The sequence below is a fragment of the Pleuronectes platessa genome, chromosome 11 (assembly GCF_947347685.1).
Source record: "Pleuronectes platessa chromosome 11, fPlePla1.1, whole genome shotgun sequence".
NCBI classification, from domain to species: domain Eukaryota; kingdom Metazoa; phylum Chordata; class Actinopteri; order Pleuronectiformes; family Pleuronectidae; genus Pleuronectes; species Pleuronectes platessa.
Window position 1 is genome coordinate 22,265,424 of NC_070636.1, and position 72,089 is coordinate 22,337,512.

The 72,089-nt window shown below is 41.8% G+C and overlaps 2 protein-coding genes and 1 pseudogene across 3 annotated transcripts; 1 reads left to right on the forward strand and 2 right to left on the reverse strand.

The window, feature by feature from the left end:
• The first annotated feature begins 19,098 nt into the window (after positions 1-19,098).
• On the forward strand, positions 19,099-35,599 carry LOC128451470 (serine-rich adhesin for platelets). The gene is made up of 28 exons (XM_053435316.1): positions 19,099-19,213; positions 20,884-21,039; positions 21,328-21,542; positions 21,629-21,714; positions 21,819-21,946; positions 22,145-22,270; positions 23,015-23,205; positions 23,292-23,383; positions 24,124-24,254; positions 24,463-24,587; positions 24,675-24,801; positions 25,849-26,061; positions 26,217-26,387; positions 26,927-27,073; positions 27,574-27,623; positions 27,709-27,841; positions 28,028-28,110; positions 28,197-28,323; positions 28,937-29,127; positions 29,784-29,874; positions 30,025-30,145; positions 30,556-30,737; positions 31,483-31,638; positions 31,761-31,894; positions 31,998-32,131; positions 32,219-32,313; positions 33,397-33,994; positions 35,112-35,599. Exons 2-28 carry the CDS (start codon positions 20,977-20,979, stop codon positions 35,210-35,212), a joined length of 4,011 nt encoding a protein of 1,336 aa, XP_053291291.1. The 5' UTR covers positions 19,099-19,213; positions 20,884-20,976; the 3' UTR covers positions 35,213-35,599.
• Positions 35,600-35,932: 333 nt separating this feature from the next.
• Positions 35,933-54,317, reverse strand: LOC128450816 (calpain-1 catalytic subunit). 2 transcript variants are annotated; one of them, XM_053434505.1, is made up of 23 exons: positions 54,185-54,317; positions 53,991-54,116; positions 47,907-48,161; positions 47,278-47,347; positions 46,399-46,517; positions 46,173-46,306; positions 45,904-46,078; positions 44,971-45,045; positions 44,787-44,872; positions 44,148-44,222; positions 43,671-43,831; positions 43,084-43,250; positions 42,797-42,808; positions 42,499-42,707; positions 41,307-41,352; positions 41,082-41,150; positions 39,893-39,950; positions 39,722-39,783; positions 39,484-39,552; positions 39,257-39,335; positions 38,192-38,308; positions 37,443-37,495; positions 35,933-37,204 (listed from the first exon to the last, which is right to left on the reverse strand). In XM_053434505.1, exons 3-23 carry the CDS (start codon positions 48,141-48,143, stop codon positions 37,178-37,180), a joined length of 2,100 nt encoding a protein of 699 aa, XP_053290480.1. In that variant the 5' UTR covers positions 48,144-48,161; positions 53,991-54,116; positions 54,185-54,317; the 3' UTR covers positions 35,933-37,177. The 2 variants fall into 2 exon arrangements, with proteins under 2 accessions (XP_053290480.1, XP_053290479.1); XM_053434504.1 differs by having other exon boundaries at positions 53,991-54,208.
• Positions 54,318-67,922: 13,605 nt separating this feature from the next.
• LOC128450361 (calpain-1 catalytic subunit-like) overlaps positions 67,923-72,089 on the reverse strand; it is an 11,291-nt pseudogene continuing 7,124 nt past the window's right edge.

Sequence of the window (72,089 nt, forward strand, 5' to 3'; positions counted from 1 at the left end):
TTCAAACGCCATCCATAAGGATTTTTTAATTCTGATAGATGGGTCAACTGTCTGGTGTTTATATCCCCTCTTTTTTTTTATTTAACAGGACCCTGACTTCCAACCTTTTGTGAGAGATCGTGTCATGAACAGGACCTTCCAAATCATCAGTCCCCATTTCTTAAACTTCAAGACAGGAGACTGGTTTGTGTGGTTCAACGTGAGACTGGTTCCTTTCCTTGCCAGTTTCAGTGCAGTGATGCTCGAGAATGCCACCTCAACAATTAACTGCACAAACTACCATGTTGTGTGAGTAGCCTTTGACAAACAAACCAGATTGCACTACAACAAAGTACACAAATACTGTCGAGGGACAATGGAAGAATTTCCCTTTTCACTTTTTGCAGTGTGAGCGGGATGAACAAGGCTTTACCTAAAATGCGCAAGGACAGACGAAATGAAATCTCAGATGTTCTGCTGGGCTACCTGACAAAATCTGCTAGTGTCGTCACAGAGCCAGGTAGGGCTGCCGCAATGAACTGCACCATGTGGTTGTCTGTGTGAGCTTGTCCATGGGCTGGATATTTTGACAAATCCTAAAACGAGATTGAAAAGAAAACTGGCAATGGACTTGTTTCATGTGTATCAATAAAAAAAAACTATTCTTGCCAAATGATTTGCATGCTAACGTTTATCTACTGGCCTCAGGTTGTAGGCAGGGAATTCAGAGTGATGCCCAATGGCTTGAGGTGAACTTGGGTGGATTCGTTAAGAACAGGAAATACTCTGAACTCAAAGTCTTCAACCTCTCCGTGGTAAGTACTCATTTCCCTACAAATCATTCTTGATAATAGCAGCGCAATTTTCATAACTAGGAAGGTCCGCACACAAAAGTGCTTTTGCCATGTCAAAGAGAATAGCAGTTTGTGTTTCCTTTGTTTGTGTCATTAGGAGGCAGTTTTGGTCTCCCTCTCACCAGACCAGAAGGCTGAGCTGATCCTGGATCCCGACAGCGGGGCTTTGAGGAATGAGACCATCGTAAGGGAAGTGTTCAAAAGCTTGAACCTATCCCACGATGACAACCAGCTTCAGCAGTTTTTCCTGGCTCTAACTCGCATCAACATGCAGGTGAATACTTAATTAAAAAATGTCAACCTTTTCCCAGTGTTTTGCCTGACAAACAGGTCATGTTAAATTTCCCCTGGGCTCAGGGCATGTTTGCAGAGGCAAAATAGGGGCACAGCTTTTTGTCTGAAAATGATGCATTTCTGCCATGCTTTTTTAATGCATTGTTGTAGATAATTGTCTAGTCATGTCCGTCATGCACCCAAGTACAACGACACTCTATGTCACCAAACCTGCTTTCTTTTGAGTCAAGCCTGGTAAATGATCCTCTTGAACTTAAAAGTGTATCCTGTCACTTCCAGAAAAACATCACCTTGATCACGAACCCAGCTGTACGAGGCACCATCTTGAACCTGACCTTAACAGCCCTTGTTCCGGGATTCAAAGACTTTGAGCCTGAAGACTTTACGCTGTGGTTCCAGGTCAATTTGGCCACTGTAATGGCCAGCATCCATCCCGGCAGCTTGGTGGTGATTCCAAGCAATATCAGCTGTACATCCTTCGCAGCCATGTAAGACATGCTATTTCTATGGTCCAAATGTCGGACACTTTGGGTTTGCATGATGCCAAACTGTGGCTCTTAGACAAGTCACAAAAAATTGTTTGTCTCCCTTCAGACTCACTGGTCTTGTGAAACCTTTGGAATCCTTGCCACTACCACTTTCACATGATGTGAGATCAGCCATAGCTTCATTCAAGGAGACTTTCCCAGGTACGTTGATACACTTTTTCAGGCAAGCCAACTGTGACCGCTGTAATGATAGCTGCCTTGACGCCATGCCTTCCTTTCATTTTTCTCTCAAACAGATTGCGCAGAGGCAGAGTCCTTGATGGTAAGTTCATTTGTTTGTGGGAAGGCTACATTGAATAAAAGAATGAAATCATATTTGGTCAATATGCACAAGACACACCTTTGGCACATGAGCATTGTTAAGGGTGTCATGTTACAGTACTTTAAATGCCAGTATTTTTTGCCGCTTGACTAACAGTTATACTTTGCTTGTCTGCAGTGCAAACAGACCTTGGTTGATGGTAAGTTTAAAAAAAGCCATATACTTCAACTGTGATGATAATATCGCATTCTGAGGGTGCAATATCTCATCCTCAAATTTTGTCTTTTCACAGAGAACCTCATCTGTGCTGCTGCCAATAGGTAGGTGAATCACAGTTTTGTGCAGTAGTGACGTTGGATGGGCAAAGTTCCTTTGCATAGCCTACCTAAGATGATAATGATTATTTTTCATTCTTTTTCTCAGATCACAACTCGACCAAACCTTGTCAATTGGCAATTCCTCTGAAGCCATGTGCAATGTTCCTGTCATCGGGCATGCCTGTTCCTCTGTAAGTCTATTTAATTTGTTTAGAGTAGCTAACCAACATTTGGCTTTCACTACATTGCAATCCTGAGCAGCATCTTTATAAGCTCTTGTATCCTTTGTCTAATTTCCTGCCCACTTTTTGTCAAGGCTACACATCTCACACCCAACAACTTGGCGAGACTGGTGTTCTGCACACTGGAAAGCGACAGGACATATCCGGTGGAGGTCTGGAAGCTTCTCTTCCAAAAAGCGTTGACTTCAGTAGACCGTGCTCTTGACTTATTTGCTACCATGGTAAATCCAGCCCCACAATTTTCACGAAATCTGTGTTTCTCAGTGTAAATTTTGAGACCTAACCCAAGCGATTTTTCCAAACTCAGGCCGGCAACAACAGCTTCCCAGCCTTGTCAAATGCTCTTGATGCTCTTGGAGAGGTCAGAATTACCAACTTCACCCAGGCACAGCTACAGAGTGGTGACTTTGTCAAAAGCCGGTTCCAGACATTGCGTCCCCTTTTGGCCTCGCCATCGTCCAACTTCCTGTTCTGCCTGAGCGCCAAGAACTTCAGCTGCCAATCATACCAGACTGTGTAAGCAAATATGTGATATATTTCACCAGTGTGAACCAGATTGCAGAAGCTCCTGGAGTGTACCTCTTGTTTAGATGTGTAAAGTGCTTTCTCCAATTTTAGCATCCAGGTATTCAGCAACCAAAGGCAGTTCATGGAGAGAAAGATACAGCGCAGAGTCTTCACACACTTTGTCAAACCATTCCTCTCAAGAAATGACTCCTCAGGTAAAGGCAGACACTCAGGCTCATATTGCTAAAGTCTTGGCCTAAATAGTGGTAGCATTCCACTAATGTCTTTGTTTCTGTCTCTTTTATAGATCCTGGCTGTGTCTCATCTGTCAATGGGAGTGCAAAGTGGCTACAGGCAAACATTGGCGGCTTCTCTGAGTTTGCAGCTCTGCATGATTTGCTTGGCCTCAATCCCAATTTCTCCAGTGTGAGTGGAGACTGCTAATGCTGCATTTTCCCCTTGAAAACTGAAATGTCTTCACGATGGTTTCGCGATTGCTGCCATTTGATTGTATGTTGATTTCCTTTCATAGGCCGAATCCTTGTCGGTCCTCACTCCTACCCAGGTGGCACAGCTGCCTCTGACCTCAGGAGCGTCCAATGACACAGACCAAATCGACCGTGTGTTTGAGCGACTTGAGGAGGGCAATGCTGTGGACAACGTGGCTGAATTCCTCACAGAGCTCACAGCGGAAGAAAAGGTAGGCTACTCTTGGCACTAGGGAAAGAAAGACAATCCTGGGCTTTTAACTCAGCAAAGCCCCTCGTTAGATTTTTGTGTGAGCCTCAACAGCAGTTGTAGGGCACCCAATCATATCCAATATTTTCTTACGTACCTCCTAGTATTCTGTGCGTTATGCTTGTTTACTACTTGTTAACTGTGTGTTTGGGAGTTGTACAATTGTACATGGGCAACCGGACTTGGCTGTGTTTCTTGAAATCTTTTCAAACGCCATCCATAAGGATTTTTTAATTCTGATAGATGGGTCAACTGTCTGGTGTTTATATCCCCTCTTTTTTTTTATTTAACAGGACCCTGACTTCCAACCTTTTGTGAGAGATCGTGTCATGAACAGGACCTTCCAAATCATCAGTCCCCATTTCTTAAACTTCAAGACAGGAGACTGGTTTGTGTGGTTCAACGTGAGACTGGTTCCTTTCCTTGCCAGTTTCAGTGCAGTGATGCTCGAGAATGCCACCTCAACAATTAACTGCACAAACTACCATGTTGTGTGAGTAGCCTTTGACAAACAAACCAGATTGCACTACAACAAAGTACACAAATACTGTCGAGGGACAATGGAAGAATTTCCCTTTTCACTTTTTGCAGTGTGAGCGGGATGAACAAGGCTTTACCTAAAATGCGCAAGGACAGACGAAATGAAATCTCAGATGTTCTGCTGGGCTACCTGACAAAATCTGCTAGTGTCGTCACAGAGCCAGGTAGGGCTGCCGCAATGAACTGCACCATGTGGTTGTCTGTGTGAGCTTGTCCATGGGCTGGATATTTTGACAAATCCTAAAACGAGATTGAAAAGAAAACTGGCAATGGACTTGTTTCATGTGTATCAATAAAAAAAAACTATTCTTGCCAAATGATTTGCATGCTAACGTTTATCTACTGGCCTCAGGTTGTAGGCAGGGAATTCAGAGTGATGCCCAATGGCTTGAGGTGAACTTGGGTGGATTCGTTAAGAACAGGAAATACTCTGAACTCAAAGTCTTCAACCTCTCCGTGGTAAGTACTCATTTCCCTACAAATCATTCTTGATAATAGCAGCGCAATTTTCATAACTAGGAAGGTCCGCACACAAAAGTGCTTTTGCCATGTCAAAGAGAATAGCAGTTTGTGTTTCCTTTGTTTGTGTCATTAGGAGGCAGTTTTGGTCTCCCTCTCACCAGACCAGAAGGCTGAGCTGATCCTGGATCCCGACAGCGGGGCTTTGAGGAATGAGACCATCGTAAGGGAAGTGTTCAAAAGCTTGAACCTATCCCACGATGACAACCAGCTTCAGCAGTTTTTCCTGGCTCTAACTCGCATCAACATGCAGGTGAATACTTAATTAAAAAATGTCAACCTTTTCCCAGTGTTTTGCCTGACAAACAGGTCATGTTAAATTTCCCCTGGGCTCAGGGCATGTTTGCAGAGGCAAAATAGGGGCACAGCTTTTTGTCTGAAAATGATGCATTTCTGCCATGCTTTTTTAATGCATTGTTGTAGATAATTGTCTAGTCATGTCCGTCATGCACCCAAGTACAACGACACTCTATGTCACCAAACCTGCTTTCTTTTGAGTCAAGCCTGGTAAATGATCCTCTTGAACTTAAAAGTGTATCCTGTCACTTCCAGAAAAACATCACCTTGATCACGAACCCAGCTGTACGAGGCACCATCTTGAACCTGACCTTAACAGCCCTTGTTCCGGGATTCAAAGACTTTGAGCCTGAAGACTTTACGCTGTGGTTCCAGGTCAATTTGGCCACTGTAATGGCCAGCATCCATCCCGGCAGCTTGGTGGTGATTCCAAGCAATATCAGCTGTACATCCTTCGCAGCCATGTAAGACATGCTATTTCTATGGTCCAAATGTCGGACACTTTGGGTTTGCATGATGCCAAACTGTGGCTCTTAGACAAGTCACAAAAAATTGTTTGTCTCCCTTCAGACTCACTGGTCTTGTGAAACCTTTGGAATCCTTGCCACTACCACTTTCACATGATGTGAGATCAGCCATAGCTTCATTCAAGGAGACTTTCCCAGGTACGTTGATACACTTTTTCAGGCAAGCCAACTGTGACCGCTGTAATGATAGCTGCCTTGACGCCATGCCTTCCTTTCATTTTTCTCTCAAACAGATTGCGCAGAGGCAGAGTCCTTGATGGTAAGTTCATTTGTTTGTGGGAAGGCTACATTGAATAAAAGAATGAAATCATATTTGGTCAATATGCACAAGACACACCTTTGGCACATGAGCATTGTTAAGGATGTCATGTTACAGTACTTTAAATGCCAGTATTTTTTGCCGCTTGACTAACAGTTATACTTTGCTTGTCTGCAGTGCAAACAGACCTTGGTTGATGGTAAGTTTAAAAAAAGCCATATACTTCAACTGTGATGATAATATCGCATTCTGAGGGTGCAATATCTCATCCTCAAATTTTGTCTTTTCACAGAGAACCTCATCTGTGCTGCTGCCAATAGGTAGGTGAATCACAGTTTTGTGCAGTAGTGACGTTGGATGGGCAAAGTTCCTTTGCATAGCCTACCTAAGATGATAATGATTATTTTTCATTCTTTTTCTCAGATCACAACTCGACCAAACCTTGTCAATTGGCAATTCCTCTGAAGCCATGTGCAATGTTCCTGTCATCGGGCATGCCTGTTCCTCTGTAAGTCTATTTAATTTGTTTAGAGTAGCTAACCAACATTTGGCTTTCACTACATTGCAATCCTGAGCAGCATCTTTATAAGCTCTTGTATCCTTTGTCTAATTTCCTGCCCACTTTTTGTCAAGGCTACACATCTCACACCCAACAACTTGGCGAGACTGGTGTTCTGCACACTGGAAAGCGACAGGACATATCCGGTGGAGGTCTGGAAGCTTCTCTTCCAAAAAGCGTTGACTTCAGTAGACCGTGCTCTTGACTTATTTGCTACCATGGTAAATCCAGCCCCACAATTTTCACGAAATCTGTGTTTCTCAGTGTAAATTTTGAGACCTAACCCAAGCGATTTTTCCAAACTCAGGCCGGCAACAACAGCTTCCCAGCCTTGTCAAATGCTCTTGATGCTCTTGGAGAGGTCAGAATTACCAACTTCACCCAGGCACAGCTACAGAGTGGTGACTTTGTCAAAAGCCGGTTCCAGACATTGCGTCCCCTTTTGGCCTCGCCATCGTCCAACTTCCTGTTCTGCCTGAGCGCCAAGAACTTCAGCTGCCAATCATACCAGACTGTGTAAGCAAATATGTGATATATTTCACCAGTGTGAACCAGATTGCAGAAGCTCCTGGAGTGTACCTCTTGTTTAGATGTGTAAAGTGCTTTCTCCAATTTTAGCATCCAGGTATTCAGCAACCAAAGGCAGTTCATGGAGAGAAAGATACAGCGCAGAGTCTTCACACACTTTGTCAAACCATTCCTCTCAAGAAATGACTCCTCAGGTAAAGGCAGACACTCAGGCTCATATTGCTAAAGTCTTGGCCTAAATAGTGGTAGCATTCCACTAATGTCTTTGTTTCTGTCTCTTTTATAGATCCTGGCTGTGTCTCATCTGTCAATGGGAGTGCAAAGTGGCTACAGGCAAACATTGGCGGCTTCTCTGAGTTTGCAGCTCTGCATGATTTGCTTGGCCTCAATCCCAATTTCTCCAGTGTGAGTGGAGACTGCTAATGCTGCATTTTCCCCTTGAAAACTGAAATGTCTTCACGATGGTTTCGCGATTGCTGCCATTTGATTGTATGTTGATTTCCTTTCATAGGCCGAATCCTTGTCGGTCCTCACTCCTACCCAGGTGGCACAGCTGCCTCTGACCTCAGGAGCGTCCAATGACACAGACCAAATCGACCGTGTGTTTGAGCGACTTGAGGAGGGCAATGCTGTGGACAACGTGGCTGAATTCCTCACAGAGCTCACAGCGGAAGAAAAGGTAGGCTACTCTTGGCACTAGGGAAAGAAAGACAATCCTGGGCTTTTAACTCAGCAAAGCCCCTCGTTAGATTTTTGTGTGAGCCTCAACAGCAGTTGTAGGGCACCCAATCATATCCAATATTTTCTTACGTACCTCCTAGTATTCTGTGCGTTATGCTTGTTTACTACTTGTTAACTGTGTGTTTGGGAGTTGTACAATTGTACATGGGCAACCGGACTTGGCTGTGCTTCTTGAAATCTTTTCAAACGCCATCCATAAGGATTTTTTAATTCTGATAGATGGGTCAACTGTCTGGTGTTTATATCCCCTCTTTTTTTTTATTTAACAGGACCCTGACTTCCAACCTTTTGTGAGAGATCGTGTCATGAACAGGACCTTCCAAATCATCAGTCCCCATTTCTTAAACTTCAAGACAGGAGACTGGTTTGTGTGGTTCAACGTGAGACTGGTTCCTTTCCTTGCCAGTTTCAGTGCAGTGATGCTCGAGAATGCCACCTCAACAATTAACTGCACAAACTACCATGTTGTGTGAGTAGCCTTTGACAAACAAACCAGATTGCACTACAACAAAGTACACAAATACTGTCGAGGGACAATGGAAGAATTTCCCTTTTCACTTTTTGCAGTGTGAGCGGGATGAACAAGGCTTTACCTAAAATGCGCAAGGACAGACGAAATGAAATCTCAGATGTTCTGCTGGGCTACCTGACAAAATCTGCTAGTGTCGTCACAGAGCCAGGTAGGGCTGCCGCAATGAACTGCACCATGTGGTTGTCTGTGTGAGCTTGTCCATGGGCTGGATATTTTGACAAATCCTAAAACGAGATTGAAAAGAAAACTGGCAATGGACTTGTTTCATGTGTATCAATAAAAAAAAACTATTCTTGCCAAATGATTTGCATGCTAACGTTTATCTACTGGCCTCAGGTTGTAGGCAGGGAATTCAGAGTGATGCCCAATGGCTTGAGGTGAACTTGGGTGGATTCGTTAAGAACAGGAAATACTCTGAACTCAAAGTCTTCAACCTCTCCGTGGTAAGTACTCATTTCCCTACAAATCATTCTTGATAATAGCAGCGCAATTTTCATAACTAGGAAGGTCCGCACACAAAAGTGCTTTTGCCATGTCAAAGAGAATAGCAGTTTGTGTTTCCTTTGTTTGTGTCATTAGGAGGCAGTTTTGGTCTCCCTCTCACCAGACCAGAAGGCTGAGCTGATCCTGGATCCCGACAGCGGGGCTTTGAGGAATGAGACCATCGTAAGGGAAGTGTTCAAAAGCTTGAACCTATCCCACGATGACAACCAGCTTCAGCAGTTTTTCCTGGCTCTAACTCGCATCAACATGCAGGTGAATACTTAATTAAAAAATGTCAACCTTTTCCCAGTGTTTTGCCTGACAAACAGGTCATGTTAAATTTCCCCTGGGCTCAGGGCATGTTTGCAGAGGCAAAATAGGGGCACAGCTTTTTGTCTGAAAATGATGCATTTCTGCCATGCTTTTTTAATGCATTGTTGTAGATAATTGTCTAGTCATGTCCGTCATGCACCCAAGTACAACGACACTCTATGTCACCAAACCTGCTTTCTTTTGAGTCAAGCCTGGTAAATGATCCTCTTGAACTTAAAAGTGTATCCTGTCACTTCCAGAAAAACATCACCTTGATCACGAACCCAGCTGTACGAGGCACCATCTTGAACCTGACCTTAACAGCCCTTGTTCCGGGATTCAAAGACTTTGAGCCTGAAGACTTTACGCTGTGGTTCCAGGTCAATTTGGCCACTGTAATGGCCAGCATCCATCCCGGCAGCTTGGTGGTGATTCCAAGCAATATCAGCTGTACATCCTTCGCAGCCATGTAAGACATGCTATTTCTATGGTCCAAATGTCGGACACTTTGGGTTTGCATGATGCCAAACTGTGGCTCTTAGACAAGTCACAAAAAATTGTTTGTCTCCCTTCAGACTCACTGGTCTTGTGAAACCTTTGGAATCCTTGCCACTACCACTTTCACATGATGTGAGATCAGCCATAGCTTCATTCAAGGAGACTTTCCCAGGTACGTTGATACACTTTTTCAGGCAAGCCAACTGTGACCGCTGTAATGATAGCTGCCTTGACGCCATGCCTTCCTTTCATTTTTCTCTCAAACAGATTGCGCAGAGGCAGAGTCCTTGATGGTAAGTTCATTTGTTTGTGGGAAGGCTACATTGAATAAAAGAATGAAATCATATTTGGTCAATATGCACAAGACACACCTTTGGCACATGAGCATTGTTAAGGATGTCATGTTACAGTACTTTAAATGCCAGTATTTTTTGCCGCTTGACTAACAGTTATACTTTGCTTGTCTGCAGTGCAAACAGACCTTGGTTGATGGTAAGTTTAAAAAAAGCCATATACTTCAACTGTGATGATAATATCGCATTCTGAGGGTGCAATATCTCATCCTCAAATTTTGTCTTTTCACAGAGAACCTCATCTGTGCTGCTGCCAATAGGTAGGTGAATCACAGTTTTGTGCAGTAGTGACGTTGGATGGGCAAAGTTCCTTTGCATAGCCTACCTAAGATGATAATGATTATTTTTCATTCTTTTTCTCAGATCACAACTCGACCAAACCTTGTCAATTGGCAATTCCTCTGAAGCCATGTGCAATGTTCCTGTCATCGGGCATGCCTGTTCCTCTGTAAGTCTATTTAATTTGTTTAGAGTAGCTAACCAACATTTGGCTTTCACTACATTGCAATCCTGAGCAGCATCTTTATAAGCTCTTGTATCCTTTGTCTAATTTCCTGCCCACTTTTTGTCAAGGCTACACATCTCACACCCAACAACTTGGCGAGACTGGTGTTCTGCACACTGGAAAGCGACAGGACATATCCGGTGGAGGTCTGGAAGCTTCTCTTCCAAAAAGCGTTGACTTCAGTAGACCGTGCTCTTGACTTATTTGCTACCATGGTAAATCCAGCCCCACAATTTTCACGAAATCTGTGTTTCTCAGTGTAAATTTTGAGACCTAACCCAAGCGATTTTTCCAAACTCAGGCCGGCAACAACAGCTTCCCAGCCTTGTCAAATGCTCTTGATGCTCTTGGAGAGGTCAGAATTACCAACTTCACCCAGGCACAGCTACAGAGTGGTGACTTTGTCAAAAGCCGGTTCCAGACATTGCGTCCCCTTTTGGCCTCGCCATCGTCCAACTTCCTGTTCTGCCTGAGCGCCAAGAACTTCAGCTGCCAATCATACCAGACTGTGTAAGCAAATATGTGATATATTTCACCAGTGTGAACCAGATTGCAGAAGCTCCTGGAGTGTACCTCTTGTTTAGATGTGTAAAGTGCTTTCTCCAATTTTAGCATCCAGGTATTCAGCAACCAAAGGCAGTTCATGGAGAGAAAGATACAGCGCAGAGTCTTCACACACTTTGTCAAACCATTCCTCTCAAGAAATGACTCCTCAGGTAAAGGCAGACACTCAGGCTCATATTGCTAAAGTCTTGGCCTAAATAGTGGTAGCATTCCACTAATGTCTTTGTTTCTGTCTCTTTTATAGATCCTGGCTGTGTCTCATCTGTCAATGGGAGTGCAAAGTGGCTACAGGCAAACATTGGCGGCTTCTCTGAGTTTGCAGCTCTGCATGATTTGCTTGGCCTCAATCCCAATTTCTCCAGTGTGAGTGGAGACTGCTAATGCTGCATTTTCCCCTTGAAAACTGAAATGTCTTCACGATGGTTTCGCGATTGCTGCCATTTGATTGTATGTTGATTTCCTTTCATAGGCCGAATCCTTGTCGGTCCTCACTCCTACCCAGGTGGCACAGCTGCCTCTGACCTCAGGAGCGTCCAATGACACAGACCAAATCGACCGTGTGTTTGAGCGACTTGAGGAGGGCAATGCTGTGGACAACGTGGCTGAATTCCTCACAGAGCTCACAGCGGAAGAAAAGGTAGGCTACTCTTGGCACTAGGGAAAGAAAGACAATCCTGGGCTTTTAACTCAGCAAAGCCCCTCGTTAGATTTTTGTGTGAGCCTCAACAGCAGTTGTAGGGCACCCAATCATATCCAATATTTTCTTACGTACCTCCTAGTATTCTGTGCGTTATGCTTGTTTACTACTTGTTAACTGTGTGTTTGGGAGTTGTACAATTGTACATGGGCAACCGGACTTGGCTGTGCTTCTTGAAATCTTTTCAAACGCCATCCATAAGGATTTTTTAATTCTGATAGATGGGTCAACTGTCTGGTGTTTATATCCCCTCTTTTTTTTTATTTAACAGGACCCTGACTTCCAACCTTTTGTGAGAGATCGTGTCATGAACAGGACCTTCCAAATCATCAGTCCCCATTTCTTAAACTTCAAGACAGGAGACTGGTTTGTGTGGTTCAACGTGAGACTGGTTCCTTTCCTTGCCAGTTTCAGTGCAGTGATGCTCGAGAATGCCACCTCAACAATTAACTGCACAAACTACCATGTTGTGTGAGTAGCCTTTGACAAACAAACCAGATTGCACTACAACAAAGTACACAAATACTGTCGAGGGACAATGGAAGAATTTCCCTTTTCACTTTTTGCAGTGTGAGCGGGATGAACAAGGCTTTACCTAAAATGCGCAAGGACAGACGAAATGAAATCTCAGATGTTCTGCTGGGCTACCTGACAAAATCTGCTAGTGTCGTCACAGAGCCAGGTAGGGCTGCCGCAATGAACTGCACCATGTGGTTGTCTGTGTGAGCTTGTCCATGGGCTGGATATTTTGACAAATCCTAAAACGAGATTGAAAAGAAAACTGGCAATGGACTTGTTTCATGTGTATCAATAAAAAAAAACTATTCTTGCCAAATGATTTGCATGCTAACGTTTATCTACTGGCCTCAGGTTGTAGGCAGGGAATTCAGAGTGATGCCCAATGGCTTGAGGTGAACTTGGGTGGATTCGTTAAGAACAGGAAATACTCTGAACTCAAAGTCTTCAACCTCTCCGTGGTAAGTACTCATTTCCCTACAAATCATTCTTGATAATAGCAGCGCAATTTTCATAACTAGGAAGGTCCGCACACAAAAGTGCTTTTGCCATGTCAAAGAGAATAGCAGTTTGTGTTTCCTTTGTTTGTGTCATTAGGAGGCAGTTTTGGTCTCCCTCTCACCAGACCAGAAGGCTGAGCTGATCCTGGATCCCGACAGCGGGGCTTTGAGGAATGAGACCATCGTAAGGGAAGTGTTCAAAAGCTTGAACCTATCCCACGATGACAACCAGCTTCAGCAGTTTTTCCTGGCTCTAACTCGCATCAACATGCAGGTGAATACTTAATTAAAAAATGTCAACCTTTTCCCAGTGTTTTGCCTGACAAACAGGTCATGTTAAATTTCCCCTGGGCTCAGGGCATGTTTGCAGAGGCAAAATAGGGGCACAGCTTTTTGTCTGAAAATGATGCATTTCTGCCATGCTTTTTTAATGCATTGTTGTAGATAATTGTCTAGTCATGTCCGTCATGCACCCAAGTACAACGACACTCTATGTCACCAAACCTGCTTTCTTTTGAGTCAAGCCTGGTAAATGATCCTCTTGAACTTAAAAGTGTATCCTGTCACTTCCAGAAAAACATCACCTTGATCACGAACCCAGCTGTACGAGGCACCATCTTGAACCTGACCTTAACAGCCCTTGTTCCGGGATTCAAAGACTTTGAGCCTGAAGACTTTACGCTGTGGTTCCAGGTCAATTTGGCCACTGTAATGGCCAGCATCCATCCCGGCAGCTTGGTGGTGATTCCAAGCAATATCAGCTGTACATCCTTCGCAGCCATGTAAGACATGCTATTTCTATGGTCCAAATGTCGGACACTTTGGGTTTGCATGATGCCAAACTGTGGCTCTTAGACAAGTCACAAAAAATTGTTTGTCTCCCTTCAGACTCACTGGTCTTGTGAAACCTTTGGAATCCTTGCCACTACCACTTTCACATGATGTGAGATCAGCCATAGCTTCATTCAAGGAGACTTTCCCAGGTACGTTGATACACTTTTTCAGGCAAGCCAACTGTGACCGCTGTAATGATAGCTGCCTTGACGCCATGCCTTCCTTTCATTTTTCTCTCAAACAGATTGCGCAGAGGCAGAGTCCTTGATGGTAAGTTCATTTGTTTGTGGGAAGGCTACATTGAATAAAAGAATGAAATCATATTTGGTCAATATGCACAAGACACACCTTTGGCACATGAGCATTGTTAAGGGTGTCATGTTACAGTACTTTAAATGCCAGTATTTTTTGCCGCTTGACTAACAGTTATACTTTGCTTGTCTGCAGTGCAAACAGACCTTGGTTGATGGTAAGTTTAAAAAAAGCCATATACTTCAACTGTGATGATAATATCGCATTCTGAGGGTGCAATATCTCATCCTCAAATTTTGTCTTTTCACAGAGAACCTCATCTGTGCTGCTGCCAATAGGTAGGTGAATCACAGTTTTGTGCAGTAGTGACGTTGGATGGGCAAAGTTCCTTTGCATAGCCTACCTAAGATGATAATGATTATTTTTCATTCTTTTTCTCAGATCACAACTCGACCAAACCTTGTCAATTGGCAATTCCTCTGAAGCCATGTGCAATGTTCCTGTCATCGGGCATGCCTGTTCCTCTGTAAGTCTATTTAATTTGTTTAGAGTAGCTAACCAACATTTGGCTTTCACTACATTGCAATCCTGAGCAGCATCTTTATAAGCTCTTGTATCCTTTGTCTAATTTCCTGCCCACTTTTTGTCAAGGCTACACATCTCACACCCAACAACTTGGCGAGACTGGTGTTCTGCACACTGGAAAGCGACAGGACATATCCGGTGGAGGTCTGGAAGCTTCTCTTCCAAAAAGCGTTGACTTCAGTAGACCGTGCTCTTGACTTATTTGCTACCATGGTAAATCCAGCCCCACAATTTTCACGAAATCTGTGTTTCTCAGTGTAAATTTTGAGACCTAACCCAAGCGATTTTTCCAAACTCAGGCCGGCAACAACAGCTTCCCAGCCTTGTCAAATGCTCTTGATGCTCTTGGAGAGGTCAGAATTACCAACTTCACCCAGGCACAGCTACAGAGTGGTGACTTTGTCAAAAGCCGGTTCCAGACATTGCGTCCCCTTTTGGCCTCGCCATCGTCCAACTTCCTGTTCTGCCTGAGCGCCAAGAACTTCAGCTGCCAATCATACCAGACTGTGTAAGCAAATATGTGATATATTTCACCAGTGTGAACCAGATTGCAGAAGCTCCTGGAGTGTACCTCTTGTTTAGATGTGTAAAGTGCTTTCTCCAATTTTAGCATCCAGGTATTCAGCAACCAAAGGCAGTTCATGGAGAGAAAGATACAGCGCAGAGTCTTCACACACTTTGTCAAACCATTCCTCTCAAGAAATGACTCCTCAGGTAAAGGCAGACCCTCAGGCTCATATTGCTAAAGTCTTGGCCTAAATAGTGCCAGCATTCCACCAATGTCTTTGTTTCTGTCTCTTTTATAGATCCTGGCTGTGTCTCATCTGTCAATGGGAGTGCAAAGTGGCTACAGGCAAACATTGGCGGCTTCTCTGAGTTTGCAGCTCTGCATGATTTGCTTGGCCTCAATCCCAATTTCTCCAGTGTGAGTGGAGACTGCTAATGCTGCATTTTCCCCTTGCAAACTGAAATGTCTTCACGATGGTTTCGCGATTGCTGCCATTTGATTGTATGTTGATTTCCTTTCATAGGCCGAATCCTTGTCGGTCCTCACTCCTGCCCAGGTGGCACAGCTGCCTCTGACCTCAGGAGCGTCCAATGACACAGACCAAATCGACCGTGTGTTTGAGCGACTTGAGGAGGGCAATGCTGTGGACAACGTGGCTGAATTCCTCACAGAGCTCACAGCGGAAGAAAAGGTAGGCTACTCTTGGCACTAGGGAAAGAAAGACAATCCTGGGCTTTTAACTCAGCAAAGCCCCTCGTTAGATTTTTGTGTGAGCCTCAACAGCAGTTGTAGGGCACCCAATCATATCCAATATTTTCTTACGTACCTCCTAGTATCCTGTGCGTTATGCTTGTTTACTACTTGTTAACTGTGTGTTTGGGAGTTGTACAATTGTACATGGGCAACCGGACTTGGCTGTGTTTCTTGAAATCTTTTCAAACGCCATCCATAAGGATTTTTTAATTCTGATAGATGGGTCAACTGTCTGGTGTTTATATCCCCTCTTTTTTTTTATTTAACAGGACCCTGACTTCCAACCTTTTGTGAGAGATCGTGTCATGAACAGGACCTTCCAAATCATCAGTCCCCATTTCTTAAACTTCAAGACAGGAGACTGGTTTGTGTGGTTCAACGTGAGACTGGTTCCTTTCCTTGCCAGTTTCAGTGCAGTGATGCTCGAGAATGCCACCTCAACAATTAACTGCACAAACTACCATGTTGTGTGAGTAGCCTTTGACAAACAAACCAGATTGCACTACAACAAAGTACACAAATACTGTCGAGGGACAATGGAAGAATTTCCCTTTTCACTTTTTGCAGTGTGAGCGGGATGAACAAGGCTTTACCTAAAATGCGCAAGGACAGACGAAATGAAATCTCAGATGTTCTGCTGGGCTACCTGACAAAATCTGCTAGTGTCGTCACAGAGCCAGGTAGGGCTGCCGCAATGAACTGCACCATGTGGTTGTCTGTGTGAGCTTGTCCATGGGCTGGATATTTTGACAAATCCTGAAACGAGATTGAAAAGAAAACTGGCAATGGACTTGTTTCATGTGTATCAATAAAAAAAAACTATTCTTGCCAAATGATTTGCATGCTAACGTTTATCTACTGGCCTCAGGTTGTAGGCAGGGAATTCAGAGTGATGCCCAATGGCTTGAGGTGAACTTGGGTGGATTCGTTAAGAACAGGAAATACTCTGAACTCAAAGTCTTCAACCTCTCCGTGGTAAGTACTCATTTCCCTACAAATCATTCTTGATAATAGCAGCGCAATTTTCATAACTAGGAAGGTCCGCACACAAAAGTGGTTTTGCCATGTCAAAGAGAATAGCAGTTTGTGTTTCCTTTGTTTGTGTCATTAGGAGGCAGTTTTGGTCTCCCTCTCACCAGACCAGAAGGCTGAGCTGATCCTGGATCCCGACAGCGGGGCTTTGAGGAATGAGACCATCGTAAGGGAAGTGTTCAAAAGCTTGAACCTATCCCACGATGACAACCAGCTTCAGCAGTTTTTCCTGGCTCTAACTCGCATCAACATGCAGGTGAATGCTTAATTAAAAAATGTCAACCTTTTCCCAGTGTTTTGCCTGACAAACAGGTCATGTTAAATTTCCCCTGGGCTCAGGGCATGTTTGCAGAGGCAAAATACGGGCACAGCTTTTTGTCTGAAAATGATGCATTTCTGCCATGCTTTTTTAATGCATTGTTGTAGATAATTGTCTAGTCATGTCCGTCATGCACCCAAGTACAACGACACTCTATGTCACCAAACCTGCTTTCTTTTGAGTCAAGCCTGGTAAATGATCCTCTTGAACTTAAAAGTGTATCCTGTCACTTCCAGAAAAACATCACCTTGATCACGAACCCAGCTGTACGAGGCACCATCTTGAACCTGACCTTAACAGCCCTTGTTCCGGGATTCAAAGACTTTGAGCCTGAAGACTTTACGCTGTGGTTCCAGGTCAATTTGGCCACTGTAATGGCCAGCATCCATCCCGGCAGCTTGGTGGTGATTCCAAGCAATATCAGCTGTACATCCTTCGCAGCCATGTAAGACATGCTATTTCTATGGTCCAAATGTCGGACACTTTGGGTTTGCATGATGCCAAACTGTGGCTCTTAGACAAGTCACAAAAAATTGTTTGTCTCCCTTCAGACTCACTGGTCTTGTGAAACCTTTGGAATCCTTGCCACTACCACTTTCACATGATGTGAGATCAGCCATAGCTTCATTCAAGGAGACTTTCCCAGGTACGTTGATACACTTTTTCAGGCAAGCCAACTGTGACCGCTGTAATGATAGCTGCCTTGACGCCATGCCTTCCTTTCATTTTTCTCTCAAACAGATTGCGCAGAGGCAGAGTCCTTGATGGTAAGTTCATTTGTTTGTGGGAAGGCTACATTGAATAAAAGAATGAAATCATATTTGGTCAATATGCACAAGACACACATTTGGCACATGAGCATTGTTAAGGATGTCATGTTACAGTACTTTAAATGCGAGTATTTTTTGCCGCTTGACTAACAGTTATACTTTGCTTGTCTGCAGTGCAAACAGACCTTGGTTGATGGTAAGTTTAAAAAAAGCCATATACTTCAACTGTGATGATAATATCGCATTCTGAGGGTGCAATATCTCATCCTCAAATTTTGTCTTTTCACAGAGAACCTCATCTGTGCTGCTGCCAATAGGTAGGTGAATCACAGTTTTGTGCAGTAGTGACGTTGGATGGGCAAAGTTCCTTTGCATAGCCTACCTAAGATGATAATGATTATTTTTCATTCTTTTTCTCAGATCACAACTCGACCAAACCTTGTCAATTGGCAATTCCTCTGAAGCCATGTGCAATGTTCCTGTCATCGGGCATGCCTGTTCCTCTGTAAGTCTATTTAATTTGTTTAGAGTAGCTAACCAACATTTGGCTTTCACTACATTGCAATCCTGAGCAGCATCTTTATAAGCTCTTGTATCCTTTGTCTAATTTCCTGCCCACTTTTTGTCAAGGCTACACATCTCACACCCAACAACTTGGCGAGACTGGTGTTCTGCACACTGGAAAGCGACAGGACATATCCGGTGGAGGTCTGGAAGCTTCTCTTCCAAAAAGCGTTGACTTCAGTAGACCGTGCTCTTGACTTATTTGCTACCATGGTAAATCCAGCCCCACAATTTTCACAAAATCTGTGTTTCTCAGTGTAAATTTTGAGACCTAACCCAAGCGATTTTTCCAAACTCAGGCCGGCAACAACAGCTTCCCAGCCTTGTCAAATGCTCTTGATGCTCTTGGAGAGGTCAGAATTACCAACCTCACCCAGGCACAGCTACAGAGTGGTGACTTTGTCAAAAGCCGGTTCCAGACATTGCGTCCCCTTTTGGCCTCGCCATCGTCCAACTTCCTGTTCTGCCTGAGCGCCAAGAACTTCAGCTGCCAATCATACCAGACTGTGTAAGCAAATATGTGATATATTTCACCAGTGTGAACCAGATTGCAGAAGCTCCTGGAGTGTACCTCTTGTTTAGATGTGTAAAGTGTTTTCTAAATTTTTAGCATCCAGGTATTCAGCAACCAAAGGCAGTTCATGGAGAGAAAGATACAGCGCAGAGTCTTCACACACTTTGTCAAACCATTCCTCTCAAGAAATGACTCTTCAGGTAAAGGCAGACACTCAGGCTCATATTGCTAAAGTCTTGGCCTCAATAGTGGTAGCATTCCACCAATGTCTTGGTTTCTGTCTCTTTTATAGATCCTGGCTGTGTCTCATCTGTCAATGGGAGTACAGAGTGGCTACAGGCAAACATTGGCGGCTTCTCTGAGTTTGCAGCTCTGCGCGATTTGCAAGGCCTCAATCCCAATTTCTCCAGCGTGAGTGGAGACTGCTAATGCAGCATTTTTCCCTTGCAAACTGAAATGTCTTCACGATGGTTCTGCAATTGCTTGAGTTTGATTGCATAGTAACTTTTTTTTGTTGCCTGATTCTTTATTCATCATTTCTGCTCAGGTGGTGTAGCTGACAGAATGACCATGTAGTATTACTGCACTGCCGCTGTATGCCTCTGTTAACCATCGCAGTTGCAGACCCTCTAGTTGCCCATGACAAAATCTTGCTAAATGTTATAAGATCCACTTGACTAATATCTTTGTGAACTACAACAGCGAATGAGAAAGTCATGGAGAAACTTGGGATTTTCATTGAATTATTCTCATGTCTGCCACCGTGACAGATTACCTGCAAGGTATGATCAATGATTTACAACAGTCTGGAAAAAGCCATGGTTAGGCGGAGAGTGAGGAGACAGAAGCGGGGGAATTGAGCTGGGCTATGCACAAGGCAAATGGCTAACCTGTACAGTTCATTCCTCTTGAGGCTGTTTATCGCCAACTTCATGCCTTCTTACAAACAAGATGGATGACATCAGAATGGAAATTACGATACATTACCTCATCGCTATGCACCCCCTTGTCACACTTTGGTACATGCGCCAAAGAATCTCACTCTCAGCCTACATTTGGAGCAGAGAGAGACAGTGGTCTGAGAAGAGGATGTAAACCGATGCAGTCCTTGTTTCATGTTATATCATTACAGTTAATACAATAAGTAGAGAGCTGCGATGTTGCAGTGTTTTCTTGTTGTGTGTTCAGAACTCGCTCATTTTTTCACTAGTTCCAAAATAAGTTGTTGAGCAAGAGGAAAATTATGTTCACTGATTTTGGAATGACATCACATTTGCCTTTCTTTGCATTCTAGCATTCCCAACATTAGATCTGTAATCTTACTTCTGTGTTGTGATTGAGGCTCAGAGTATAGCTCGTAGAATGAAACGATTTTCTGCAAATTCTTTCAAATCATTCTTTGTTGATGAACTCTAATCAGCTTTTCCACATGATCCTGCTAACAGAGTGCCATCGAAATCAAATGTCTCTATGGGAACATAATTTCATGTTGGTCAGCTGAGGAGAAAACTTTAACACAAAAGGGTCACCAGTTATGGTTGATGAAAAAAAAATGTTCCCCCGTTTTTCCCACCCATAAAATAATCAACAACCAAACAAAATATCCAACCTGCAAGAGAATGGGATGCCAATGGGGTGCCGGTAGGCAGCATGACCTATGCATATTAGATGTAACTACATAACATGTGATGCCATTATGCAATCTTGCTACTTTTAGCCATATTTCATAGCTTTTCTGGTGAGAATTTTTTGGCAACACTGGTTGAGCTGAACTTTTGATAAACAGGCGACCAGCTCCTTGTGCAGTAGTGGTGGCCTGGCTTCAGGGTTATGCAGACTTAGTACGGCAGCTGCTACAGCTACATTTTACAGTTTTAGACAGAAAGCTGCAACTAGCATGACCACATGCTAAGTAAACAGCGTGTTCCTAATAGTCATTTAGATTGGGCACTGCATTACTAAAGGGTTTAGTCAACTCACTGTGGAAGGTCCAGTTCTAACCAACCAGACAATGTATGCCATAAAAGGTCTAAGTTTAACTGTTGGCGTTCACTTACTGAAATGTTGCTTGTCGCTTTTAGGTGGAGGTTGCAGATCTTTTTACCTTCGATCAGCTGGCCAGCTACGCAGCTATTCCATCACAGCTAAAGACGAAGCAAGAAGTGATCAAAATCATGGCGGTCATCAAACCTGTCGATTACGGGGCTTTCTTTGACACAGTCTCACCAGCCATTGAGGTGAACATCTAAAATGTATTTTCCTGTCAGTAATACTCACATGATGGTTAAAATTGCACCCTATGTAAACACACCATCTGTAGCATTTAAAAAGTACCAAATTGTTATCTTGTCGTTGTATCAAGAGCGATACTGTCTAAATCTTGGCTTTTGAAGGCAGCAAAGGAAACATTAGGCTTTTTAGAAAGAGATAATTGATACATAGATTCTAACATAATGAAAATTATTATTTTCACTTTAATGTAGGCACAAACTATTTAATTTCACTTAAATCTCTTTGTCCCGTAGACCCACCCGGCCAACTACACATTGGAGGTGAAATCTGCCTTCCTCCAGGCAATATATGACAGAGGGAATCTGTCCTCTCCAACAATAAATGACTCAGAGTTCCTGCTATGGCTCAGGGTTCGCCTGCGCCCTCTGCTGGTCGACCTCTCTCCCAGCCTGGTGACACCTTTACTTGACATTGGGAAAGACAGGAGTTGTAAGAGCAGCCAAGAAATGTAAGTATGCCTGTGGCAGTCGTGATTATCATTGTGATGTGATGTGATTGTTGACTTGCTTCTGACTAATGTTCTTCTGAATCTAGCATCACAATGTTGGACTCACTACGCTTGACACTTAGGAACAACACTAAAAGGGAAATCTTTAAAATTACCCTCCTCTCCCTCCAAGGTCTGTATAAAATTAAAAAATTTCAATAATCTTGCACAATGTAGAAAACTATGTACAGCATTTAAAATTATGTATATATTGTTGTGATGTATTTTTTAATACAGGTCCAACACCTCTCAAATGTTACACTGGTGGAAGCTTGTACATCTATCTGAAAGACACATTCCTCAGCTTTGGATTCCCAGATTTGTCCATGTTCACATCTCTTCTGCCAGCGACACGTGAATCAGAGGTGATATAATAGAATCTATCTATAAAGTTCACATAGATTACTCATATTCTTTTGAACAGTGGGGCTAATCTGTTTTCACCAAATTCCATTTTATGATGTGTATTCCAAGTGGTTATTCAGTAAAAAATTCAAAAAGTTCTTCTGAGTATGGTAATTTATTTTTCGTCATTAATTTCACCCCCTTTCTATTTGTTTTAGCTCCTAAGTACCATCACCGCTTCAGAGTTGAATCAGCTCCTCAGTCAACCCAATATGATTGACAACAACTCTGACATCTGTGTCATTTTCAACAACTACAACAACACTCCTGCCTTCCTAGAGAATGTAAGACCCTTGTCTGAAAGTTGCAATATAACAGACATTATTATTGATAAGCCTTACCTCTTTCAACAAAAGTTGTATCTAGTCATGTTTTACATATATGTCAGAGAAACTTTGTTGTGTCATCAGAGATATAGTCCAAACAGAGGGCCTCTTATTCAGGACAATACACTTCAATGACGAGGAAGAAAGTCTTATTAGCCTCTGTTGGAAAATAAGAATTGTAATCGGCCATTTTCAGTAGGAAGACTCATCCTGATTTGCTCCCATTTGCCCAGTTTAATTAACTGCATTAAATTAATAAAACCTCAACACTTCCTGCAACAAATTTGCATTTCATTGGACAGAAAAGGTTTATTGTCCAACAGGGCATTTATTGTGAAACGTTTGTACGGTAGGCACATCTCTGAAGATTCTTAGTCAGCCATGTGATGGCATCTCCAGTAGTTATACATAGCTGTACATTGTTCATCTTGTGGGTTATTGGAGGCTGGTGTACCATTCAGTGTTGTAGCAGCAAACTCTGCTTGGTGAATGAAGTAACATCGAGGAAATGTCAGATTATAATGTCGGCAACACCTTACTTTAAATGACTGTATGTGACCAGCTACACAGCTGAGAATCATTAAAAAAGCACACAGCCTGTCAGCCAATACACATATCAGTGCTCTGCTTGAACTAACACTAATCTTAATTGATTAGTTTCACAAAACAATGTCTCATTAAAACATGTGTATATATTCCTAGGAGGATGTTCCAGACAACGTGAAGATGGCGACTCTCCCCTGTGTCTGGCCTTTGGCCCTGAACAGCAAGACCGAACCTGAGGTTGAATCCTGGTTCGTCCATCGGTTAAGGAACTATCTTAAGTTCCTGAACAAGAGCCTCATCAGCCCCACTGTAGTGCAGAATGCTACATGTCTTGCCTTCCAGAGACTGTAAGCCTCTCTTTCACAATGTCACTAACAGATGGACTTATACAGATCAATTTTATGAACATTTGTGTGGTTTCCCTCTTAACTAGGGTCTCTGTAATGGGAACTAACTTCACATACAACAACTCTGAGTTTGGACAGGGTGATGTATACACCACCATCAAGACCTACTTGAGCTCTGGTAGGTGAAATTCAAGGAATTATATCTTAGTTAACCTTTATTATTATAGTCTAGGACTGACAATTTTTTTATATTGTCAAAATAGTGGAGGTCAAGGGGAATATCTACACCCAGATCTAAAAAATAATGTCGGCAAATAGCTAACTTTTTCAAAATAACACTGAAGCTGTTTTAGACATGCACTGTCAGTTTCTGTGAACATTAGCATTTTTCCTGCCAGCCCCCAAGCGAAAACTGCTGATAATGTCACAGTGAGCTCGTGGTAGGCTCCAGCAGGAGCATGTCCGGAAAATTCACTGCGAGCGAGGGGGCATGTTGATCACATTTCTTACCCGCGGTGGATGCAAGACAGAAAACCCCCCAAAGAATCTCAGGATGAAAAAGAGATGCCGTAGACGTAGGAGCAGAAAGAAATTATTTTTGCATCAGAATTTATAAGTCAAGTCCTGCCTCCTACAGGCGGTACTCTACAGCCACCCCTCACCTGAAAAAATTATGCTCTTGTTGTGAACTTGTCTGACCCGAACAATATCCTGTTGCATCTTTTGATGCAAAGTTGATGTCTGAAAACGGCTTTAGAGATGTGATGAATTAGACTGAGAAGATGATTGGAAGTTTATAATAAATGTCCTTTAACAAATATGTCAGAAAAATGCTTTCTTATTCTGAGAACCAATGATCCAATAAAGAAATCATTTGACTGTCTATGCATTTATTATTATTTTTACTTGTTTTCATAGGTTCTGGTCCAAGATGCTACAATGCAAAAGATCAAGAACTCAACTCAACCTCCTGGTTTGTCAATTACATCGGCAGCTTTGTGACATTCATCACTCCCGACGATTTAGCCACCTTCATCTCCTCCAGTCAAGTATGTAAAGCATCAGCAACATAGTGTGATCTTCCTTCCCTATACCATAACTTGGCACAGCCTCAAATTTATGCTTTAACCTCAACTACATATTGATAAAACCATTTTGAACATATTTCCAATGTATGATTCAATTATTCTAGATGAACTGAGAAAAAATGCTGTTTAAAAAAGTAAAACAACGTCTTCTTCTGTATGATTATTTCAGGCTAAAGTGTTCTTGGAGGACCGAGCCAACCTGGAGCTCTTCAACAACACAGCCATCCCAGAAAATGTTACAGACTTTTACATCTCACAGCTATTTGAATTAAACCCAACCTTCAACCTTAGGGAGTAAGTATCCACAAATCTTAGACAATACTTCAACAATGTTATATGGATATTTTGATTCTAAGATATTGTATGTTTTTCTCCATTCAGGCTTCCAGGAGCTTTCCTGTGCTCCAATGAGGTCCCAATTGGAGCGTACACCTCTGTAAATGAAAAGGACACCTTACTTGTCTTGAAAGAGATGGCGACATTCTGCAATACAACAGTGAACCCTGAGGTACCAGCTCTTAATGATTCTCGAGAAATAAAGTTTAAATTTGAAAAAAAGGCTTTTTAAGGATACAACACAAAAAAAACACACAAATGAAAAAACAAATAAATCTTTCTGATGCTAAAAATGTGTGCTTAGTTTAAAAAAATTGTAAATGGTTTGTATTTATATAGTGCTTTTCTTGTCTTGATGACCAGTCAAAGTGCTTCTACAGTAGAGATTTGCCCATTCACACACACATTCATACAGTACATCTATATGTTCTGTATCTTACCCAAGGACACTTCGTAATGCAGAAATGTTGACCTTCCAGTTGGAGGGTGACCACTCTGCCCCTCATCCAAAGCTGACTCAGAAAATCTGATTCAGCTTGTCATGATCCTGAGTTTTGATAGAATCAGATTAATAATCAGGTGCAGGAAGACTAAAACAGAAATCGTGTCCGTGGAAAGGGTGTCTATAAATGAACATTTTACTGTTACACTGAGCCAGAGCCACTTATAGATGCCAACATGTCTATGAGCCCCTTAGAAGCAACGTCATTCAGGCCTTTATAGTTGTGTTTTAGATGATCAAAATTAATGACAGGATCAAACATAAACCAACTTAACTTTAGCAGCTTGAAGAAGCTGCGTGTGACAAAGAATTTACAAAATACCTTAAACAAATTTTTGACACTGCATTGAACAACATGGCAGTGGTGTTGTGAACGTGTCTGAGCAGATAATCTCCTGCTGTGTTCTTCATGTGTGAAAGACATGAGCTCCGGAGAAAGTCGGCAGAATGGGCTCAAGACTTTCTCCGGAGCTTGTGTCTGAAAACGTCTTTGAATGTGAAAAGACTTATGTCTGAAGAAAAGAACAGTTAACAGTTTCCATTTAGTTTAAATGTAGGCAAATTTTCATTTTCAAGCTTGCTTATCAGTAAACGTGTTTCTCAAATTGTAACTGTGCTCCATGCCTCTCTGATAATGCTTTTAAGAGGCTGTGCAGGATTCTACTCCCACGACATTTAAACTATAAAACAGTTAAATGTTCTCATTTGATTCTATAGGCATCTACTGCTCTGGCATCCAACATCCAGACCATCACACCCGCAACATTTGCGACACTTGGCAGTGCCAGTGCAGCCCTGACCACCAGCAAGATCACTTCGATTGACCCAACAGTGCTGGTTTCCTCTTTGTCAACGCTGAGCGCAGTTGACACCTGGAGCCTAGTCCAAGCCAGCACTATCATCCAGATCATGATTGCAGGAGGCTTCCAGGTGAGGGCCCAATTCTTAACCCAGCTAAAAAGCACAACATATGACATGCTTTGAAGCATTTTCCCACCGGTTTTGGTTGAGTAAAGCACAAAATAACAATTTATTGCTTTGCATATATGTATATGTATTAATGTATGTATGAATATATTAAACAGATCAAAAGTGCATCCTCCCTGGAATCTCTTGGTACCCTCGTAAGCGGAGTTCCCTCGAACTCAATAGAAGCAGTTCCAGCTTCTGAGCTACTCAAAGTCTCCAAGAGCCCTGCCTTTGTTTCCAGCATGCTGACAGCCACTGTCGTTGTCCAACAGACCTTTGTCAAAAAGGTACAGTGTCAGTGTGGAACATACAGCACGATCATTCATGATTCTCAAGTTGACATCTTAACCACACGAGGCTCGGCCTGGGGTGTTATTTTAAGGGTCAGGGATCTTAACAACATCTTTAATACCAGGGTGCTTATCAGAGTACATTCATGGGAATGACAGTGTGATCCTCTCTTCTTTGAATCCCCATGCAGACACTACTCAGGGCTCACTGTGGCCACCTCTGCATGTTGCTCTTTATTCATATAATCTACATTTGTATTTGTAATTTTGATATAAAAACAATAGCATTTTTCTGACTAGAGATGTATAACACTTAAAACAACTTCACAATAGGCTTTTTTCATTTTATTTTCTGTTTTTGTAAAGATGTTACAGCCTTGTGAGCCAATGCGAACTCTGTTCTTCAGTAGAAATAGTCAATTTTAATTAGATATGTTGGTAAACTTTAGGATGCACTGACGAACATGCTAAATGCCATCAACCTCAGCACTTTTGAGTTCGGATCCTGGTTTTAAATGCATGTAATCTTCTGGTAGATTGTATCCATTGACCCAAGTCCAGCGAAAGTGGTGCTGAATGTCCCCGATGCCATGGCAACTCATATCGCACCGTCACTGCTGGTGTTTACTAATGAGACTGTGGACATCAGTGTGATGAACAGAAAGACATGGACGCCAGATCAGGTCAGTGGATGGTTTTACACAGATGTGAATTAAGTGAAGTTAGATGCAAATATATTTAGACTGAGGTCACAGATAGTTGACAGAAAATTGTATTTATTATGTTTTTTCACAGAAGTTTTGGGACCAATTAAAACATATTGTAACTTCAAAATTGAAATAGAGATAAATCCATTTCTTTTGGGATTATCAGGTAATACGGAGTCAAATTTACTTAGCAACAGCCCACAAGCCTCCTGCCACATTTACATAGGGCTCTAGGTGTGAAATGAGGTATTAGATGGAATCAGGTCAGCTTTACAACACACATTAAATGCCCAAAGTAACTGACTCTCAGCACTATCAGGGAGAGCTATTGAAAGTTGACATTAGGTAACAAATAAATCAAGAATAAAGACTCTTACTCATATACCATCTATGTGCACAGTAGATCAATATTACATTGCATCCAGCCCATAAGTTGTAACTGACATTGAAGTGTTCTGTTTATGGTTTTGTTCTAGGCTGCCCTGTTCTTCGGCACATTGGATACATCAAGCTTTGACACAGAGCAGTAAGTGAACAACCCCAAGTAATTTTTTATTATCCCAAATTTATTCCATGCCATTTAACTTGTTTTCCACCGTCTCTCTTCACAGGCTTTCTCCGTCCATGCTGCAGGGCTTCACATGCACGTCAGCGCAGAAAATGAAAAGAAGCAAGGTCCGTGGCCTGGTCCGTGCCTGCAGATCGAGGAAGAGCAGGGCCAAAGTGGTGCTGAAGCAATCGCAGGTAAATTCAAATAAAGTTTAAGTGCATTTAATTAAAATAAAATTATATGGCTCTTTATATGTAGTTTACTAAATAAATTGGATGTACAACGCTGGAGTCAAAAAAAAAATTGTGTCGTGTTATGTATTCAGATACCACTTATGTAGCAGTTCTTAATGTTCTTTTTTTCCTCACCATTTTCTATAGCTGACTTGCATGTACAACCTGCTCAAGGGAAATCTCTCCCAGAACTTCGGAGATTATCCTTCTGACATGCTTCTGTACTTTAAGTAAGTCTGTCCCTGAGCATCTTGTTTAAAAAGTATATTTTGTTTGTTCATTGATTGATTCCCATCTTTATATCAAATTATTACAGGAAAGGAGATGTCAAGAAAGCCAACTGCAGGTCATACATTTCTGCAGTTGGGGCTGCAGACTTCACTGTGGCCTCCAGCATTTTGAACAAGGGCTCGCTGCTGCTTAGTGAAGCGAAGACGTGCCTGGTGAGTGCAGTTAAACGTTTAACTACATGAAACAAAAATAAACCTAAAATGCAGCAGAGGATACTTAAAAAATAATATTTGAAGCTTGCACGAGTTGGGTGTATGTTGAGGCACCATCTTATAAACATAAGTTATAAAGATGCTTGTATAACATACAATTAAATGTGGGCAGCGGAGAATTCCCCTGCTCAGCAGAATACGATCCCTAACTGTCAGCCCTGCATAATGTCGTTTTCTTCAGTCTTTTGTTAAGAACCTCCTCTTGTACTGTTTCTCTTTCACCTGCTGGTTTCACAGCCTCACAGTAAAGGACAGAAACAGCTTGAACAAAACTGGCAAAATTAATGAACAATTTTGATTTTGTAACCAACAAACCTCTAAAAAGTATATTGAGTATTGAACATGTTTTTAGTAGTGACTTTTTCTTGCTGCCAAGAGGAAGTTATGTTTCACTGTTTTAATGTCCGTGTATGTTTTTTTGTACAGGCTGTTCCAAATGGTGCAAATAAATCAGAAACGTAGTCTGGAATCGGAAATATCATTGATCTGAATGAGTCTTTGTGTGTCTCGACTTCAGAACTGTTTTAAAATAGATTCTATTTCAACTGAACAGGACATAAAAGACTCCACTCTGAGCCGAGACAACGTGGAGGTCATGGGAAACATGGCCTGCACTCTGGACGGCGATTACATCCGGAACGCTGATCCGCTCATCCTGGAAAAACTCAAAGTCTGCAAAAATCTCTCTGACAGCCAGGTGGTTTCCATTGAGTGGCTGCTGCTGAATCGGACAACACCATACGGGTACAAAAAAAACAATCCAATTAACAGCCATAGAGATATTTTTTTTAAGCATGGGCAAATAATCTTCTATATTTTCCATACTGTCAGCAATTCTTATAAAATAGGGAACAATATATATATATATGAAAATTATAAACACTAGAAAAAGATGAACACAATATGAATGTGGATATGTACAATTTGAAGTTTATATGGCCGTTATTGGCGGAGGAAAGTTAAAATTCCAAAGTCACGGGTGAGGACATTTAGGCAGTGCTATGATGGGGTCCTGGGCCTTATTGATGAGGCCAGCTGTAGTCAAGGTTTTGAGTCTGTCCTACATTCACCATGTTGCTGCTGTAAATACAAAGTAGTTCAAAGAACTGCCAGCGGCAAAAATGTTTTTGTGTGACTTTGAACGCCACAAACACAGAATCATAAACTGTTTAGAGATGTACAAACACATTGCTGGTGTTAGTCTTTTGTGGGATTTGATGGTTGCAAGAAAAAAACATTTCCTGAATGCAACGTAAACAAACCACCACCTTCTTTTATTTTTAGGTATTTAGGTATATTTAAGGATTATTAATGTCCATTTATTAAATAATAAATCCTCTTCCATAAAATGAGTAGCCGATCAATAGACCAGACTGTAATAACTTGTCTTCTCTGTGCAGAGATGTCAACACCTGGACCAAGCAAACACTGAACGACCTGGGGAGCCTTCCTCTGTATTTCACAAAAGACATCTGGGGAAAGTTAAAACATGTATGTGTTTTACTCTACTTCTGATACTCTTTGTTGCAATGTTATTGAATAATTTTTTCTAATTTAAATACCCCTCCAAAGATTCCTCCAATCCATTGTATGTTTTGTATTAAAAACAATTCCCATAATGTGTTTTTTTTTCTTTTGCAGAAAACAAAGAAAATGCATCTCAAGAAATTTATGCCCCGTCTGAGGAAAAGCAAGACAAAGAAGAGGAAGCTCAAACATCTTTTCAAACAGATGAGTGCGTCCAAGAGAAAACGAGGAGCAGGTAAAGATTCAGTTTTTGTGTTCGGTTTTACAAAAAGGTCTTTTAATACTGGAGCTGATTTTATTAGTGAATTAATTGAGAGAAATGTAACATTCTGATGTAAAGTGAATAATCACGCTACAGACAGTAGCAATCAGACCTCTTCGTCTGTTCTATTGAATTGAGCAGGTGTGTGTTTTATTTCTTCAAATCTAAATGTTTCATTATTTAAGAGGAACATTTTGTAATTTCTTATTTGTCCAGTTCAAAGTGATTTGTCAAGTGAGATTACAAAGATTTCAGACAAAACAAGCTGATGAAACATCACCTTGGACTCTAGCTGTATATTGTTTCGTAAATACTACATATTGTATAAAACAGCTGTGTATGTGTGTTCCTCTAATTTGCTCGCTCATAATTGTTCACAAAAGGCTGCACAGTGGGAAACATCACCCAATTGACAGCGAGTGACCCGTCCTTCCCCTTTGGCTACGATGCAATGCAATTTGACCTCTGCCTGGACGTCCCCGTTCTGAAGGACAATCTCAACTCCATTTGCGAGAAAGTGGACGATGATGATTTCCAGACAATCATTCTGAAGAAACTCAACCAGGTAAATTTCATAGATGAAAGGTTGAGTGGCCTAATACTGTATATTATTGGCTTTTTAGTCAAATGCGTGTTACAGACTTCCACAATGACAAGAAAGATGAATTTATGAATTTAGAGACAAAGCTGAACAGCAAATCAATAAATTGGTGAGCGTGTTGTATAACGGTTTCGTTGGTGTTTGTGTATTGACTTCTGCTCTACTTCTTCCCCCTTAATTCTCTTACTTTCCTCCCCACCTCCATATTTACCCTCAATCTGTCTACACTCTCTTTTAGCAACCCACTCGCTAAGTCACAGTGTTTCACATACTATTGTTGTCCTGGTTAGCGTAGCAACTTAGCTTTAGCAGCTAATGATGGCTTCTGTCACTCCCCTGCTCTCTCCTACTCAGTGTGCTTGACATTCACTTACTCCTCCGTTCACATTGAGTCTGGGTTCCTTCCAGTTAAGAGGGAGTTTTTTCTCTCCACATTCTCGAATGCTTGCTCATGTTGGGAACTTTTTGGCTTCTCTATAATATTGTGAATATGTAAAGTATTGAGATATTGTATGTTGTTATTTGGCACTATAAAAATATATTTATATTGAATAATCAAATACAACACAATCCAAAAGTCATCATGTCACAGTGACACTATGGATAATGGTTTTATGCTGTGTACACTGAGATATTTCAAATCATGAAGAACGATATTTTTAACACAGCACCATATGTATCTCCACATTGATTATTCTGTTGTGTTCAGGCATACCCATCAGGTGTTGCGGATAATGAAGTCCAAATGCTTGGTTCAGTTTCACGTCGAGCATCGATTGACAACATCTCCAAGTGGAGCATCACCAAAATTGGCACTCTGGCAGCTCTCATGGACGTTGGGGATGGACCATGGGAGGCAGCAGAGGTAAAATGTGCAGGGATTGTCAAAAAAGAAAAAAAAATTGAATCTTAAATATCCTTATACGGCATGATGCAGTATAACAGAGCCCCATCATCACTCTGACTGTTTTCTTAAAATGTTTCTAGAGCAAAGCAATCATCACAAGTTATCTGAATAGTTCTGGGGAAACCCTGGACAGCACTGTGCTCAACACTATCGGTCTCAACCTGTGCTCGTTGGACGTCAGCACACTGATGAGCATAACCCCGGAGAGTATCAGGTGGGTGTCGGCATGTGGCTCAAAGATGCCCAAGCACGGCCACGGTGAGTGACAAGTTAGGGCTAACAATGTCTCGTGCCTTCTTCTCCTTCCATCCTGTCAGGAATGCCGACCCCCTGAATATGGCTTCATGTTCGTCTGAACAGAAGAGAGTCCTGTATGAGATCAGTAAAACTGCCTTCAGCTCACAGCGCAACAATTCTGGGATCTTTTACAATTTGATTAAAAGCTCTTTAGGTGAGAATGCACGGTACCTGTCTTATGACTGTTCCTCTATCTCTATGCCTTGTCTCTAATTTCTCGTTTTCCCCTCTTCTCTGTCAGGCGGAGCACCTCTGTTAGATGTGGAACAACTGTCAACTCAGGGCATCAACATGGATGTCCTCACTTTTACAAGCCTGGACCCCAGTGTGATCACAGTAAGCATGTTTGTGAAAGTGTAACTTCACCCCTAAGTCTCAGAGTCTATGAGAACGCAGTGCTGGAAGGTTGGGGATGAGACACGCCTTTCCTACCGCAATTTGAAAATTAGTGCAGCTTTCCAAACTCAAGAGCAGTCAATTGTGGCCGGGAGCCACCCACCTTTGATTAGAGAGTGCGCATTTTTTTAAATATAGAAACGTCATGACGTAGGGACGTCCCAAACCCTGGACATTATTTAGTAGTTGGCCCTGAAAGGTCCAAGACAGTTTGAAACATTCTGAGGAATTATGAGCCATGTTCAACCTGTAGATTTTTTATAAACTCAATATAATAATGAATTATTCAAAGAACAGCCATAAAAATATGCTAACGGTTCAAAAACGTATTCAAATATGCAGTATCTCTTTAAAGTCTTGATTACAGAGAGTGCTCTGGACATGTACTGTCTCATGAGGCGAGTAAATGCTTCAGAACATCTTACTTGACTTACTTATTTTTGATTCAAGTGAAAGAGATTGACACTGCTCTATTATCTAGGTTAAAATAAAGGCTACAGCCTAGCATAACTTAGCATAACGAATTGAAGCATGGGGAAACAGTTAGCCTACTTGTGCCTGCTTTTAAAGACTAGTTAAGACATATTATCTTGTTTGTTAAATGTTTTCAAAACCTGTAAGTGTAAGTACAATTTGACATGAGCAATTTTTTTAATCTTTTTGAGAATACAAAGTTGGCTTACTTTGCTCGCAAGTTTTATCTTGGCTCATCTGACTCTTTGAAAATGACCACAGGCTGCTATGTATTGACCTACAGTATGTTTGTGACCCTTAATATGAGTATTTTACTTTTGGTAACTTTATGCCAACCCTTGGAGAAGGCCAGAAGCTGTCAGGGTTTAAATGTAATGATCATTTTTAAATCCATACTGGATTGTTTAAAAAAAATAAATAATCATCAAGTGTCTCCAGGAAAAAGGCATGAAACTATTCCTTTAAACTTTTGACACTTTCCTTGTGTCATTGTGCAGAATGTAAAAACTGTAAACCAACTCTCTTCACTGTTTCCTTTGAAATTTACAGGCTTTGAATGTGACCACAGTCCAAGACCTCATGGGTAGTCATGTCAGCGATCTCGAGTTGTTTGCTAAACACCCTGTGGTTCAGAACTGGGTGAACAGTCGACTGCAGGTAAATCTAAACAAACTGGGTCTAAACCTCACTACCAACCGAACCAGCCATACCACTGCACCACCCAGCTCCATCAGCAGCACAAATACTGCTACATCAGCATCTGTATCAGTGTCGACATCAGCTTCAACACCTGCAACAGCATCAGGGTCGACATCAGCTTCAACATCTCCTCCAGCATCAGGGTTGACATCAGCTTCAACACCTGCAACAGCATCAGGGTCGACATCAGCTTCAACACCTGCAACAGCATCAGGGTCAACATCAGCTTCAACCTCTGCAACAGCATCAGGGTCGACATCAGCTTCAACATCTGCAACAGCATCAGGGTCGACATCAGCTTCAACATCTGCAACAACATCAGGGTCGACATCAGCTTCAACATCTGCAACAGCATCAGGGTCGACATCAGCTTCAACATCTGCAACAGCATCAGGGTCGACATCAGCATCTGCATCAGCAGCAGCCAGTACTCTGACAGCAACACAGGGTAAGAAACGTCCTTTTTTTATTTGTTCGTTAAGTGAGTTTTTGCTTGGAGCATGAGGTTTTCACACTTGAAATGTTTCAAGAACTGTTGTTGTTATATCACGCAGTGAAAAAGCAACTGGGGTGTAGGATCCTGTTGTGTTCCTCTGACCCTCAGATGAGGAACTAACATGAAACTGTCCCACGGACAATCATACTAAAATGCATATGTTCTGAACCAGAAGGCATTGTATCACCTGTATGAAGCAATGGAACTCTGCTTCTCACATTCAACTTTGTAAAATCGAGTTCATCATGACTGAATGATGCATAAGTCATTATTTTTGCCAGGAAAATGAGCCAGAACAAATAGAATTCACTTTTTATCAAGAATCTGTTGTAATTGTAGAAATGTCCCTTCAGTGCTAGGATGAAACATTTTGATGCATTAGTATTTTGCATTTATTGTTTTGTTTAAGCCCCTTATGTGCAAAGGCCTTAAGTATTTACTAAACTGTAGCTTACAATAGCAAGCTACTTTATGTAATTGCATTATGTGTGACAACTAAAATAATAATATGGAGGTATGCACTCTACTGTTCCTCCAAATAATTATTTTGAAGATATGTCATTTTTCTGCTGTGCGCTCTAAAGTTGGCCCAAACATTAGTTCCAATTTGATCTCAGTAAATAATATAAAATCTGTACAAAAAGTAGCATACTTACTAATAAGTAATGATCAGTAAACACCGATCCTGTAGCCACAAGAGGGCACAGCAACACAGCCTTTGCTTGTGTGGTCATTTCATTGACAACAACAATGTTCATGACAATGTTGTGATTTGATACCTTGTATAAACGACCAATATAGCACAGGCTGTAGAGCTTTTTATTACACAATGAGAATTCACCTCAAGTTCATGTGGTATAGCAGTGGTTCGACAACAGATAAAGTTACACTTCTTGGTATTGTCTCGTAATAAAATGCACAATCTAACTAGATTCAATCTAATCCACTGGTAATGATCCAACTGAACTTGTATTTGTATCGTCACCCGCAGTTTGGTATGTTTTTCAATCATGACAATACTAGGAATGATAACACTAATTTCACCCTCTATGTTTTTGGCTTCTTCCAGGTACAACCTCAGATGGGGGAACAGAGCTCGCCCTTTACTCAACTTCCATATTCCTAGCTGCTGTGCTGACATCCGTGCTTCAAATGCTACAGCTAACTTAAACAACGTTGTGACTTTAACAAACCTCATCAATAATCAATCATTATTACATCGTTCGGTAATGCTAACATCTTGAGTGTGATTCATTAACTTTAATGCCAATGTTATTTATTCACGCCTAAAGAACTTTGTCAACTGCTTAATTTCCGCTTCACTCTATCTCTTCATGTTTTAAAACTATGCAACAAAACAAAATCAAAATAATCGGGTTTAAGTGATAATCTAACAGGATAAACATACTGGGTTTTGGGAATGAAATGTTAATGATGACAAATGTGTTCAGTCGATATTAAAAGTGTAATAGAAATAAATCCTCAAATTTACTGATAATTTTATTATAATTTCAACTGTACTGCTATTCTTAAAATTAATAAATGTATACAAATACTGTTGCTTGTATTTCTCTCTTGGAGCAGATTTTAAAGAAATTCAACATAATATGTCCTGATGTTTCCTACCTCAATAAAATCCTTCACTGCACTTTCTAATAGCATCCGAAGTAGCAGAGGATACACATACAAAAAAATATCCAGATAAGTGTCTTACTTGTTTGCACAAAAACTAAAAGTGTCTGTATATTTTTTTTCGAGGGGACACAAATGACTGATCACAAGGCAATGCATTGTCACCAAAGTTACTTTTCTTAATCAAATTTAAACTCAATTTCCCTCATTTCGAGATATCTGCAAGTAATTTAAAAAATGAAAGAACTGTTCATACACTTAACCTGGATTATATCTTTATTTTGTTAAATTCAATCAAAAAACCTTCACCAAAAAAAAAATCACAGCATTGTACAGTACATGCTAACTACTGTATGCTATCATTACTGCTAACAAGCTGGTAATTAGCCGGTATAACATATACATATCCTCGCACGCTAGCATGCTAATATTGGCTAATTCCCCCTCCGTGGCAATCATATTACTGAATAGTATTCATGAAATTACACTGTTTATATGGACACCAATATTCCAACTGTTGACCTTCATACAGAATTAGACATGTCTATTATGTTGTTTAGATGAGTTACTAATAGAATTCAATTCAAATCAATTCATATTCCTGTTTACATGTCACAGAGCAGTCTGGTTAGGACTCATTACTATGTCCACTAAGCCATTGTGTCCGATGTCAATCCAACAGATTTAAAACCCCAACTTGAAATAGCATCTTGTTTACACCCAGGGCAAATGTCATCAAGCAGTTGGTTACTGCCGTATGTCGATGTCAGAAAATACAATGAAAACTCCAGTAGGACCTTTTAATATTATTAAGACCTATACATGCTGTCATAATCTGATTTAGCTTGGAATACTCCACATATCTTGATTTAAATAGTGCTTAGTCTGAGTAAGACATTTATCAGGTTAAAGTAATCAATAAATTATCTTTATATGACATTGTCTTATTCTAGTGTCTTGATCGGAATAATATTGAAATGTTGCTGTCCATGTAAACATTCACTGTTAACAACATGGTAATTGTATAGAGACAAAGGTGGAAGATTACAGAAAGTGATATGGCTTCATGGGTACCAGTGATACATGCTTATTGCATGGCCCCAAAAAATCGTATTTTGGAAAAATTCCATCTAATTGTAAATCGGGTAATGCAGTAACCCACCTAAAATGAACAATACCCATTCACATTGTACATTAGTACATTAGCTACATTAGTGTAGCCATGATCCACGCAGTAAAATATTTGACCTTTTCTTTGCCAGTTTTCAGCGTAGCATTTTTTATAAAAAAAATATTCAGAGTATCTGATAGCATATCTGTCTGTGCTATTCTTTTGTTCTCCGACTCAGCTTTGCAATGGAGTGAAAGAAACGCCCTGTTGTTAAAAAAATATAGAACAGCTTATTTGCAATAGAAATTACTTTGTTTGTTCTTTTATTCTATTTGGACATCGTCTGCTGCCGTTGTTCCAAATGAGTCCTGCAGCTCATCTTCTCTGGCAGATTAAGTGTACATGGAAAGGTACATCCACTGTAAATAAAGTTAAGATAGATTATTCATTTGATGCTACATTTCTGCTAGATGCTCAAAATTGTCATCACTTCATCACAGAGACTTAACAATGTCCTGTAGAGACATAAGTGGAATTCTATTTGAAAAATACAAATAAGACATTTTCAAATAAATCCCTTTGCAGGTTATGAAAAGACAGAACCATTTTGAGATACTCTCAAAAAAAATTATATGAACTCTGTAGAGCTTGTGTTACCTCTGATTCACCAAGAGTCATGGACGATCCATCAGACAGCTGCTTGAAGATTTCTGTTGAGAAAAAAACAACTTGTTGTTACCTCAGGCTTCACATGATATAATCATAGCCAATAAAATGCAATGGACAATGGTACAGAGCAGCTCTGGCTGGCTAAAACACTACACAACACAAAATTCTCCAAATGGTAATAAGTGAAGGGACTTACTGGAAGTTATTGGACTTTCGAGAAAGATTAAACATAATGTTTCCACTTCACCTTAAACTCTAGTATCCTGTACTGTTGCCAGGGATTTATAAAAAAATAACTACTGACGGGATTTATCTGAAACTTGGTGAAAGGGTAGGGCATAGGCCATCGAGGGCAGTGATTTTTTTCACTTTAACATTACAAGGCAGGATGTTAGCCTTGGTGGATGTAAGCACTCTCTAGGACTTAATGTTGTTTCTCCCCTTGACTGAAAAGAGTATTTTTGCCAGAGAAGAAAGATGATTTAAAAAAGGATTGATAGAAGTCGCCTTTGTCAACCTGGAAAAGAGTGGAGGTGGCTCGAGACACCAAGTATCCACCACTGCTGGGGGGGTTGGTAAATGATAATTGTAATTTTTGTTTGGTAAACAAGCTTTTGGCTGCAGAAATAATGGCAGAGAAGGAAGAGAGAAGAGATTAATAAGTGAGGGTGAAGACTTTCGCCATTTCCTTTCTCATGCTCGCATAATGGCTTTGTCGGCTGTCCAAATGCACTTACGGGACATGCATTCAAAGCGAAGGAGGAGACTGATGAAACTCTCCAGTGTCATGTGTCCAGAGGAGGCACCGTAGCGCAGAGCCATCAAATTCAGCATGTCATCGCTGACACGCTTTCCTGAACAATAGACATCAGACAAGAGTTCAGAACATATTCCATTATTTTCATCACTGATTCATCTGCAGATTATTTGTAATAGGACTCTCATACTGTTGAATTTTATTGCAAGGAGGCTTGAATAGAACAAACCCACTGTGAAAGGGAGTGCAATTTTTGAAATCATAAATAAAAAAGCTAAGTTCTCCACTCTATAATTCAGTATTTCAATATTTGCAGCAATGGAGTCCAATTCAATACTGTAATGAAAAGAATGTGCTGTGCATATATTAAAAGGGTTATAACCCCCGCAAAAAGTATTGACAAAAAAAGACAGCAGAGGGGATATTATGCAATACATCGGCAACGTAGATATTGACGTTAATGTTTGTGATGTTTTCAAAGGATAAAGTGAAATGTCTTTACAGGTTGTATTCAATAATTAAAAAAAACACTATATTTGAAAAGCACAAGAAATTTTGCTCAAATCGTTTTACAAAAATGTAATTATTATTAATTATGTCTCATTGCGCTTTTCTCTGCCGCTGAATTTTTTCCCCAAAAATGACCAATTAAGAATTAACTAACCATTATCGATAATGCTTATTTATTTAGGGTTGCTTGGGGGCGGATCTTGAGTCAATCAGACTCTCCATCAACCTATCCCCAATCTGGACATAAAGACCACGGCAAAACGGGGATTAGAGCCAAGAACCTTCTTGCTGTGAGACGGAGCAAGAAGGTTCTTTTCACATGTCACAGTCTGACTTCCCATTGAGTACTTTGTCAACATCTGGTGGATACCTTATTTATTTGGCACCTGGTTTCTTAGCATTGCATTGTGTTCAAAATTGTTTGGGCATTTTCTGTCTTTGTACACAGTTCATTTGTTTTCAAACAAGGGGAATTTCTCCCACAAGGCAGTGACGTCTGCCCACAAGAGACAAAAATAACAAGTTTATCATCCACCTGAGGCCATGACAGCATTCCTGAGCTCATTCAGAGACAGTGTTCCTGTAAGTGAAACGTCCTTTTGGGAGAAAATGTCCTGTGCAATTAAAAAAAACAACAGTTTAGTGAAATTATGAGGTAATCAAGAAGATCACCATTCAGGATATAAAGCAAGATGTATCCTAACCGTTCATTAGAGTAGTGATGTTATAATTATGATGTAACTAGTCGTTGGGTCCTTTTACCTTGTACACGATGACCTTCTTCCACAGACGAAGGAATTCCTCGCCATTCAGTTTGCCCGTGATAGACGTCTTTAACCCAACATTAAGGTATTAAGAGTCAGAATGCTGTCTCATGTGTCCACCTGATTTTTAAATCTATTCATGACTGTTAAATAAACAAAAGGGCAGACAGGTCTCTGTAAGTGCACACTTCTTATATCACTACATTCTAGTGTAGCATAAACATCACGTAGGATACATCCATCAGAGAAATCATGCTGCGACAGGCATCGATGCTGAAGCCTCCAGATTTCAAATCTCCTGAACAAAAACATAAAATAGCAGGAGATTCAGTTTGGCCTAAACTCAGCAACTAAGAAATGGAACAAAAGATAATTACGTACGAATATTTTAACCAAAGTTTTCAAACCTTTCAAGATTCGGTCATTTAGAATCATCTGGAGCATCTCAGCATCCACTTCTTCATACTGGAAAAGAAATCAGAAAATAAGTCAGACTAATAATAATAATAGGGTACACAGGGCACACGCATGAATGTTTCTCTTACGTGCAACTAGCGTTGCAAAATTCCGGGAATATTCAAAGTTGGAAACTTTCGGAATTAACGGGAATATACGGGAATTAACAGGAATAAACTGGAAATGTTGTGGGTAATTTATACTAACTGTATTTACTTTGTCATATACAGACATAAATATAAGCATTTTGTTTTGTCATAGGCTGATTTGAGCCCTGAGGAAACTTTGGGCACTTGACTATATGCTTCTGCATCTTAGTGTCATTCTTAACATAGGTCTTTGCACAGTATTTGCAAATGTACACAGCCTTTCCTTCTACATTGGCTGGGGTGAAATGTTTCAACTCATGAGATAGTGCACGTGGCATTGTTCTGTAGAATAAGATGAGAAAAAGCTTGTAAAAAAACACTAATGCAATGCCAGAGATATAAATAGTTTGCCAAAAAATTTGAATCGTCTGTAAAAATATTTTACAATTGATGGATAAATGAATAGAAATAGGCTAGATGGACAGATGAATAATCCTCAATCAGCATGCTAATATATTTTCCCCAGTAATATCATCGAAACTTACCTGACTAGTCCTGCACACTACAGCAGGCCTCGACAGCCCTGGTGTAGTGTGCAGGATGCTGGGAATTTTCTGTGCATGTGATGGAGAAATGCACAGTGGAGGGTTGAAATGCAACGTGCAGCGTGTGCTGCATTCCATACAGCTTTAAAATAGAGTTTTGAATGTTGTTTTTAATGCTCAGCATTTAATTTGCGTATTTTTTTTTTTTCAAAATTCCCCAAATTCCCGAGCCTAACCTCCCATGGAAATTTTTCCCGGAAATGTTCCGCCCTTTTGCAACTCTATATATGTGCAGCAGATTGTAATTAGTGACAGCCGCACAAAAGTGAAAGAGAAGATCTCGTGTGCACCACTGAAGCTGAAACTATTTGTTTGAATATAGGATAGATCCTGTTTCTGATTTTCAAAAATAACCCAGTGTCTAGTTTCTTTCATCAAGTTCCTGGAAACAAAGCAAATACAATTTCTCACTATGTTGTGCAATTGTCTGAAGACACAAAAATTACCTTGTCAGAGTTTTGACGGAAAAAGTTTCTCTTATTTGCGTCATCCAGTACACTTTCCTCTGGTGTTTTCTGAAAAAGACGGAGTGTTCAGTTCCAGGTGAGCTAAGGTAATAAATATATATACATGTATCTTATATGATCCATGCAATCAGAAAAAAACATGGATCAAAGCAGAAAGACCAAAATGATATTAACACAGAGGGTCAATTAAAAACACTTCTGCACCTCTTCTGTTTCGTTGTGTTCGTGGTTATGGCCTCCAGAATCCTCACTGAGAGGAAGAACATAAGTCAGTACTCGTGGTCATTGCAGGGAATCATCACACACGCTACCTAATTACAGTAACAAGTAGTGTTAGGGGTTAAAACTTGAGATTCAGTAATTAATAACTACAGACAAACAATTTCGCTTTATTTTTCTGGATTAACACAATAATTGTCAGTTTTTCTAAATTAACATAATAATTTACTTGAGAAAAATATAGGTGTTCTGTTCTTCTCAATGAACACTATTCATTTCTCATTTCATGAGGAAAAAATGCAGGTTTTTTTTTGGGTCACAAGATCCTTCCTCACAATCGTTGAATGATCTTGAATTTAGCATAGAGACTGTTGGAGCAAACATGTCCCACCTGTGTAGTTTGATCCTGTTTTATTTGGGTTTTGGTTCAAGACACTGGGAGATAAATGTCTCTTAAGTAAGATAGATATAGAGCTTCTAGCAGAGTTTTGAACAATCTTGTTACTTCACAATAACAGCAGAATTTATTTCTCAATTGAGTGAAATACGTTTCTCTACAACAGTTACTTATGCCAGCAAAGTCGTTTTCAGACATGAACCCTTGAGAATGTCCGCAAAATACCGTCCAGACTTTCTCCAGATGTTGCCTTTCACACGAGGAACGTAGCAGCTGTTCAACTGTTCTCTCATTGGCTTATTCAGACATTCTCCCGAGTTCTTACTCTATATCTTAATTCATATTTGATCAATATCCTTTGAGTCCAATGACTTTATTCACCTTATCACTGGAGCAGTGTTTTAAGTACCCTAAAAAAAAAACAGGACAAACATGCTACTCTTGTATAACTGCTAATAGACCAGCAGATGTCATTGTGGTTGTGCTGGGAAGATGAATCAATGCTTTTAAATATTATTTATTTTAAGTAGCTGGCAGGAGAAACTCCCCAGACCATTTAGAGATTCTGAAATTTTTTTGCAAGCAGACGTTAGATTGAATGTTGAGATCAGTTTGGTCTTTGCATGTAGAGTGTTGAGACTGGTCAAGGACTTATTAATATGCACATGCCTGCGTATTTTGTCATTTCAATGTCTTGTAGGATATGCTATGTGGCATATACAAATAAACTTTACATCTACAACTCTTTGAAAGCTAATGAGGGGGATTTAACTGACTTACTGCACATGGTTCTCGGCCTTGGACAGGATGGTCAGGATGAAGGAGGCCGTCTCATTGGGATGGTAGGTGGATGGCACAATCAGGTATTCACCAGGCTTCAACATGACGAACTCCATCACGTCACGTGCGTTCAAGTAGCTTTTAGTTTTTGCCACAACTTTGTTTTTGGCGAAGAAAGAAGCTTGGAACCTCCCTTTGTTTGCCTGGTACTATGCCAATAATAAGCAGATGTTTAATTTCTATGCAGCTCAGCTCAACCTCCAGTATAGACGGGCAATGTGTGAGAAATTTTACTTACCTCTTCAGTCACCTTGGATGAAACCAGAGGACAATGAAGGTTGTGTTGAGGATAAAACAAAACATTTGACATTATGAAGTAATTAAAATAAAGATAATGCACACCATATAATTTAATTTCCCACTGGAACGTTTAACATAATGACATGTAATGGCTGAACCCACAGAACTATTTCATTTGTATCTCTATGTGACTATTTTCAACCCAGTTCAATGCATGAACTATTTAAAGTTTAATCCAGAAATGACACAAAGAAAAACAAGAAAACCCCATAAAACAAAACTTACCTCAAATACGTTGAGTCCAATGTGGAGATTTTCAACCAGGCGTCTGTTCCTTTTGTCGGGCATTTGCATGAGAGACACCAGAAAGTTTTTTTCCCCCTGGTTCTCTGAACACTCACTGAATAATTTGCCGACCTTGATCCGATACTGTGGATTAGTTGAGAATTTTTCTGGAAGATTGAAGGAGACAAAAACATCAAATACAAACTTACTGCAGCAAGTTCATCCAGGATTGCAAAATTCTGATTTGTGTGTATGGAGTCTGGTGTGCGCCAAAGAATTAATTATAGACTTTAGATTTAGATTTGTTAATCATTTATTTCTACATTTTGAAAGGTGATTATAAATTCATCAAATAAATTGGAATTTGATCTTTTAACTGACAAATGATTAGAACCAGCTCTATATTTCAGTCTTAATGCTATTATTGTGTTCCATCTCACATTTGTCTCTGGTTTTACTATTCATAGTTTCCATTTGGAGTCATGTTTGCCTCTTTTAGAAAGTACAGAGCAGAAAAGTGAAACTGTCTCTGTATCTCTCTAAGATGCAGAAACAGTTTAACTTATTTACAGATATTTGGAAAGTACCATAGTTCTCCGTGGATCCTCCAGCCGTGGTTCCTGCAACCCATCTGCCCTCATAGAATGACGACTTCCAATGGCACGTGGAGCTTCCATCAAGGAAGTCTGGACACAGGCAGCAGATGTCAAGATCATCGTAGAACTCACAGAAGTCTTCCAGTGTCATCCTGTCCAAATCAGAAATGAACTAAGTTGATTATCATCATTGAATTATAAGTAAGATATGTTTTGTATTTAATAACTCTTTGATCCACGAGAGGAAACTAAATATTCTGTGGCAGTCGCTTGAGCGAAAATGTACTGCTCGGAGAGTATATGAACATAGTGCCTGATACACTGTACTTAATTTTAGACACATTAACACATTAGTGCATTTTTACCCAAAACTATAATGTAACAAAAGGTGTGTTCGAATAATAATTATTAATTATTGCCATTTTAAGAATGAAATAAAATTTTGATTAGCACATACATCACACTTACCAAAACTCTCCATTATTTATCATTGAAAGGCACATTTCACGATCCTGAGGAGTCACAGTTTGCCACAAAGGCGAACTTTAGCGACAGTTTGACAATGAGAGAGGAGGAAAGAAACATAGTTATGAATTATATAAAAAGATGCATACACACACACACGTGTCTCTCTATAGTTGTGAGGACACTCATTGACATAATGTATTCCCTAGCCCCTTAACCTAACCCTAACCATCAAAACCAAATGCCTAACCCTAAACCTAAAACCAAGTCTTAACCCTCAAAAAGCCAATATAATTTGTGAGGACCAGCCAAAATGTCCTCACACACTGTCAAAATGTCCTCACAATGATGGTGTAGAACCAAAATTTGCCCTCATAACATATAAATGCATTGACATAGATTAACATATAAATATAAATATATATAAAATACAATACAACTGCCTCCAAGGTATTAAATCTAATTTAAGAAAGTAATAGAGAAGTGTCTTGTCTGTTTGTTTCAGATATCCTCAATCCCCTCATATGTGATTAACAAAAAAAGGTGACAGCGAAAACATCAGCAACATGTTATTTGGGGAGGGTAAAGTAACTTCTATCTTTATAAATCTTCATGAAACATTTGCTGGGTAGTCATTCTTACTTATCGCTCCACTGTCCGTTCCACTCTGTTTGGCCCCAGGGGTTCCACAAACGCACCAGGTTAACGAGTTTCCCTCGGCTAATAAACTGACAAGAAATGAGCAGCAGACGAAAAATCAGGGATATTTATACAAACACAGAAGTCTGTATGCTGCCATGCCGTCACTGCAAATATGACTAGTTACCTGTTTCACACCTGTGACAGCATAGGCATGGCCTTGGACCAATCCATTTGGCAGCACATCATTGGCAGATGTTTTCTATAAGATAGATGTATAGAGTATAGAGAGATGTCACTGAAATGGCATTGATAGACTCAACATATCCTGAAGGTACAGTTCTGAAATTTATGAGCAAACACCATTTAGTAAAAACTTAATTGCACTTCTCAAAATACATTAGACTGAAACTAAATTAACCTTGGACAAAACATACCAACTTAAATGCACAAGCCTGAAAATATTGTACTCAAAATCAAAAGGGAAATAGCCAATTTGATCAACAAGAAAATTATGTGACCTCTTGATGTGACAGTTGAATTGACTTGAATAAATGCTTTCATGCATTATTGGACCCATTCAAAACCTTGACCCAACCTTCTTGCTCTAACACATACTTTAACTACAGCTTGGAGCACTTCATCTTTTCCTTTAGGCATAGGCTGTTAGATATTGTACTTTCTTGATTCTTGTTGTTCTGGGTTTGTACCCTCGGGGTTAAATGCACTTACTGTAAGTTGCTTTGGATAAAAGCGTCAGCTAAATGAAATTTAATGTAAAGTAGTCAAATGCCAAAGGTAATTACATACAGTTGAATTGTTCTTATGCCCTACAGATCATTTTCAGAGTTATTGAGTCTTGTCAGCCACTGGTGGACTTTAACGTTGCGGTAGATTATACTGGAATCAGATGTTCATATAAGGGATTGATCCAAACTGTAAATAAAATCAAACTAATGTGATTTTAGCTTCCTGCTATGAAAAGATAAAATGTTGGAAGCTCGAAAGTTCTATTTATACTTCCATCTTAGATACTGCTCTAGGACAACCTTAGATTATCTAAGCCTTGAGATGCTTTGATGTTATGCTCTGTGGTTTTGTGTGGAATATAAATGCTCACCCCCTTATGAGTCCCACAGCCCATCAGGGAAATATTCTGTCCAGCTCTTGTCATCAGCTCCCACAGGTCCGGAGGAGGTTCTGTGAGGTTCACGTATATGTGGACACCGCCAGTGAAGTCAACCAAAGCCTCAGCAGGAGTTCCAGACTTCATATCTGCGTATGAACCACACACCCTGACAGCAGGTGTTAAATTACTTTCAAAGGCTTTCAGAAAGTAAGATCAATGTGGATCTGACACTATGAGGACTGGAGAATTGTTTTTCATACTTGGCATAGGCTTTCTCCAGCAAAGCAGGCCAGAACTCAGTCGGAGTTTTGGATTGGACGAAGATTATTCTTCCATCAATTGTTGGTAGCTTGTCATCAATGATAACATCTACCCATTTCCCAAACCTCCAAAACTGAATATTTGAGAATATGAAGAAGGTTATAGCAAAATGATATGTATATAATTGATCAGAACCTATTTTTGGATGATGTTGGCAATATTTACCCTGAAGTGGAACAGCCCGCAGTAGTCCTCATTGAAACTTTGTTCAGGAGGAACAACTTGCTTTAGTATTGACTTGTGGAATGTCAGAGCTCCGATAGATGCAAGGAACCAGCAGTTTCCTAAGTAAAATAGAACCGTTGAGTTGTCAGGACAGTATGTTAAGCAGACATGACAGTAATGTTTGCATAAACAGGTTTACATCTAAGAAACATTCAAGTATGCTAACACAGCCAAGAGGCAGAATACACAGTACAGTGGTTATTGTAGGTTCTTACTGTCCCATGAACACAGATGAGGTTAGGTTGGAAAACATGGATGTCTTCTCAGTATCATTACACTGATGCACTAGCATAACTTTTTCTGAACACTCTAAACCACATGCTGTGCATATCCACCATTATCTTTCAGACTCGACTTGTTACCTTCTGATCTCGAGGTACCATGATTCATTGAGCTTTGATTAAATAAAAATTCCCTATTTAAATAAGTATATAATAAGTAAAATACATTGTAAAACAGAAATAATTTTTATGTCTACCGGAGTCCGTTCCACAGAGATATAGAACAAGTAGCAACAATCAAATCCTTAAAATACTGTTGAAGGAGAGGCTTGAGGATTTTGGATTGTTTTCGTCCAAACTTTAAAAGAGCTGTCCTCTGCGACATATGTGTCACACTATGCTAAAAAACTGTGCAATGAACACAATTACCGCTAGAACCGCTTGAAACCGATCTACATTGGCCTTGTTTGGCCTTAAAGTGCTGTTTTTCTGCAATTTCATGATGATGCAGTTGTGCCACTTGGCTGTTTGGGCATCTCTTAATGACACTACTGTAGAACCAACTCATATATTGTTGTGAATCAAGCAAGTTTCCTACCAAGATGGCCTTGACCAAAGTCAAATCTGGAGATCCCTTTAACAACAAAAGATGGATTGGATACCATAACCTGAAACAGAGGAATTATTTACACGTTATTGTTGAAGGTTTTAATATTTCAACTGTGAGAAAATAATATTGCCTTATAATATTACTATAGCCTGCCTTGTCAGGTTGGTCATTCATCTGAGCTCTCTATCCTTCAAAAGTTTTGGCAATGGGACTCTGTGCTACACAATAGCTAACTCAAGCTAGCAATAAACAAGTGACATAGTAAAACCCTTAACAGGAGAGAGACCAGGAAGTGACAGACCAAAGCGGATCACAATAATTTGTAACTACAGTATGTTGGCCTGTTATTGCTTTGTTGGTAACATGCCATGACAAAATAAATGATCACTAAACTGTTAGTGTTATCTTGTTTTTTGCCCTATGGTACAAAATAGCTTTTAGCTTTGAGAAGAATTCACATTGCAGCTTTAAACAGCCGAAAGTATAAGCCACTCGCTTGTGGAGTTAAATAAACACAAATTTACTTGAGTTTGCCTTTTTAACAACCTATTCATTTAACCATAGACTTGGATAACTGTTATGCTAAATCCCATCTTTTCAGCTACCACATCACTCACCGCTGGTCTCAGCCACACCACACGGTCCAGGTCAGAAGGTTTCAGTAACCCTTCGCCGATGGTGTTACTGTCAGGGGGGAACATCTCATCAATGTACCTTACTCGTCGGCTGAGGCAGTACTGTTTCATCTGCTCGTAGTCTTGGTTGAGGAAGCTAATGGGGTTGGTGATGGTCCCACGGCCACTTTTCTGATGACGTGCATTGATGATGTTCATACAAACACCAGAGGTATGCATTGCTGCAGTGGTTGAGCTCTGTTCAGATAAAAAAGAAAGTAGATAATCTTGGCATAAAACAAACTTTACAAAAAAAGGTCTTATCTTATTTGAGTCCTTATATTCAAATCACCTCGATAAAAATACAATTAGAACAGCGATCGCCAATAGTTTGCATTAGACTGAATTCTTCAATTTGAACATGGGGAGGGATTATTAATCAAGTAGTGTAGTGGACACATGTGATAAGACAGAATTCACCAAAGACTGTTATATTGGTTTGCACTAGTTGATTTGGTTTGCTGTTGGCGACTGATGGATAGAGTACTGAGGGACGTACCTTTTTTATTTATTTATCTGGATGATATGCTGGTGGCTAGTACTTCTAAGACAGAACACACGTCTCACCTATTGACACTCTTTGAGCGACTCAGTCAGCATGGCCTGATTATAAACCTAGCCAAGCGTCAGTTTGGGCTGATGGCTATTGACTTCTTGGGACACCGCATTACTGAGGACGGTACAATTCCTCTCCCTTCAAGGGTGGATGCTGTCACAAACTTCCCACGCCCACTCTCTGTGAAGTCTCTGCAGGAGATTTGGGCATGGTGAACTTTTATCACTGCATTCTTCCACAGGCAGCACATCTAATGCGACCAATGTCACCAATGTTCTGATATCCATCACGAGTGATGCTTCTGACTATGCAGTTGGAGCGGTGCATGAGCAGTGGGTCGGAGTTCATCACAGATATACTACATGTGGAGGCAAGCACGACCTGGTGTCTGACTGCCTCTCCAGAGAGGTTACTGGAGCCGTCCAATTTGGTGTGGACTATGATTGCATGGCAGCAGATCAAATTTCTGATCCACAGACGCTGAGGACGGCTGAGACAGGACTGAGGTTTGAGGATGTTGCTTTCGGTACTGCTGGCACTACACTCCTTTGTGATGTTTCCACAGGCCAGACAAGACCAGTCGTTCCCACAGGATGGAGACGACAGATTTCCGACCCTGTCCATGGCCTGTCACACATCGGAAAAAGGCCCTCACAGAAGTTGGTAGCAGCAAAGTTTGTCTGGCATGGTCCTTAAAAAGATGTGCTGAAGTGGGCTGAAACCCGAGCGCCGTACATGGCTGCTCACTGCTCTGTGTGCACGGTCAAAAGCAGAGATTAAATGTCCCTACCTGCATGAGTGTGCCTTTGCATGACTGTGCATGTGTTTGGGACTAATAAATGCATCTTAACATGTGTGGTGTGTGCCAGCGAAATAAATTCCACCGCCACACTAAGCCCCCCCTGGCACAATTCACCTCTCAGGGGTTCACACACCTTCTCCCAATGGTGGACAGAACCACTCGTTGGCCGGAAGCTCCTGGGTCACTCGGTTCTGCGTTCCATCGGACATTTCTTCTGACTGGGGCCTGCAGTCTACATTTGGGCTCTGGAACATTGTGGCAGAGGGCATGGGAACGAAGCTCCAGTGCACCACAGCATACCACCCGCAGGCTAACGGGCTGTGCGAGCGGTTCCACCGTTCTGTGAAAGCTGCTCTACGCACCAGCCCCAAGTCATGTTACGGCTTACGACCGCCCCTAAGGAAGACAGCATGTTGTACATTCTGCTGTACGAGACTGACTGTTTACCTTTCAGACACGCCCCCTAGAAACATCTTCCTCGAATACAGCACCTCAGAATACTACTCCCACTAGCTCCCCCAAATGGCCACACCAGCCATCAGCTAATCAATATAAACACTATCTGATCATCATTTAATCTCATTATGACTCAACTAAAATAGGCAGCATTCATGAACCGGTGTTAAGCATCCTTCCCCTATATGTCTCTAACAATGAAAGACTACAAAATAAATAAAAATAAATTATCTACCATCATAAATCGTATTCATATTCCCAGTGAGGCACTAATTGCCTCAGGTTTTAACCTTCCTTCCCTCTCCCGTACACCGGGTAGGTGTTTTCCACCCCGGATTTTCGCAACGCCCGGTATACAGCCGTGGCCAAAAGTTTTGAGAATGGCACAAATCTTCATTTTAACAAAGTCTGCTGCCTCAGTTTTTATGATGGCAATTTACATATACTCCAGAATGTTATGAAGAGTGATCAGATGAATTGCAATTAATTGCAAAGTCTCTCTTTACCATGAAAATTTACTTTATCTCCAAAATAACATTCGATTGCATTTCAGCCCTGGCACAAATGGAACAGCTGACATCATGTCAATGATTCTCTTGTTAACACAGGGAGAGTGTTGACCAGGACAAGTCTGGAGATCACTCTGTCATGCCGAATAAGACAGAATTGCAGACTGGAAGCCTTAAAATGAGGGTGGTGCTTGTAATCATTGTTCTTCCTCTGTTAACAATGGTTACCTGCAAGGAAACACGTGCAGTCTTCATTGTTGTGCATAAGAAGGGCTTCGCAGGCAAGGATATTGTTGTTATTAAGATTGCACCTAAATCGACCATTTATCGGATCATCAAGAACTTCAAGGAGAGCGGGTTAATTGTTGTGAAGAAGGCGTCAGGGCGCCCAAGAAAGTCCAGCAAGTGCCAGGACCGTCTCCTAAAGTTGATCCAGCTGCAGGATCGGGGCACCACAAGTGCAGAGCTTGCTCAGGAATGGCAGCAGGCAGGTGTGAGTGCATCTGCACGCACAGTGAGGCGAAGACTTTTGGAGGATGGCCTGGTGTCAAGAAGGGCAGCAAAGAAGCCACTTCTCTCCAGGAAAAACATCAGGAACAGACTTATATTCTGCCAAAGGTACAGGGATTGGACTGCTGAGGACTGGGGTAAAGTCATTTTGTCTGAAAAATCCCCTTTCAGATTGTTTGGGGCATCTGGACGAAAGCTTGTCCGGAGAAGAAAAGGTGAGCGTTACCATCGGTCCTGTGTCTTGCAAACAGCAAAGCATCCTGAGACCAATCATGTGTGGGGTTGCTTCTCAGCGAAGGGAATGGGCTAACTAACAATTTTGCTTAAGGACACCGCCATGAATAAAGAATGGTACCAAAACATCCTCCGAGAGCAACTTCTCTCAACCATCCAAGAACAGTTTGGTGACTAACAATGCCTTTTCCAGCATGATGGAGCACCTTGCCATAAGGCAAAAGTGATAACTAAGTGGCTCGGGGAACAAAACATCAACATTTTGGGTCCATGGCCAGGAAACTCCCCAGACCTTAATCCCACTGAAAACTTGTTGTCAATCCTCAAGAGGCGGGTGGACAAACAAAACCCCACAAATTCTTACAAACTCCAAGCATCGATTATGCAAGAATGAGCTGCCATCAGTCAGGATGTGGCCCAGAAGTTAATATACAGCATGCCAGGTTGAATTGCAGAGGTCTTGAAAAAGAAGGGTCAACACTACAAATATTGACTCTTTGCATGAACTCAATGTAATTGTCAATACAATATTTTGACACTGAAATGCCTGTAATTATACTTCAGTATACCATAGTAACATCTTACAAAAAGATCTAAAAACACTGAAGCAACAGACTTTCGGAAAACCAATACTTGTTTCATTCTCAAAACTTTTGGCCACGGCTGTACATTGCCAGCCACACTGATTCTCGTTCTGCAGGAGGTTTCTTCTAGTTAATGAAGGAGCTTTTTCTCTCCACAGTCGCCAAAGTGTTTGCTCATTGTGGGAACTGTTGGGTTTTCTCTGCAAACTTAAGGTCTCAACCTTATCATGTCATGATTTTGCTCTTAAATTGGACTAAACACAATATCTTTTTTACAATTGATTCTTCATTTTGCCAAGGACTTTTGTGTGAAGCACTTTGTAACCTGGTTATATAAGTGATATACAAATTATTATTATTATTAATATTATTACTATTATTACAAATGGGTTAGGGTTGAGACATGGATTAAGTTAGCTTCTCTTTGATTAAGGCTTTTGATTTTGTCCCCGCCCCCTGGGAATAGAGCTGATTACTTCAATACCTCACACTCTTAAAGTTGTATTGCTCCCATGTTGGGCTTCTATTTAGTGTTTGGCCATATACGATAATTCAGATTCCCTGTATGGAGGGCCTACCTATGCTCGGCCACTCGGCCACTCCCTCAGCCTCTTTTTAGTGAGGCCTACACTGAAACAACCACAAGATCATAAATTTGGTACAAAACAGGGAAGTTGTTACATTTTATGAAACTGGTGATAGGATAGATTTTGCTGTTAAATACATCTTTGAAAGTGTTTTGAACCATATTGTTTCAATAATTGCAATTACCACAGCAGAAGTTGCTCTTGGGTTGGCAAAGCCAAGTGTAAGGTTTAGGAGCAGGAGTTAACTCCTGACTTGGTAGTTGTGGCCCTTTGAAACTGACCCCTGGGGTTCAATGAATAATCGTTCTCGATGAAGTCCCAATTTTTCTTAATGATATGTTTCATCTGGACAGCTTATTTGCTGTAATGTATAACAAAGTAAGTAATAACCCTTTAGATAATATCCTTTAGGCTTCTAAAGTGTTCCTGAAAATATATATATTGGAAAGAAATGCATTTAGATTTATAACATTTGGCCATCTTTGTGATTCAATGAATCTTGGCATTACAAGATAATACATGGACCTTTAGTTTCCTGATATGCTTCCAACAGCAACAACACGAGCAGCAGGAGCACTGACAGTTGTTGTTGTTGTCACAGTCCCAAAGATGTTCTGGTCATCTCACACGTAGACTACTGTAACTCCCTCCTGGCAGGTCTACCTGCTAGTGCCATCCGACGTTTGCAGCTCATTCAGAATGCAGCAGCTCGACTGGTTTTTAACCAACCTAAATTCACTCACACTACTCTGCTCCTCCGCTTCCTTCACTGGTTACCAGTGGCTGCCCGCATCCGGTTCAAAACATTAGGACTTGCTGTGAACGGATCAGGTCCAGTCTATATCCAGGACATGGTGAAACGTTACATCCAAGCACGTTCACTCCGCTCTGCTTCTGCCAATCGGCTCGTTGCTAAACACGTTGCTAAACGTTGCTAAACACAGGACAGTTTGCTGTCCTGGCTCCTAAATGATGGAATGAGCTCCCCATCGACAACTGGACATTCCGCCGCAAACTAAAAACATACCTCTGTCCTGTTGTCAAGTATTTTAATTCAAGTGGTTTGTGTGTTCAATGTGTTTTTGGTTATATGTATTTGATTATATTAAAGTAATTTTCTATTAGTTTAAACACGTCTCTTGCCCCTGTGATTTCAAGAACCTTTGCCATCCCACTTAGCATATATTAATAGTAATAAGCGTGAGGGTAAGTATGAGGGAAAGCAGGGATATTGATAAAGTTGCCACAACGCCACCTGGGGAGTTTCCCCTCCAGGAAATATTAATATATGCTAAGTGCGACAGCACCGGCTCTTGAAATCACAGGGGCAAGAGACGTGTTTAAACTAATATAAAATTACTTTAATATGATCAAATACATATAACCAAAAACACAATAAACACACAAAGCATACAAAACATCTGAATTACAATACTTGACAACAGGATAAGTTTGCTTTGGATAAAAGCGTCAGCTAAATGTAATGTAACAGGTTCATTTCTCAGCCTTTGCATGCACCATAGTCCAGAATACATAATACAGAAAAATACAGGCAACAGAGTAAATTTCCTTTATCCTAATATTAAATTCTGATGAGAAGTTAAACAGCGAAGCTATCTACTGTTGTAATCACCACACTTTCTTTTTGTTATGGTGTTATGTAAGATTGCAGTATAAATAAGTTGTTTTCAATGTCTCATGTGTAACAACAATTGTTCAATAGAGAAACTCAGAATGACAACACCACCAGTTCCATAAGTGTAAGTGACATTGACATTGGGGTTCTTACCTCAGCAGGCGAAGAGAGAACGTGTTGAGTTTGGGTGGAACAACAAATATGAGTGAAGAAGCTCTCGTTCCTGCAAACGCCTGAGGCCACGACTCAGCGTACAGGCAAGTCTATCTGCGTTATTACCTGTAAGCAGACAGGTGAAAGCAAGTTATGAACTGCACACACACCGAAGATCCATTATTTACTCGTACCTAATGCGTGTGTTGAAAGGTGATGCTGGGTGTGGTGAATGGAATGTTTTACAGGCGCGCCCATTGGTGTTGATCCTTCACAAGCTGTTTGTTTTTGACAGACAAACATTCACACACACACTTCAAGTCAGAGGTTAATCTATCTGCTTATTTTTGGAAGATACAATCCTTGCAACACAGGTAGAACATGCATTTCTAGGATGAGTGGCACTGTAAAACTGATAAACAGTCTTGCTGTCTGTCCGACTGTATGTTAAGCTTGAACAGTTTATCTTATTGGCTTCACACTTATTGGCTGCACTCGACATGTTCAGTATTAATATTACATGAATAAAAAACCAAACAGCGCATTCCAGTAAGTGGGGGAGACTCAGTGAGCCTTCAGTCTGCAGACCAAGTTGATCTCCGGAATGGCTCCTCTTTAGAAATATGTCGTTTCAGTAAAAGCACAATGCTCATTTTGTTGCTGCAACGCTTTATGTCAAGATATATTACAAAGCTTTATTTTGAAGAGATGTGGACATGCAAAGTATGAAAAATAACATTGGTTAAATAAATGTCAAGCACACAAACAATAAAAAGTGACAGTACATTGTAGAACAGTTTGAGGAGAACTCACTAATGACAAGGAAGTTGCTCCAGAGCAGAAACACAGGAAAAGAGAACAGGCAGGTTTAGTAATAATATGAAAAAGTTACGACTGTCAATTATACAAAAAATGGTATTGAATTTGTGTTCTATCCCAAAGTTTGCACTGCAGTGTAAGACAAATGATACTCCAACTGTAACTGCATGTGGGCTTTTTTCACCACTGAGTTTTTCTCATGCTGTAACATTCAAAATTTGAGATTCAAGGTCTAATCTGACCTGAATTATTCTGGTTAAAATTTAAGTGGAAACATTTTACAATTTTTTCTATCATAAGCAACTCGAAACAATGTAATTTAAACTGTGTTATAAGCCTAAAAGTCCACTGGAAGTATACTAAGCTAGCAAACCTAGCCACATGATTGTGTGTTGGAGGGTCTGTGAATGCATCTCATAGGAAGATATCAGAGGATGGGCAAATGACACTGTTTCTAGTTGAATATGAATTTCACGGCTTGTGGACAGTTGGAAGAATCAACAGTAGCAGTATGGAAGCATTGTGGCGTGCACTCAGGGGTGTGTCCTCTCACCCAGTGGGTTGATGGGTAATGTTAGAGGCTTTAGCTATATATACTTCCCGAATGGGGAACAGGTGGAGTTCTGAATAAACCACAGTAAACAGTACCTGCGTCTCAGCCTTTCCTTGTCTTGCCACATTGGTGACCCTGTTTTTTGGACATGTTCGAGGTAGAGGAGGATAGTGTCCCTTCCTCATCGGGGGAAGACGTATTTTCTTCCCCGGTGCCTGTGGACCGTGTCTCCACAACGACCATGGCGCCGCAGCTTCCGCGACCGACCAGCTCCGCGGAGCACGTTAAACTGCCGGAGTTTTGGCAGAACGACCCCGCGCCGTGGTTTCTGCACGTCGAGGCTCTTTTCCATCTGCGAGGAGTAACGGCAGACGACTCCAGGTATTTTTTGGTGGTCGCGGCTTTGGACCAGCAATCCACCCGGCGCGTGATGCAGCTCCTGCGAGCCCCGCCGCTGCGCGGAAAGTACGCCGCCCTCAAGCAGCTTCTCCTCCGGCGCTACAGCTTGTCAGCCACGGAGAGAGCGGACAAGCTACTGTCGCTTCCCGGTTTGGGCGATGGTTCGGCAGTGGACCTGATGGACGAGATGCTGTCGTTGCTGGGCTCCGAGGATGATGGTTTCCTTTTCCCGCACATCTTTCTGCGTCAGCTCCCACTGCAGGTGCGCGCAGCCCTCGCCAACTCTTCTTGTTTGGCGGCCGGCGACTTCCGTGGATTGGCTGAGCAGGCGGACCGGATCCTGCTAACTTCGAGGAACGTCTCCGTGCAGAGTGTGGCCGTGGAGTCCTTGCAGCCGACGTTGGAGGACGAGGTTCCGGCATTGACGGCTGCAGTTTCCACCCGCAGACAGCGCGGCCAGCTGTGTTTCTTCCATCAGCGCTTCGGCAGCAAGGCGCGCCGCTGCGTTCCTCCGTGCGCGTTCGAGGCACCGGGAAACGGAAGAGCCGGCGCTCGGTAGCAGCCGTGGGCGCTGGCGAGCAAGAGGAGCTGCTGTTCGTTCATGACTCCATATCAGGTAATCAGTTCCTGGTGGACTCCGGCTCGCAGAAGAGCCTTCTCCCTCCTGCAGCTACGGACCTCTCGGCCTGTGGCAGTGGTCCGCGTCTGACAGCGGCTAACGGTTCGGCTATAGAGACGTTTTGTACAAAGTCTGTGACTGTGTGTTTCAATGGACGCAAATTTCTGTGTGACTTTGTTGTAGCTTCCATTACGGTTCCTATTATCGGAGCAGATTTTCTGTGCACTAATGGGTTGTTAGTGGATGTAGCTAATCGCAGGCTCATTGATGCTGTGTCTTTTTCGTCTTTTCCGTGTCAGACAGGGGGACTCGGGCCATTAACACACGCTAATTTCGCGGCGTCAAAGGATGTCTTCCAGCGCTTACTGGCGGAATTTCCTTCGCTGACAACGCCCGCATTTTCTGCCGCGGTTACTAAACACGGCGTGGAACATTTCATTCCCACTGCGGGTACGCCCGTTTTCGCACGTTTGCGTCGACTCGACACCGTGAAGTTAGCCACCGCGAAGGAGGAGTTTGCTACCATGGAGCGTTTGGGGATCGTTAGGCGGTCCAACAGCCCGTGGGCTTCGCCGCTCCACATGGTGCCCAAGGCGGACGGGTCTTGGCGGCCGTGCGGTGACTTCCGCCGTTTAAATAACATCACGGTCCATGACCGTTATCCCATTCCACATGTTCAGGATTTTTCGATTCGTTTGGCGGGCATGACAATTTTTTCTAAAATCGATTTGGTGCGAGGTTATCATCAGGTGCCTGTGCGGGCAGAGGACGTGCCCAAGACTGCAGTCATTACACCGTTTGGGCTTTTCGAGTTCCTGCGAATGCTGTTCGGCCTTAAAGGCGCAGCGCAGACGTTTCAGCGCTTGATGGACTCGGTGTTACGTGACCTCGCGTTTGTTTTCGTCTATTTGGACGACATCTTGGTGGCCAGCCCGTCGGTTGATGAGCATTTGTCGCACCTTAGGCAGGTTTTCCAGCGCCTTGATGGACATGGTCTCATTGTCAACACAGCCAAGTGCCAGTTTGGGCTGTCTGTCATAGACTTTTTGGGCCATCGCATTTCGTCGCAGGGTGCGGTTCCTTTGCCCTCGAAGGTGCATGCAGTTGCGGATTTTCCCCGTCCAGTCTCGGTCAGGTCGCTACAGGAGTTTTTGGGCATGGTAAACTTTTACAATCGTTTCTTGCCTCGTGCGGCCCAACTCCTGCAACCATTGTATGGTGCTTTGAAGCTTAAGAAAGCCAAGGACCAGGTTGACTGGACCCCTGTGAGGATCCAGGCTTTTGAGGGGGCTAAGGCTGCCCTGGCTAACGCGGCGCTTCTGGCGCACCCCGCGTCTCGGGCGCCCATCGCCCTCACGACCGATGCTTCGGATGTGGCTGTCGGTGCAGTTGTTGAACAGCGTGTTGCGGGTGCGTGGCAGCCCCTTGCATTTTTTAGCCGCGGTTTGCGAGACAGTGAGCGAAAATACAGCGTGTTTGACCGGGAACTGTTAGCGTTGTACCTGGCTACGCGTCATTTCCGTTTCCTACTGGAAGGCCGCCCTTTCACAGCCTATGTTGACCACAAACCATTGACGTTTGCTATGGCGAAGGTGACAGAGCCATGGTCTGCTCGCCAGCAGCGCCATCTAGCGGCGATTTCCGAATTCACAACGGACATCCAACATGTGGCGGGTAAAGCGAACCCGGTGGCAGACTGCCTGTCGCGGGTGCTGGTGTGCCCTTTGCATCTTGGGGTTGATTTTTCAGCACTGGCTGCCGATCAACCTGGGGACTCGGGTATCGTTGCACTGAGAGCTGCGAGTACCGGTCTGGAGCTGGAGGAGGCAGTGGTGCAAAATGATGGGCCTGCCCTCCTTTGCGACGTCTCCACGGGCCGCCCCCGCCCGGTGGTGCCGGTTGCTTGGCGCCATCGGGTCTTTGATATGGTGCACTCTCTTTCTCATCCGGGTGTCCGGGCGTCGGTGAAGTTGGTGTCTTCGAAGTTTGTGTGGCCTGGCCTTCGCAAAGAGGTCAAAGAGTGGGCGGCCACATGTGTGGCGTGTCAGCGCGCAAAAGTTCACCAGCACACTAGGGCGCCCCTCGAGCCGTTTTTGATTCCGGCCAAGCGTTTTGATCATGTGCATATCGACCTGGTGGGGCATCTTCCCCCTTCCCAGGGTTTTACACATCTCCTTACCATGGTAGATCGGACCACTAGGTGGCCAGAGGCGGTTCCTCTGTCTTCCACGACATCTGCGGACGTGGCACGCGCTTTTCTTTCAGCTTGGGTCTCACGTTTTGGTGCACCGTCTGATATCACCTCTGACAGAGGCCCGCAGTTCATTTCGGATCTCTGGTCGGCGCTAGCAAAGTCTCTGGGCACACAGGTTCACCGTACCACTGCCTACCACCCCCAGGCTAACGGCTTGTGTGAACGTTTTCACCGGTCGCTTAAGGCGTCATTGTGGGCTGCGCTCTCAGACGCGAACTGGTTGGATCGGTTGCCGTGGGTGATGCTCGGGTTGCGCTCGGCTCCTAAGGCTGACCTGGATGCCTCGCCTGCAGAGTCGGTGCTCGGTCAGCCGCTCCGCGTCCCAGGGGAGTTTCTGCCTCAGAGCTCGGCCCCCTTTCCGTTTCCTGTTGCGCGTCCTGCGTCACAGGCCGCTTGTGCACCGGTGCCTGTGCATCATTTTTCTCCTCGGTCTTTCGTGCCAACGGATCTCGCGACCACTCGGTTTGTTTTCGTGCGTCACGATGCTCACCGGTTTCCCCTCCAGCCCCCGTATGACGGCCCGTTTAGAGTGTTAGAGGCGGGTTCTAAAAGTTTCATTCTGGACATGGGCGGGCGAAGGGAGCGCGTTTCGTTAGACAGGCTTAAGCCAGCTCATCTGTTGGCCGGCGAAGAGGTGCTGCAGGCCCGGGTTCCCCGTCGTGGTCGCCCCCCTTCTAAGACCCCTGTGTTGTTTTCTCCAGTTGTGCCTCCTGATCCTGTGCCTGTTGTAAATGATGTCCCTTCTGCCTGTTCCACCCCTGCGTTTGCGGACGGGGGTCGGCGTAGCCGTTATGGTCGCCTCGTTAAAACCCCTGAGAGGTACTGACTTTTGTCCCATTTTTTTTTCTCCCTCTGGGTGTTCGGGGGGGGGGCTGTGTGGCGTGCACTCAGGGGTGTGTCCTCTCACCCAGTGGGTTGATGGGTAATGTTAGAGGCTTTAGCTATATATACTTCCCGTATGGGGAACATGTGGAGTTCTGAATAAACCACAGTAAACAGTACCTGCGTCTCTGCCTTTCCTTGTCTTGCCACAGCATGTTAATTATATAGTAGAGTTTTTTCTGTTGTTTTAAGACGTCTGAAAAGTATGTATATCGCCATTGACTTTGATTGTATATTGGATTATGGTGCCACAAAGTTTATCCCTTAAACTCTAGAGGTGTTTTGTTGACTCCAATACTTCACCAACACCTCCATTGGCATAGTGGTGAGTTGATGATGAGGTCATTATATTTTTTCAGTGAACTATCCCTTTAAAGGGCCCATATGGTGTAACATACATTTTCTGGGCTTTAACTATCCGTATTTACTTGAAGGGGTTCAGTAGGGACCCTCAAAATATGAAAACAGTGACTCTGCAGACTTTTTCACTCAGACCAATGTCACAGCCCGGCTCAAGACTGCGGCAAGGAGGGAGACGACACGGGAAAACTGTGGCTCTTTTAGAACATTTATTAATGGAACCAACTACAAACAACAGCCAACTCTTCAAAAACAAAACAGAGCAAAGGTACTGGTGTCCGGGAGAGCCAACCTCGTCCCGTAGGTAGCGCAAGAGAGAGAGAGAGCGCGACCAATCTGGCCAGCTTTTTAAGGGGCAGAGCACACCTGGCCGAGATGTGCTCTGATTGTTGCTGACACCCACTCCAACTGTAACTCGGAAAAAGGGAGAACAGGGACACCTAGTGTCCATGTGAGTGTGGAAGGGGTCGTCACACCAATCTCATAAATATGTTATCGAAACGTCTCGTTTCGTACTTCCTAATGGTAGGATGTCATTCGGGATCGCACTCATCTCTCCCAGCCAGTACCAGTCCAACCTCCGAACCCACCAGTCCCGCTCCCCGTCACAGAGCTGCCAACTCTCACGCTTCCGCCGTGTGACACACGCTTTTGCATGTTTTCACACGCACTCACGCCACACATCCAATTTCTCACGCCAAAAAAAACCTGGATCTTTTAAGTGAAGCGAATGACTAAATCTATTTTAACTTGTTGACGAGACGAGACGAAAATGTTGGTGGTTGACTAAGTCACGATCATTTTTTAAAACATCATCGTATCAGGCCGTCATGAAGTACCAGGAGCGGGCGAGTGTGTGTGTGTGTGTGTGTGTGTGTGTGTGTGCCCCAGATAGCGCACCGGTCCCGAGGCTCCGCCCCCCGCCCCGCGCACTCGCTCAGAGACACAAGACCAGAGCTCCTTCACGTGAAGGAGCTGGTCACTGACTCACCGGCTGCTCAGTGGAAACAGTGAAAACACAGAGTTTCTCTGGTCTCAGCTGATCAGAGCTCAGCGTCTTGATCAGAGCAGAAGCTGCAGTTGGTTTCTACCGAGCTGCAGTTTCTGTGTCCGCCTCCAGCCTGACCTGCTCTCACTTTTCGTTTAAATATTTCGCCAACTAAAATATATATTTTTAAGCTATTAGGCTGCAGCTATATGTTTTTATTTATTTAAAAATAGGGTACTTCTTATTTCATATATTTTCCACAAATACGGGGAGGACTCAAATAACCCTACAAAGGTCTGTGTTTAATTTATTTCAAAGTAGGCCGACACTTGCCTGTGTATTTTCTTCTCTTCATAAGCGTTTGGTTTTTCCTTTGTTGTAACAGGTAAAAATATCAATCAAATGTCAACAGTTTTCTTTATTGTTGTTCGATAATTTCATAAATGCAACAAACCATAGTTTAGTATAGTATAACTTTATATAAAACTTTATTAGCTTTGTTATCAAATATGTTTTGCGGCTCCAGACAAATTTTATTTTGGGGAAGAGGGTCCATTGTGTTGCTTAAAAAGGCTACTGTTTAAGCACTTTATTTGTTGCACTTTTTTGTCTGATGGAAAGTGTGGTGGGAGGCGAACATAAATCATTAACTGCTCTTACGAATACAATTATTTAAAATATAGGTTAGGTTTCAGTTCAGAATTAGTTGAAAACCATTGTAATCAAAATGTCAATCAACCTACCTTGGTCAAATCTTAAACAAAGGTCTATTAATTAGGCTATATTGTGGTCATTGAGGCACAACAATAGTTTTCTGGTTGAATGTTCAGCTCAAGGCTAGAAGGCCCTACAAGTCATGATCAGAGGAACATGAATCAGAAGAAGTTCAGGTATTGCACATCTTTAGCATACCACCCAAAAATCCACTAGAATGCAGGAAACAACATCTACTTAAACCAACATTTCCTGGGGGTGGACCTTCAGCTATGTCTTTGCGTCACAGAATGTAACCAATGTTGTCCATCTCCAGTCGGCCGCTCCTATCAACGGCTTCGGGCCCCAAAGGCCACCAGAATGCAGCGAACAACATGGATACAACGCCAAATTCCAACAATTCCCTGATATTTGAGCCACCAACGTGTGTGGCTGTGTGCGCGGCAAAATGTTGGTCACCCCCGACAAAATCTCACTCCAAGGTTTTTTGAAAAGTTGGCAGCTCTGCCGTCACCTCCACCACCACCTCTCCACACCAAACGTGCCACCAAGCAGACATGTTGCTTAGCTAGCAGCTTGTTAGCTACCACCGGCTACCCACAACAAAAAAACCTTGAAGAAACACTGCAGGGTGGAGGGATGCAAGAAACCTTAGTGTTTGAGAATAGCGGTTACGATTTATTTCTTCAGACGTGCCGTGTCGGTGTGCTCTACGGAGTTAAGTCTACATTACTCCGAGTGAAACTCCTACATTGGCCGAGTGTCCTGTCAAAACCTGAACAAACGTGAGGAGGGTGTAAGTTAACATTCAGAAACATCCTGTTGTAACCGACTGTAAATATGTGCCTGGTCTTCTATAGCGGTATCCAAACATTACAAAGTGACTTTCAGCTGTGTTTACCAGAGAAATGCACCAGAACGAGACCGAGTTCAGGTCTGGTCTTGCAGCAGTTTTTTCGACTTTAAACCACTGATTTATCATCTTAGGGGTACCAATACCTCCAATTAAATCCCAGAAAGGTGTAAAATATGGGGCCTTGAATGTCCAATCTTTTTGTTGGGTTAGAAGAGGAATCGCTCACAGAGAAAGGACATTTTCCCACCAAGTTTTATATTGTGAAACTTAATGCCATGAACAATCTCTAATCGCTAAAGAGATTGCGATTACTTACGATTTTATCCATTCTCACCTAAGTGCTTGTGAGATTTCTATTTAAAAAAGTGAAAACAATGTCTAAAATGTATTTCTAGCAATAGTCTAATGTCTCATGTCCGCCCTTTGGTATCTACCGTTTATTTATTATTCAGTTTTTCCTTTTGATATGTAAGCCATCATTTTTAAAACACTATTGCAGTTCAATAAAAAATATAATGTAGATATATATATATACATATAGTGTATGCTATAGTGCCAGCATATTATAAACAAAAACATTAGATGAATATCAGAAATAGTCATCGTAGCCTATAAGGTAGTCCAAAATTTCGTGTTATAACATATTAAGAATCACATGTCACACACACACAAACATACATTCATGGCTCCAGCAGTAAGTCGTTAAAGACTCTACAGCTTGTCCAAAATGCCGCAGCACGTGTCCTGACGAGAACAAAGAGAAGAGAGCACATTTCTCCAGTATTAGCGTCGCTACACTGGCTTCCAGTTAAATCTAGAATAGAATTTAAAATTCTCCTCCTCACCTTCAAGGCCCTTAATAATATGGCGCCTTTTTACCTTAAAGAGCTGTTAGTACCTTATAAACCCGCTAGAGCACTCCGCTCCCAGAATTCAAGCCTACTTGTCGTCCCTAAATTCTCTAAAAAAAGAGTAGGAGCCAGAGCTTTTAGCCATCAAGCCCCTCGGCTGTGGAATAATCTACCACTTTCAGTTCGGGAGGCAGATACCATCTTTTCATTTAAGAGTAGACTCAAAACCTTCCTTTTTGATAAAGCTTATAGTTAGAGCTAATTAGTGCGCCAGAACATTACTTGTTCTATTTTATGACACATGACACACGGAGCTTCTCTTTCCAGCTTCTCCTTCCTCTTCTCCATCCCTATCCCCCTTCCCCGGAATCCCTTTGCTTTATCACCCGCAGATCCAGGGCCTCTGTGGCCGCACCATGGATTGCGGTTTGTGGATCGTACACCGGGGGTCGCGGTGGTGGATCCATTGTGGCGGATTCTGGGCTGATCGTGGTGCTGGTGGCGGACCCTGTGTCGCGTTGGCATTGGGCACGGGCGGTGGACCAGGACCGTGGTGGTGGCTTGTGATGGGTCCTGGTGGGCGGCGGTGGACGGTGACTGAGGACTGGAGTGGCGTCTGGTCTGGATGGTGGATCGTGGTCTGGATGGTTGCTGACCATGGACTGTGCTTGCAGCGGGACTGCTTGGCATGTCATGTTGGGGTTGTCCTTCGGGATGTCTACCCTCATCAAATGCTGCTAGAGACTTTAATCTTTAATCTTGAAGACTTTAATCTTGATGATGTTTTCCTGCACGTGGCATCTATTGCACTTCTGTCCGTCCTGGGAGAGGGATCCCTCTCATGTGGCTCTCTCTGAGGTTTCTACATATTTTTACCCTGTTAAAAGGGTTTTTAGTAGTTTTTCCTTACTCTTGCTGAGGGTTAAGGACAGAGGATGCCACACCCTGTTAAAGCCCTATGAGATGAATTGTAATTTGTGAATATGGGCTATACAAATAAAATTTGATTGATTGATTGATTGATACATAAAAAAACTAAACATGTGAAGATCAGCTGCCTTGTCTCACTGCAGTTTGCAGGATTATGGCTTTTATGCAAATCCAAAATGTTGATTTATTTTGAAACTCTTACCTGATTGGCTTGGTGAGAGGATGTGTCATGCAGTAAGAAGGACAGGTGGATCAGGAAGTAACAGAAGACAGTCTTCCAAACTTATATATTGTCTGTAAATGCCTCCAGCAACCTGGGTTTGGTTGGTTGGGGTCCCTGCGCTTCTGACCTATCTTGTAAAACGTATGGTTGCTGTGGGACAGATGCAGACAAAGAGAAGGAGAGTTTCACTCTCAATGAGGATACAGCTGCCACGTTTCCAGCACTGGCTGCTCAGAGTATAAATGCAGTGCACTGTTGTTTGGTAGGACATCCTAAGTCACCTTTGTCACCAAGGCCAGTGCTTTTAAAAGCTTTGAGATCCTCTTAAGAGTCAGGCTCATGTATCCGTAGGCCTTCATGTACTGTGTTGTCATCAATAAACAAAAAGCATCAGCTTGGGGGTGAAACCGATCATAGTAATGATAATTTACAGATTGACAAACTGTGATTTAATGGCCAAATAAAAACCTGTGATGTAATTGGCAATGAAAAAACTGTGATATAATGTACCATTTAAATCTAAAAAATTAAATAAACGGAAATATGACATCATTAGATTCGGAACGACGCAGAAGTTTTGAACTCGAAAAGAAGAGGGGAAGCCACCTCCTGATTGGTTGAACTGGGAACAGCAGAGACAGGAATGAACATATAAGCAGAAGGTTTGCAGGTCTTCAGTTTGGCTTCGGAGCCAGCTTTGGTTTATCTCTTTGTAAAAGAATAAACTCTGTCGCCTAATGCATTATATGTGTTTATGTGTTGGAAAAGAAGTCTAGTCATAGTATCTGGCTCAGTATGAGACTTTTTATCTCAAACAATACACATTTTTGACCAATCAGGAGTCAGTCTCAGTAGTCAATCATGACTTTAACTTTTTAGTTTGTTGAAAAAAGTAATTAAAACCAAACTTAATACAAGAATACCAGATAAGTCATGCCCTGACTTAAGACCAACTTTTTACTCGTCAATGATGCAATTGCCTTCTGTTGCCTCAAATTACCAATGTGCCATCACTATAGCGCTGAGAAAACAGGTTAAAGTGGGATGAGTGCACACATTCCATGTGAGATGCCAGTTTATGCAAATCAGGGAGAGCTTCATATATACATTGAATACCATGAGCAAAGGTCAATGCTATGAAAAAAATTGGAAACAGGGCAATTTATTTCAACATTTGCCTGTCAAGCTCATCCAAGATAATATGTTGGAATGGAGAGAGTGGCACCACTATACAGTTTTCTAAGAGAAGTCTTTCTGCTGAAACCAAAACACTGGGCTTCACATAAAGTATATTGTTGTGTCATAGCGTGTCAAAGTCGTAATATCATTCAACCCTCGATAGTCAATACAGGGGCGAAACGATTTATCTTTCTTTTCCACAAAAAATAATCCTGCCCCCATTGGTGAGGAAGAGGGACGAATGAGACAGGAAGGATAGGGGGCACCAGGGAGCAAGTCAATACCACAATCGTAAGGTCTGTGAGGTGGAAGAGACAAGGAACGGTCCTTATTAAATACCTCCTGGAGGTTATGATACTCAGTGGGGACAGAGGTGAGATCAACCGGCCTGGGTGGAAACGATTGTTGCTATTGTGGGGGAAACAGCTGCATGGAAACAGTGAGAGTGAAAGAAAAGGCTCCAATTTGTAATGGAGGACTAATGGTGGCCTGTGGAGTTTAAGCCAAGGGAGACCTAGCACTAGCGGAAAAATAGGTGATGGGATAATGTAAAGTTATATAGTTTCGTGATGGTTACCAGCTTCATAAACGTGTCTTTTTGTTCTGTTGTATTTTATAGGAAACTGCCTGTCTCTTCACAACTCTGAGGCAAATGGCGGGCGCCACGAACCGGAGCTAGGGTAAGATTAAAAAAGTGACACGCTGTGCTGTATAAAATATATTGTATAAATTTACTATATCTGATCTATTTCATCATTGTGTTTTCACAGCCTGAGCCCCCCCACAACAGTGTTAATTTCGTTGACGAAAACTATAACGAAAAATATTCGTTAATTACCTTTTTCCCATGACTAAGAGGAGACTAAGACCTGACGTAAATGGATCTTTGAAAATAAAAACCACGACTAAATCTATTTTAACTTCCGTTGATGAGACGAGACGAAAATGTTGGTGTTTGACTAACTCACAATAATTTTGTGAATCGTGACGTTCATGTTAATCTTTTTAAAACATCATTGTAGGGACCCTGTGGCTGAGGGGTTGTCGTCCTCCAACCTGAAGGTCGGCGGTTCGATCCCCAGTCTGAACCATCTGCATGCCGAAGTGTCCTTGGGCAAGATGCTGAACCCTGAATGGCCCCCCATAGAATAACAAAGTGCTGCAATTAGAGGCACTGTATGAATGTATGAATGTGTGTGTGAATAGGTGAATGTAAAAACTGTACTGTAAAGCGCTTTGAGTGGTCATCAAGACTAGAAAAGCCCTATTTAAATACAAAGCCAGGCCCTCATGAAGTACCAGGAGCAGCCGGTGTGCAGAGTGTGTGCAGAGTGTGTGCAGAGTGTGTGCAGAGTGTGTGCAGAGTGTGTGCAGAGTGTGTGCAGAGTGTGTGCAGAGTGTGTGCAGAGTGTGTGCATGCTCCCAGATAACGCACACACACCGGTCCCGGGGCTCCTCCTGCTCACCCGCTCAGAGACACAGTGAGATCAGAGCTCGTACATATGAAGCAACCGGCTGCTTCTTAACTATGGAAACAGTGAAAACACAGAGCTCATAGATCAGTGCCGCATCTTCTTGATCAGAGCAGAAGCTGCAGTTGGTTTCAACCGAGCTTCAGTTTCTGTGTCCGCCTCCAGTCTGACCTGCTCTCACTTTTTGTTTTCACACAAAAATATATCTTTTTACGCTATTAGGCTGCAGCTATATGTTTTTATTTATTTCAAAATAGGGTACTTCTTATTATATATATATATATTATATACATTTCCCACAAATATGGGGAGGACTCAAATAGCCCTAAATAGTTCTGTGTTTAATTTATTTCAAAGTAGGCCCACACTTGCATGTGTATTTTCTTCTCCTCTTCATAAGAGTTTGGTGTTTTCCTTTGTTGTAAAAATTGTTTTGTCAAGGACTAAGACTAAGACTAAATCAAAAATAGCTGCCAAAATTACTACACTGGAGCTCACAGCTACACACCACAGACATCTACAAACAGGCCCACAGAGAACTTCTCACCCAGAGGTGGCAAAGAGACATTTCAAGCTTCACCTGATTAGTTAGTATCCAGATAAGTCTCTTACTTGTTTGCACAAAAAATAAAAGCGTCTGCATATTTTTTTTTTAAGGGACACAAATGACTGATCACAAGGCAATGCATTGTCACCATTGTTATTTTCTTAATCCATTTTCTTTCCAACATTTCAAGATATCTGCAAGGAATTTAAAAGATAAAACAACTGTTTATACACTAACACCGGATAATATCTTTACTTTTTTTAATTTTATCAAAAAACTTGCACCCAAAAAATAATAATATTGAAAAAATACACTTCCACCGAAAACTGAAAAAGCATTACCCCACATATAAAATAATTCTACTAATATTCAATCAAAGAGACTAGATGTTAGATTTTACAAGACTTGATAGTCACATTATCATTGTACAGTACATGTTAACTACTGTATGCTAACATTATTGCTAACAAGCTGATCATTAGCAGGTATAACATTTACCATACTCACAATCTTATTTAAGCACGCGGGCATGCTAACATTGGCTTATTCCCCCTTCGTTGCAAACATATTACTGAAAAGTATTCATGAAATTACACTGTTTACATGGAAACCAATATTCGGGCTGTTGACCTTCAGACAGAATAAGACATAATCTTTATTATGTTGTTTACATGAGTTGCTCATAGAATTCCATTCCTGTTTACATTTCACAGAGCAAAGTCTGGTTAAGACTCATTACTATGTCCACTAAACCATTATGTCCGATGTCAATCCAACAGATTTAAAACCCCAACTTGAAATAGCATCTTGTTTACACCCAGGGCAAATGTAATCAAGCAGTTGGTTACTGCCGTATGCCGATGTCAGAAAATACAATGAAAAATCCAACAGGACCTTTTAATGTTACTAAGACCTATACATGTTGTCATAATCTGATTTAGCTTGGAATACTCCACATTTCTTGATTTGAATATTGCTAATTCTGAGTAGGACCTATTCAGGTTAAAGTAATCAATAAATTATCTTTATATGACATTGTCTTATTCTAGTGTCTTGATCGGACTAATATTGAAATGTTGCTGTCCATGTAAACATACTCACTGTTAACAACATGGTAATCATATAGAGACAAAGGTGGAAGATTACAGAAAGTGATATGGCTTCATGGGTACCAGAAATACATGCTATAAACCAGGTCTTATGGCAAATCATCTATAAATGTTGAAATATGCAAGTTTGAACCAAAGTTCAAACATGACTTTAACTTGAAATGCTTATTTCATGGCCCCAAAATATTGTGTTTACATCTAATAGTGAATCAGAAAATGCAGTAACCCACTTAAAATGAGCAGTACCCATTCAGGGAGACATTTTGTACAATAGTACATTGACTAGGGGTGTAGCCACGATGCACGCAGTGAATGATTTTACCTTTTAGTTGCCAGTTTTCAGTGTAGCAGTTGTAAAAAAGAATTGCGTATCTGATAGCATTTCTGTGTTGTATCCCATTTGCTCTCCCACTCGAATTGCAATGGGGTGAAAGAAACGCCCTGTAGTTCAAAGAATAATGAACAGCTGATTTGAAAAAGAAATTACTTTGTTTGTTCTTTTACTCTGTTTGCACATCGTCTGCTGCAGTTGTTCCAAATGAGTCCTGCAGCTCATCTTCTCTGTCAGTTTAAGTGTACATGGTACATCCACTGTAAATAAAGTTAAGATAGATTATTCATTTGCTTCTGCATTTCTGCTAGATGCTAAAAATTCACTTCATCACAGATAATTACCAAGGTCTTGTTGAGACAATAGTGGAATATAATTGAAACAAAGGTGATTACCAATAAGACATTTTCAAATCAACAATTGTGCAGGTTATGAAAAGATAAAACCATTTTGAGATATTCTCAAAAAATAAATATGAACTCTGTAGAGCTTGTGTTACCTCTGATTCACGAAGAGTCATTTCCCATCCATCAGACAGCTGCTTGAAGATTTCTATTGAGAATAAAGCAACGTGTTATTATTACTTCAGGCTTCACATGATATAATCATAGCCAATAAAATGCAATGGACAATGGTACAGAGCAGCTCTGGCTGGCTAAAACACTACACAACACAAAATTCTCCAAATGGTTATAAGTGAAGGGACTTATTGGAAGTTATTGGACGGCTGAGAAAGATTAAACGTGATGTTTCCACTTCACCTTAAACTCTAGTATCCTCTACTGTTGCCAGGGATTTATAACAAAATAACTACTGACGTGACGTGATGCCATCGAGGGCAGTGATTTGTTTCACTTTAACATGAAAAGGCAGGATGTTAGCCTTGGTGGATGTAAGCACTCTCTAGGACTTAATGTTGTTTCTCCCCTTGACTGGAAAGAGTATTTTTGCCAGAGAAGAAAGATTCTTTCAAAGAGGATTGATAGAAGTCATCTTTGTCAACCTTGAAAAGAGTGGAGGTGGCTCGAGACACCAACTATCCAGCACTGCTGCAGGGGTGGCCCCAAAACAAGACTGGTTGATCTGGCCCGCGAGGTAATTAATTAATGAATACATTTAAAAAAAGAAATGTTAACAATGACCATTTTGACCATTGCTCACGCGAACCAGAAATCTGTGAAGTATGACTTAAACTTTCTATTGATCGCACCGGTCCACCTAACATTTAGATGGTGTGTGTGAGAGAATTTGTGTCCATCCTCCTACTTTAACTCTGTTCACCAAGGTCAGGAAGGATGATGACAGAGGAGATAGAGGCTGCTCTAGCAGTGGGAAGTTTCTCAATGACAGCAAGGAGTGCAGTCTCAGCTGAGTTGCCTGCGTTGAACCAGACTGGTGAGGATCAAGAAGGTTGTTATGGTGGAGATAGGAGGAAATGTTGATTAAAGATAGCTCCGTCAAGTTTTTGGAGACAAAGTAAGAAGAGAGACAGATCTGTGTATGTTTAATTCAGATGGGTTGAGGGTAGGTTTCTTGAAAAATGGTTCACTCTTGCCTCTTTCAGAGAGTGAGGGAAACAGACAGTTGACAGGGAAGGGTTGATAAGATCGGTGAGAAAAGAACGTGAGAGGGGATGGGGTCAACGGGGCAGGTGGTTGGGCGGGCAGAAGTTACTAGGGTAAGATCTTGATTGGGAGACAGGAGGGTGAAAGAGGAAAGTGAAGGGGATAAAGAGGAAGTTGATGGACAGGTAATTACAGAAGGTGGGTTTGGGAACGAGGAGCATATGTCATCTATCTTTTTTATGAAGTAGTTGACAAAGTGGCTTAGTAGAAGGGGGGGAAAGACGAGGGGGACTGGGGGGGTCAACGTGGTTGGAAAAGATGGAGAAGATTCTTTGGGGGGTTGGAAAATGAGCATTGTAATTTTTGTTTGGTAAACAAGCTTTTGGCTGCAGAAATAATGACGGAGAAGGAAGAGAGAAGAGATTAATAAGTCAGCAGGTCATCAGGGTGAAGACTTCCCCATTTCCTTTCTGATGCTCGCATTATGGCTTTGTCGGCTGTCCAAATGCACTTACGGGACATGCATTCAAAGCGAAGAATGAGGCTGATGAAACTCTCCAGTGTCATGTGTCCAGAGGAGGCACCGTCGCGCAAAGCCATCAAATTCAGCATGTCATCGCTGACACGCTTTCCTGAACAATAGACATCAGACAAGAGTTCAGAACATTATTTTCCTCACTGATTCATCTGCAGATTATTTGTAATAGGACTCTTATACTGTTGTATTTTGTTGCAAGGAGGCTTGAATAGAACAAACCCACAGTGAAAGGGAGAATGTTTAAAAATTGGCCAATTTTATAATTCATAATTAAAAATATAAGGGGCACCATATTGCTAAAAAGCTAAGTTCTCCACTCGGTTTAACAGGATAATTCAGTATCTGGATATTTACAGCAATGGAGTCCAATTCATTACTGTAATGAAAGAATGTGCTCTGCACAAATTAAAAGCCTGTTTGTACAGTATGTGTTGCTGAACGTGCAGTTAAGAAATTAATGAACTTTTTTAATTAAAAAAGTAATTTGACAAATAGCTAAATAAAACAATATATTTGAAAAGCTCAAGAAATGTAGCTCAAAACGTTTTACAACAATTTAATTATATTGGCAAAACATGCCCTGACAAGCAGGCTCCCTCTTCAATTCTGCACTATTTAATGTCTCTTTCCGCTTTTCTCTGCCGCTGAATTTCCTGTTTTCTCCATTGTCTCTACCAATTAAATACACAAAGGCCCCAAAAATTTACCCATTAAAAATTAACTAACCATTATCGATACTGCTTATTTTTTTTAGGGATGCTGGCGGGCGGATCTTGAGTCACCCCTGCTGATATTTGGCGAGAGGCCAGGTACGCTCTGGACAGGTCGCTAGTGTATCACAGGGACTAACCATTATTTACTCTCATGGTTAATTTAGAGTCTCCATCAACCTATCCCCAATCTGGTAATA

Bases quoted from the DNA above. Each gene is read 5' to 3' on its own strand.
- LOC128451470 (XM_053435316.1), top strand. From the start codon at position 20,977: ATGGCGGTCATCAAACCTGTCGATTACGGGGCTTTCTTTGACACAGTC. The intron at 23,206-23,291 runs GTAAGCCTCTCT...CCTCTTAACTAG, and splicing joins TGTCTTGCCTTCCAGAGACT to GGTCTCTGTAATGGGAACTA. The intron at 29,875-30,024 runs GTATGTGTTTTA...TTTCTTTTGCAG, and splicing joins TCTGGGGAAAGTTAAAACAT to AAAACAAAGAAAATGCATCT.
- LOC128450816 (XM_053434505.1), bottom strand. From the start codon at position 48,143: ATGCATACCTCTGGTGTTTGTATGAACATCATCAATGCACGTCATCAG. The intron at 44,223-44,786 runs GTAAGAATGACT...CTGTCGCTAAAG, and splicing joins AACGGACAGTGGAGCGATAA to TTCGCCTTTGTGGCAAACTG. The intron at 43,832-44,147 runs GTAAGTGTGATG...TGATTTGGACAG, and splicing joins ATAAATAATGGAGAGTTTTG to GATGACACTGGAAGACTTCT.